The sequence below is a fragment of the Protopterus annectens genome, chromosome 17.part0 (assembly GCF_019279795.1).
Source record: "Protopterus annectens isolate FY-2018-M chromosome 17.part0, PAN1.0, whole genome shotgun sequence".
Lineage (NCBI taxonomy): Eukaryota > Metazoa > Chordata > Ceratodontiformes > Protopteridae > Protopterus > Protopterus annectens.
Window position 1 is genome coordinate 606,118,243 of NC_056751.1, and position 72,089 is coordinate 606,190,331.

Genomic DNA, 72,089 nt, shown 5'->3' on the forward strand with positions numbered 1-72,089 from the left:
TGGGTCTATGTTAGAATAATCCTGGTATGTGAGCTGACCGATATTTGCAGTTAATCAAAGAGTCTGTAAATTGATGTCAGCTGTGTACCCAATATGATGTACTGCAGTGGTTGTACTGAACGCTGCTACACCACAGTCTGAGCTTCATCCTGTGCAAATATATGCATCTAGCTTCTTGGGACTATTTTTATGTGACATACTTGTTCCCCTAACAGATTTGTTTGTTTTACACTTGCATTGTACAAATTATAGTTCACATGAAAGGTTGCATGGATGTGGTCTTGTGTACTGTGCTCACATTTTCGTATATCACAAATGCCTGGTGTTCAAACAGGTGTGCACACCATTTATATGCACTGTATAACACTGATTTATACAATATGTCCCTAGTCTTGGGCCTTTGTCTCCACATTTTGGCAATCTTCATCCAGATGTTCTGCAATGACAGGTTGTGAAGTAAGCTACAGATATGTGATATGTCATGCAAATAGGCCCCTGTGATATCCACTGTGACACTATGCAGTAAACCCCACCACAAGTGATCATGCAGATATTGCCAAATGGCTGAGTGTAACAGTTATGAGCATGGTCACATGCATGACCTTAACATGTCTGGGGTACTGGTGAGCTACAACAGGAAATTCCCATACTTACTGGCTTCAGGCTGCTGTACCACGTGTAGACCAGAGGAACCTAGGTAGGTGTGAGGGAGAGGTACTGTCAGCAGATTCACAATAGGCATTGGTACAAGATGAATGTATGTTTCTGTACAGGTACAGTATACACTATATTACACAATTTGCTGTCCTTCACCATAGATGTGCGCTTGTGTGCATTACTAAACCCCACCTACTAATCCATTTTGCACTGACATATGCATCTAAACACTCTGTGGAAGACAGTGGAACTGCTACCTCATTACATTGATGTGGATGTGCACTTTGGCCTTACCTGGACACTCCTTGCCTGTTGCCTGGGTGCCACCCACCTCCACAACTGATGTTTCCTGCATATGCAGTTGTGTGGGGGCTACCCCAAGGGTGGCAAGGAGCTACTTTGTTGCCGTAAGTGGGACCTGTGTGCCTGGACCCCCACTGGTGGCAGTACAGTCCCTTGCTAAAGCAGCAGCCCTTTGACAGGCATGTCGGATCAGGTCCGTTGCTCTATGCCTGAGCTGATCATAAGTGTGTCCATGGTGGCCCATGATGTTCACTCTCTGGGCAATATCCTCCCACATGGCAGTCCGATCACTCTGCTTTTCGCAGCCACGGCTGAAAAGGATGCCACAGTGTTGGATTATGGCCTTGGTTATGGGCGCTGACTCTTTAGCGGTATAGCTGGGTTGGTGCTGCATGGCACCTGGGAGGCAAACAGGAAAGCACATCACAGGACCTCAGACATTGCCCAGAGTTCTCTACAGAGACAGCACATGATTAGCCACTACATATAAAAACATCATACCCCTATACCTAGTAGCACTGTATGAACATGCATTGAACTCCTGGTCCTGTTGTGTGTCATGTTCCCCCCAATGAGGTTCAGTACATTGCATAAACCACTATTCACGTTTGTGTAGAGGGATGACAGTGGCCATGTTCCTTGTGGAAGGGATGTCAATGGTGCTCAGGATTTGCTTGCATACAGTGTGTAATGGAGATGGAAGCATATGGCTGGGTTCATGCAGGATGCAGACAGGACTGTTATCAGGCCTCATGGGGAATTTGCTTTTATTAACTTTGATTAGGCAGTATGCACCTGATCCATGATGATGAGGGGAGGGGTGCGTGTGCATGCATATCCACTTATACTGATGCTGAGCCAGGGGGGTGATGTTTGCCCTAACCTGTCTGCAGCCGGTTGGCTGTAGCTATGGTGTGTGTGTATGTACTGTGATTAACCTCCATTGCAGGGTGGTTTGGGTTGTTGCGTCTGAGACTGCAGACATATGTGAAGATGGCCTTCTGATTGCGCTCAGTGGATGTGTCCGATTTGTACTCATAGTCAGCTTTACAGTAATCCACCTGTGACCTACTATGCTCATTCAAAGGTTGGCATGCTGCCCAGTTGATGCCTGCACCTACTTTGCCCTGTACAACCAATACAGCATCCAATTATGCACTTTGTGCATTTCTGCTGTCCAGCAAAGGGGTTTACTCTACTTTGGTGGAGACAGGTTTTATAATTAAGGTATTGCTGAGCCCATACAGCTATCTGGGTGGTCATATATCTGTTTGTAATAGGCATGGACACAAGGTCATAACACAGTTGGACACCTCTACAATTTCAATGCAATACTCCTGCTTATGTTAGTACCCATGTCTGTGTCAGGCAGGGCAATGCAACAACCAGTAGCTGTAGAAGTGTAACTCTGTTGGATGCACAGACAGTAATATTACACACATGTACAGCTCATTTACCTGATGTTTTGCATCCCATGTCAGTTATGAGGCAGCCAGGTACACCTACCCATACATACATCTGCACAGGTAATAACTGCTACACATTTCTGTTGTCAGTATGGCACATTGTAATAACAATTTTGCTGCACAGTCATTCCTGTCAACTGGTTAGGGCAAGACATCTGGAGGACATGGCACATACATGGTGGGCTATGGGCCAACATTACTGACACTTTCTTCATATTACTGTAACACATATATGTCATTTGATAGCAGAATAGCCTTTACATTCACTGACATACCCTGGAGGATGTCCAATGCTCATATAGCAGGCAGAGAGGAGGAAAGGCTGAGTATGGTAGTGACAGTAGGAACTTTTCATGTTGCATTTATGATTGGTATGGGGACAGAGCTAATTGATATAATGAACAGATGAAAGGTGGATATACTGTGTGTACCACAGACCAGATGGAAGTGAGTTATGGCTGTGAATATCGGAGTCAGGTACAAATAGTTCTATCATGGTGCGTTTGGGAGGGGAAACAGTGTAGGGTTTAACCTGAAAGAATATTATACCACAAGTGTTTTTGGGGGTGGTAAGAGTGTCGGGTAGACAGAGGTTTATGAGGTTGGGAATTGATGGTGTAATGATGACAGTTGTTAGTGCATATGCTCCGTTAATTGTGTGTGATGGATGAGACAGACATACTTTTGAGTGGTTGGATTAAGTGGTGATGACTGTACCCAAGGGTGAGAGACTGGTGATTGGAGCAGATTTCAACATGCAAGTTGGTGAAGAGGACAGTGGGGATGCAGAAGGGATGGGTAGGTATGGTGTTAAGCAAAAGAATGCAGAAGGTGAGATGGTGGTGGAGTTTGCAAAAGAAGTTGACCATAGCTGTGGTGAATATGTATTTTTACAAGACTGAGTAGCATAGGATGACATACAAGAGTGGAGGAAGATGCACACAGGTGGATTATCTCCTATGCAGGTGTGCCTGTTTGAAGGGGATTGGAAACTGTAAAGGGGTGACAGGGGAAAGTGTAGTTAGGCAGCATGGAATGTTGCTCTGTGGGATGATGCTGGTGATCAAGAAGAAGGGGAGGAGTCTGAGTTCAGCACCATGGATCAAATGGTGGATACTGAAAAAGGGGGATAGTGAGATAGAGTTCAGTGAACAGTTAAGACAGGCAGTGGGTGGCAATGAAGAGTTACCAAATCTCTGGTTAACTACATCCAAGCTAGTAAGGGAGATGAGTAGAACATGGCTTGGTGTGACATCTGGACAGAGGAAAGAAGACAAGGAGACCTGGTGGTGGCATGAAGAAGCACAGGGGAATATGCAGAGAAAGAGGTTGGCGAAGGTGAAGTGGGATTGTGAACAGATGACTGAAGTAGACATGAGTATAATGAGATGGGGTACATTGCACAGAGAGTAGTGGCAAAGGCTAAGGATGGGGCATCTGAAGGGTTGTATGTAAGGTTGGACACCAAGGATAGAGAATAGGACCTGTACCTATTGGCTAGACAGAGGCACATAGCTAGGAAGGATGTGAAGCAAATAAGGGAGATAAAGGATAATGGGAAAACATACTGATAAGCGAGGAGAGTGTGTAGAGCAGATGGAAACAGTTTTTTGATGGGCTGTTGCATGACAAGAATGAGAGAGAGAGAAGGTTGGATGATGTGGCTATGGTGAATCAGAACTGCAACAGACAGGAGGATGTAAGGATAGCTATAAAGAGGTTTCAGAATGGAAAGGCTGTTGATCCAGATGACATACCTGTGGATGCATGGATGTGTTTAGGATACACATCATTGGTCTTATTAACTGGATTGTTTACTGTAGCCTTGGAAAGTGAGAGGATGCATGAGGAGTTGGGAAATTGTGTTTGGGTACTGCTTATGAGAATAAGGGTGGTCTTCAGAGCTGTGGTAACTACAGAGGGATAACAATGATCAGTCACAGGATGAGGTAATAGTAACGGGCATGGAGGCTAGGTTAAGAACGGTGGAGAGGATTACTGATCAGCAGTATGGTTTCATGCCAGGAAAGAGCAGTACAAATGTGATTTTTGATCTGAGAGTGTTGATGGAGATATACAGAGAAGGTCAGAAGTAGCTGCATTGTGTCTTTGTGGACTTAGAGATAGCATATGACATGATACCTTGAGAGTAGTTGTGGTATTGTATGAGGAGATCAGGGGTGGCAGAGGAATCTGTAAGAATGCTACAGGGTATGTACAAGGCTAGTGTGACAGCGATGAGTTCTGTGTTGGAAGTGACAGGTGCATTTAATATGGAGGTGGGAGTACATCGGGATCAGCTGTGAGTCCTTTCATATTTGATTTGCAGTGGTGATGGACAGGTTGACAGAAATGATCAGACAGGGGTCCCTGTTGACTGTGCTGCTTGCAGATGACATTGTGGTCTGTAGTGAGAGTAGGGAACAGGTTGAGGAGACCCTGGAGAGGTGGAGGTATATTGTAGAGAGGGGAGGAATGATGGTCAGCAGGAATAAGACAGAATACATGTGTGTGAATGGGAGGGAGGATAGAGGAATGGTGAGGATGCAGGGAGTACAGTTTTCAAAGGTGGATACATTTAAATACTTGGGAACAATGGTTCAGAGTAATGGGGGGTGTAGGGGAGAGGTGTACACGAGAGTACAGACAGGATGGGGGTGGTGGAGAGGAGAGTCATCAGTGATTTGTGATGGATGAGTACCATTAAGAGTGATAGGGAAGGTCTACAAGAGGGTAGTGGGGCCAGCTGTGTTATATGGGTTGTAGACAGTGGCACTGAAAAAAGGCAGGAGCCAGAGCTGGACGTAGCAGAGTTAATGATGTTAAGTTTTGCACTGGGTGTGAAGACTGGGGGGGTAGGATTAGGAACATGTATGTTAGGGGGTCAGCCCAGGTTGGACGGCTTGGGGACAATGCCAGACAGTGGCATGATTATGTTTGGACATGTGATGAGGAGATATGCTGAGTATATCTGGGAAAGGATGAGGCTGCCAGGTAAGAGGAAAAGAGGAAGGCTTAAGATAAGGTGTATTGATGTGGTGATAGTGGACATGCAGGTGGTTGGTGACACAGTCAGCTGCAGAGGTCTGGAAGCCATGGAGACAGATGATCTGCTGTGGCGACCCCTAACAAGGAACAGCCAAAAGAAAGAGAAGGAGATGTTGTAAAGTCAGTGTTCACAGGTTGCCAATTATTTGGCAGACATAACACAACTGTTTGTGTAAATGACTACAAATATAAGGCACACATATGGTTAGTGTGCATAACACTGGATAGTTGAATGGTATGAGCTCAGTATATCACATGCAGTTCAACACACACAGCTGCAACAGTATTTCACTATGCAAATATCCTGTATAGGTCCCTCACATTCCTGAGATAAAATGTATATCATAGTGTATTCACAATTAACATATGGATATCTACAACATCCCAGTAGCTGGCCTAGCAGTGCCACAGTCAGTACTGTTCAACACACACTCCAGTAGTAGTCATATGTGAGCCATCCTTTCCTGGGGTGACTCAGGGGCCTGAGATGTGATCTAGGTCACTGCAGACAGATGCAGATGCTATGGCCATAGGTTCATCAGCAATATATCAGTACAGCAAGTGTTGAGACATATTTGTTGAACTTCATATTCCCACTATTACATACCCCCTACTGCATTCCATTACATGCTTACTTGTTTGAGCTACCTTTTTTTATTCCAGGTGTGGTTGGTTATGTCTCTCTGTGGCTGGCTAGATGGCTGGCTGGCTGGATGCCTGGCTCTCTCTTTCTCTCCATCTCTCCTAAATGTAGGGTACACATCTGTTTTGCATAGGCAGCAGCTAGCCTTTTGTAGGTAATGCTCATAAGCAGCTGATGGCCTGTACACCAAATGGAGTTCCCCACTTGCTAATTGCATGCAGAACAGCTATGGTGTTTTTCCTACAGCCAACAGCATGGAAACACACTCCTATAATTGAGTACTTCATGTAGGCGTTGCCCCTTTTCCTTGCCTGTGAGGAGGACTTCATGTAGGTGTATGAACAACAGCATCACAGAGGGTGGTTGGAAATACCTCTTACAACAAAGACTATGGAGACAGCCCAACAAACTGGGGAAAATGTTCCAGACATAGAGACAGAATGTAAATGTTGCTCTTATACAGTTGAATTAATATTAGTTTGACAGGGTTTGTGTGGACATGGCTTTTCTGTATGATTTTAAGTCTGACAGTGTTATGTGGTTGACATAACTCTCAACTGTAGGGCTATCCGCAGACTGGCCAGAGTTTGGAATCTTATGTTTGGTGTGTTACTCACACATTTTTTTGTCTTTGGAAAATCAGCAGCATACTCTGAGGATTGCAGTCAGTAAATGGTAACATCCATTTATGTTTCTGACTTCATATCCCTCAGAATAAATATGTTACACCAAACCCTGTTATACCAGCAACTTTCTCAGTTTATAACAGCAATATGTAAATACTGCCCCTGTGTTTGGGCCTGTGCCCCCCAAGTATGTCAGGCTTTGTCCAGATGTCATGCAGTAACAGGTGGATAGGTATGGTAAATCATTATTTAGCGACTTCATTCCTGATATCATCCCAGTAATATATCGGACTACCAGACATGTTATGTGTAGGAGGCCTTATATATGAGGAGAAAGCCTGGACATTCTGTTGGACTCTGTACAGTTGAGATGTCTGTGTATTTCTGGCGATTGTTGACAGACTGTCAGGATTGTGTAGCAGTGTAGTGTGAATATGTTATTTGGCCTGTGTAGGGGGGGCAGATGTAAGTGCTATGGATCCCTTTCTATCTGACGTTGTGTGATGCTCCATTTTCTGCTCTATCAGCTGTATATGTTTGTAGGGCCAGAATAAAACATGCCCCATACCACAGTCAGGTGTCAGACTACACTGTGAATTGGGCCAGTATATGTAGGGGTATTGTGTGAGTGGCAAACATGATGACGGTTTTGTCCACACAATCCATATACTCTACTCTTCATTAGGCTTACAACTATGTCACTGTGAGTGTGGTTAGATTGGTTGTGGGTATGCACTTTCATACTGGTGTCCGTTTCTTAGTGGTGGTAGTGTATCCCTGTAGTGCCTGATATATTTGCAATTACATGTGTATTCCCCCATAGCAAAATTGGTTTAGTGTTGTGTCACTGTAGTTTAGACAGTACTTGGTGACATGCCTAGCAGCTCAGAGTAGTTTCCCTACTGTGATGTTAGGTCCAGATATTTGTAAGCTGTACTGTTGCCTGGCCCCCATAAGTATTGTGTATTTCTGACAAATCAGTGAGATGATGTGAAGATGCAAGTCACTAACTAGCAGGAAGTACGTGGGTTTTGGACTTGTGCTCTTCCAGTCAATATATGGTAGAACATACAGAAGGGTGTTACTGCATTAACTATGTCAGCTTATCTACTCCAGTATTTGAGATATATCCCCATTTTCATGGCTTGGTCCAGATTTGTTGCATTAAGGGGTTCTGAGTATACCTCTCGCCTGGCCAGACAGACTGTCTAGGTTTATTGCTCATACTACTGCTCTATTCCACAGAATCATTAGTGTCATTCGTGTGGAACTTCACTGTGATGACGTTATGATTTCTGTCAGTAACTGGTGGCATACATTTCAGTTTCAGAACTGCCTTCCTCCAGAATATGTAGGCTGACACAAACCCTGTTACTGTGGCAACATTCTAGATTTATAACTGCAACTTACATTATGTCCCCTTGCACTACGAGGTGGAGAGGTATGGTGCTGAGATATGACTCCACTACATGTTTGTTTGTGTGTGTGTGTGTGTGTGTGTGTGTGTGTGTGTGTGTGTGTGTGTGTGTGTGTGTGTGTGTGTGTGTGTGTGTGTGTGTATATATATATATATATATATATTTACACGTACATATACATACATATATAAAAATATATTTTTATATGTAGACATATTTGTATATATATATATATATATATATATATATATATATATATATATATATCTTTTACATGGATACATTTTATATGTATATCTGTATAAATAGTTGTATATACCTTCTTACATTTATCTCACCATATATATCTTACATATTTATATATAGTAACATTACTGATTTCACAGTATTTCTCAGTACTGTTCACTACCTGTACCAAATGATATATCTGAAAAAGCAACAGAGATTCCTACTGCTCAGATGGTGTAGTGGCACATTGCTCGGACTATGGTATACAGAGTCCTGGGCTTGAGACTTGGAAGGGTTGATTATTTTATTGCTGGGCAAAACACTGACTGATGGAGTCAAACCTCTGAGGGAGGGGTGAGGACACTAGTAATGTGCTGTAAAGCCAAATGGATCAGATTACATGTTTCCAGTGGACACGTGCAAAATGGACAGCTATGTATGGGGCATAATTTTTTGTGGGGGAACAGATTGCCCCCCCCCCTTTTTTAAAGGTGAGAGTGGGATGTTGGGGAAGAATAGTAGGTATAATTGGGGAGGTAAGTTGGGTAGGAATACAGACAAGACAGTAGACAGGGGTGGTATATGACACAAGTGGGGGGTAAACACCTTGGAAAGGGAAAGTGCCTGAGAATCGGACGCACATGAGCCCCCAAATGGATACAGTGGGACTGAGGTCCTCACCCATAGGCAGTCACCACTGCACCTTCACAGCGGCTTGTGCTGGGGGCTGAGCAGGAGGGGCAGGCTGACCCTCAAGATGCACCACGTGGCCCTCAAGTTGGTGGAGCTGATCTCCAAATGCCTTCTGGAGTTTGCTATGCACCACACCCGAGTATGGGTGACAGTGTCCTGTCCGCGCCCACTCCCAGGGTGGGATGACCCTCATCCGATGAGGAGGTTCCATCCGAAGGTGGTGCAGGACCAGCAGACGAAGAGGTCCAGGGGTGGGTCCCAGACATGCTGGGGATGAGGTGGGACAGGCAAATCCAGTGGGACCAGCCTTCCCAGACCTACTATGTTGTTGAGGTTTTACAACATATGTTGGTTGGTCATGAACAACGCAATTACAGGATTAGTTATAACAGCATGCATGGGTGTTCCAACTGACCCCATAAAACGGATTTCAAACAGTTGTACAGCAAGCAGAACACATGCAAATATGTAACCACAGTGGATATTATAACAGTATGCAGGTTACATTGGTAGCAACAGGCCAGCAATGATATTATTTAAACAGGGAACATTAATAATCAAACGTTTAAATATTTGTAGAACAATACGGAACATGTCCCAACAGTAGGTTTGGTGAAAAACATACCCACTGATTTATGTGTATAGATTACTGGTACAGATAGCGTGGAGAGAGAGATCAATTAACAACTGTATAGTATTCAATTGCTCACAACTGTAATGATCATTACTTTACTCATTACGCTGCAGGTATGACCTCACTTTATATCTAACTATGGCCTTGGAGTTGGGTTAGTGGGTGTTATACACAGTGTATAAGTACAACCTTCTTACAACAAATATATACCTTTTCTTACCTGACAGACCTGTGGAGGTAATGTGTGTTAACACTACCCGACTATTTCTAACCATATTTGCATAGTCAAGGTTACATATGTGCACTCTTACTGCGTGCGTCTGTGCTACTGCCATACACTGCCTTGATTTCTTTCAGTCACTATGGGGGTTGGCAGAAATGACCACTCGCCATGACAGCATGACACTTGGGGCACATTTCTTGGAGGAGACTACCTGGAGTATGCACTTATCTTGCAGTCATCTACAGCCTTGGAGTTGGACAGTGGGTGTTGTACACAATGTATAAGTACAGGCTTCTTACAGCTAATACATACCTTTTTTTACTTGGCAGACCTGTGAAGAAAAAGTCTGTTAACACTACCTGACTGTTTATACCTATATTCACATATTCCTGGGTGAAATTATGCATATAGCTTACTACCACTCCTGGGATTCGAACCATGCCTGTTTGTGCAAAAAAAGTACATGTTCGTGCTTCATCACACTGAGCTATTGAGGAACTGCTGTGTCTTGTTTGTCGGTTGTACAATTTGAGCTTTTAATTCTGACATTCATGCACTGCAGATAGTTCTTATACTGAGTATTAATACTTTGACATATTACTGTCTGGGAAATAATGGTTAACACAACATTACTATTCAGGGATCAAATATTGGTGCATGGAACATTTCATATAGTTAATCTCCTTTTATACCACTCTACAATCTTTGTCAGATGAGCCTCAATTATTTAATGATTTCAGAGCTATAGTTGCTGTACAGAACCTGTACACATTTAGATGCATACCACCACATAGCAAAGTAAACACAACAGTGTGGGGTTTTCAGTTTTATTGACAGGTACTGACACTTTTATTGATATATTCATTCTGTACGTCACTATTAATATGATACCATCTTATTTATTCAGTACAACAGTACACATTTTGAAATACTGACAGGTGACATTCTACTCCTTTCTATTTATTTACCTTCAATACTGCAAGCTAGATTTGTACTCACCAGCCTCGCCACGCAGCCTGCTGGTGTGTGTGTCCACGTTCGCGACCCTCTCATCTGCAGCTGTACAGGAAATTGAGAAACATTTATGCATACCTATCCATCACAAAAACAAGCTGGACTTGGTTGAAAAGTAATTGATACTGATACTTACACACATCTGGGACACACTGTATCTGAGCAACTTGGATCCACTGGTCCAAGAGATCCGTCTTCCTATGCTTAAGGTCAGCAAAATGATGCCAAACTTGCTCACCAGTCCAAGGGATGCCAGTAGCACTGGTGAGATCACGCACAAGATGGTCCCAGGCCTCTGTTTTGTATTGTGAGTCCTAGTACTGGCCCTGCAGCAGTCTCACTTATGTTTTTTCACAAGGAGTCCAACCATGACCCTGGAATCCTGAATGCCCCAGCACTGCACCCAAAAGCGCATTCCCTCTCTAACTCCAGCCATTGTGCCAGCACTGGTGAGCTACAATGGGTTATGGGCTGTATTCCCGCCTACGAGTTTAAACAGGGCTGATTTCCCACCCTTTGCTGTCGTTGGGCCTTTTTGAATATGCTGAGCTAAGCTAAGTGATGCACAAACCTGATTACTCAAGGTCGGCAGTGTTTAAAGGGTCATATTGAGCACTGCTTACTAATGGCCAAATCTGCTTAGCTGGGCTACTCATTGCTTAGCATTTATATTTAAGTAATACTTACACCAGCTAAGCATAGCTGTGCAATGCTTAGCATTGCTCAAATTTTATTTTATAGACTATCAGCTTTATGGGATTGATTCATCATTACTGACATGTTATACTTTTATGTTTACCTTCCCTGACATCACTCTATGTGCTTTCATTACATTTATTCTTGTGTGACTATACTGTATGGGACACTTGTGTTTAAATGGGGGTTTCACATCTTTTTTGGGTGACACCTCATTTTTGGACCTGCTACACTATTCTGAATGATAAGTATTATTTACTACCTCATTTATTAAGACATATAACTTTTACAAACGGCTTTCACATGTAAAAGTGAACAGACTTCATTGAAGGCTTGAACCGTGAATACCTACATGTAAAGTGGAGGCTCTAACCACTACGCTATTTTGGCTTGCTAGTTTTACTTGTATATTTCTATTTAGCTCCTTCGGATATTTAAGCTATGCTAAGCACAGCTGCACAACGTGCACACCCACTCAGTTACGCTTAAAACTTTAGTCAAGATGGAAAAAAATATATATATTTTTTAATTTTACCTTTCAAAGGCAGTACGTGGTACAAATAGGGACAGTTATTACATATTGCTCTTAGAAGCTAAGCAAGCTGATAGAATAAGTTTTGTATTCGCATGAATTTCTAAAGGGTATGAGGTCTACAACTCAAATGTCTGTCATTACTTGTTAGCTTCATTCTTTAGTGCTTCGAAGACAAACATCTGGACATTCCGCAAAGATCTGTACAGATGAGAGGTATGCGTGGCCACAACGGAGGACACTTCCTTATGATTTCCTGCTGTTTTCTTTTTCAAAGTGCCGTAATGGTACTTTCTGAGTGCAGGGGGCATGTTAACTGTGCAAGCACTGCTGCAACTTGCCCCCTGCACTCGTTCACAGATTATGTCCGTGTAGGTGTTAAAGCAGTGCACCTTCATGAATATGCAAGGCACGCTGCTGTGCTGCATGAACACGATCCACTCCATGCAAGAATAAGTGTATTCTTGCATGGAGTTTATTGAATCCTGGGGAGAGTTGTGTACAATCTTACCAAAGTAATATATGTCTTTCTTTATCACTATTGCAGTATTCTACATAAATGGATGTCCCACCCAGGGCAGCCCAACTCTCAGCCGGAATGCAAAAACATAAAAAAGATCTTGTATGCATGCACGTTACATTTATACTATCTGCAGAGAATGTAGGGCATAAAAGGGACATACAAATGCAACTACCCAGAACATCTTTGCCACCAGTTCAAATGCCACTTTCACCAGTTGGTCTGAACACCTTGTTGCTGCACTGAATATTTAGCAACATCAGATAACTGCCCTGTTGTTTTCTTGTTAATTTTCTTAGTTTTGTATTTTATTTTGCTAACTAAAATGTATACTGTTCAATAAAGGAAAATGTAATTGCGGGAGGAGTATTCCCCATAAGGATTGTCACAAATATTGTCCTTTTTTGTTGGGCTGCTTCCCGTGACCATACCTCTTGTAGTGTCTGTAAAGGCATTGGTGCCTAAAACACTCAGAAGCCGTTTGTCTTCCCTGGTAGTTTATCTTGAGATCCAATGGCTTAAACATGTAGCCCAGGGTCCTATGGAAGAATTCTTTAAACTCGAGATACTCCTGCTATGTAAAACAATGAACAAGAAGTCTTGAATGGATTCTTTAGCTGTCCAGCTTGCAAAAGATGTACCTGTAGAAGCAGGTAATCGCTCTGTGAGTTGATAGTCATCTACATCAGATTCCTCTGCCATGACCCCACCAGAGGCCAGAATGGATCTGTCTTTTCACATCTCATCTGAAGCTTTGCAGGTGTCTGCTCTGAAGTTTGAGGGGCAACCATGGTTGATAATGTTGGAGGGTCCTAATAGTACTCTGCAAATATTGCTCAAGGAGAAAGTTCTGGTTTCTCTAATCAAATCTCGCCATGGGTTGGAAACTCTGGTATGTGTCAGGGCTGATATCCTGCGAAAGAAAAGATAAAGGCTTTGTACCATTGTAGTACCACTTACCTTGTTCTGAGCAGAAGTGGGTGTGGCCGGCATGACTGACAGGGTGATCAGGCATGGAATACATAAATAATTGACAGGTATGCTGATTAACCTGCATCACGGGAATTCCGGATGAGAGATTTTTTGAGGTGTTGCAGCCTAGCAGAGTTCCACAAGGCTGGGATGATCAGAGGGAAGTTCCCCTGTGAGGTTCTGAGGGCATGTATGATTTGGCATGATCAGCCTCCTGTAGGAGACGTGTAAGCTAGGAAAGGAGCTATCTTGGCCAGGTACAAGTGTGGAAAGTGGCCGGGCAGGCTCTTGCACAGGTGAGATGATCAGAACTGTGCCCTGTCTGGGACAGAAGTCTGGAAGGGAGATACTGGTGAAAATTAGCCATGCTGGGAGGGCTCCAGCCCAGTTGAAAGGGTCTGGACTCTGCCCCCTCCGGGACAGGGAGAGAGCAATGGAAATTGTCTGGGTGGACTTCCACTCTGGTGAGAGAGTCCAGACTGTACCCCCTCTGGGACAAAATTCTGGAAAGGAGAAAGTGGTGAAAATTGGACGGGTTGGGAGGGCTCCTTCTTGGGTGGAGGATGTCCAACCTCACTCCATACCTGAGGGTGGTCCTGAAAAGTTAAAAAGGCCCCCTTGATGTTTTTGATCGGAAAGGAGGGAGATATGGAAGTTCTGATGAGAGCAGATCTGCCCCCAAGGCAGCCGAGGAGAGTTCCACGATTCAAGTAAGGATTGTAGGGAAGGTCCCTGATAGAGCTCCAGGGCACGTGCAATCTGGCACATTTAGGCAGCCTGCAGGAGACAAGGGTCGTGAGGCTCTGGATTGGAAAAGAGTGGTATGCGGAAGCCTTAATGACAGCGGATCTTCCCCAGGGCAACAGAGGGTAGTTCCACAAGGCTGGCCGGTATTGGAGGGAAGCTCACATGAGAAGCTCCAGGGCACGTGCAATCTGGCACATTTAGGCAGCCTGCAGGAGACATGGGCCATGAAGCTCATGGATTGGAAAAGAGGGGTATGCGGAAGCCCTGAAGACAGTGGATCTGCCCCAGGGCAGCAGTGGATAGTTCTGCAAGGCTGGACGGGATTGGAGGGAAGCTCCCATGACAGGCTCCAGGGCGTGTCTGATCCAGCCTGATTAGACAGCCTCCAGGACATGTGGAGGTGATGGGATCCTCTGAGGCAAGGTGGGGACTGCAGCCAGGGAAGTAGGTCTCTTAGTTGGGTTGAAGGGGTGGCCTGGATGGAAGTGCAGAGAGCTCTGCCGAGGTGAGGGGGTCAGGCAGAGCCCCCCACAACAGAAGTACATAAGAAATCACCAAGCAGATGGCGACAAAGCCTGGTGAGCTCCTGCCCAGAAGAAGGGAATCAAGCAGAACCCCCATGACAGAAATGCATAAGGGAGCATATGGTAGATGGCGACGGGGCCTGGAGAGCTTTTGCCCGGGTGAGGTAGGTCAGGCTGAGCCCCCCCATGGCAGAAGTCCATAAGGGAGTATCAGGTAGATGGTGACAGGGCCTTGAGAGCTCTTATCCAGGTGAGGTAGGTCAGACAGAGCACTCCAGCGATGGAAGTCCATAAGGGAGTAGCAGTGTAAGTAGTGATCCTTCTGCTTAGAGTATAGTTCGAGAGCCTTATTAATATTCATACCGCTGTCTATATGAATATTAATTTTCTTAACCGTGACTTAAAAAATTGCTGCCTGGTAGGTATTGTTTAGGTGGGACTTGCTAAATGCACATCCTGCGAGGTACTACATTGATACAAAGCCAAGATAAATAAATGAAGCATGATTTGGTCTGACCTATGGATCCTCAAAGGGAATGGAAGAAGTTTACTCAAGGTTTGTTTTCTGTCTTAATGGCCCTAAAGCCATCCTATAAGTTCCAGAGGAATTCTTTTTGTAGGCAACTCTGCCAAGCCTCTAGGGGCAGGAAGGGTGGGATGCAGGAACCATCTGTTAAGGCCCCTCAGATTTCTGTTGCCCAGAAGCCTCCTTTATCTGATAAGCCTGCTTCTCTTTAACAATCCCCCCTTCTTGTAGCTCATATTCCTTTGTCCCTTTGGCTCTCCCTTTATCCTCCAAATCGGTGTCTCAACACTTCAGACTCTTGTGTTCTTTCTGTCATCCATCAGGGTTACTTCATGGTATGGAAATTTTACCCTCCTTTTTCCAGGGATCCTCAACTTCCTCATTTCTCAGTGGTTCTAGTGGCCCTGCTTAGCAAAGGAATCATTCAACCTGTTCCACCTTTCACAAGGGGAAGCTTTTTTTTTATTCCAGGATGCTCCTGGTTCCTCCAAAGGAGGTCACTTAGAGACGTAATTTGGATCTCTCATGGCTCAATACCTTTCTCGAGATATCCCCTCTTTTTAGATGCTTACTCTTCAAACTCTGTTTCCTCTTTTATTACTGCAGGCTTTTCTACGGTCCTTAAATCTGAAAGATGCTCAGCTTCATATCCTAATTCACCCTCTTTTCGTAGGTTCATAGGTTGGTACTAGGCTATCGGCCCTAAGGCCTATGCAAGCCTAGCCATAACAATTCCCTGGAAATTTTTTCCCACAATATTTACTTCTCTGGGCCCCTGTCTAGCAGGGCGACTGACATGATCCCCAGGGTGAATTTCCTATCTCCCAACCAATCATCAAGGTTCGTTTTGAAGAGGGCCAATGAGGCGCTCTGCTTGACATGTATGAGCAGTCTATTACAGAGTATGGGGAGTCTCCGGGTCAGGAACCTATCCCTCCAGCATGTTTTGTTCATTGTGATGATAAGGTTTAGATCCCTGGAGCATGTGGCTCTGAGGGATTGGGATTTCTTTAAGTGGAGCATGTCCAACAGCTCAGGGTTTGACATGGCCTTGTATGTTAAGCAGAGATCGCCTCTGAGTAGACGATATGCCACAGAGTATAGCTGGAGTTTTTTTAGACGGTCAGCATATAACATCTGCTTTAGGCCTGTGATTCTTTTAGTGAGGTATTTCTGTGGCCTTTCCAGCTGTTGCAGATGTCTTGTGAGGTACATGCCAAATGGGGCATTATACTCTATAATGGGTCTAATGAGGGATGAGTACAGTGGGACTGTACTCATGGATGAAAAGCCCTTAGTGATGAGGTGTGCCACGTAGAAGGATTTCCTGACTGTTGTGGCGATGTGGTTATCGAAAGTGAGACCACTGTCCACTTGTGTCCCTAAGTCTCTCATCACACTTTCGATGTTTAGTGTCCTGCCACCTATGTGGTAGTTCATGGGTATATGTTTTTTTCCAAAGGGGATAACTATACATTTCTTGGTATTAAGCTTGAGCCCATGGCTCTGGCACCAGGCATCTGTTTCTGTAAGGCCCTTTTGCAGAATATCCAGATCATTTGGGGATTCAATAATGGCTCCCAGTTTACAGTCATCTGAAAACTTTGTTAGCCAGAGTCCCTTAGTGTTGGCCTGTACTTCAGAGAAGTAGATGCCAAACAAGAGTGGTCCCAGGACTGAACCCTGAGGTACTCCACTTGTCACTTGTCTGGAGATGGATTTGGAGTCGGCTACTTTTACAGTCTGGGTTCTGTCAGTAAGCCAGTTGGCAACCCATCGAGTGACGTAGGGATTTATGCCTAGCTTAGTAAGTTTATCTATGATTCCAGAGTGGGGGATGGTGTTGAAGGCCTTGGCGAGGTCCAGATAGGCTGTGTGGACCACCTTACCCTTGTCCACAGCTCTGGAGACTGATTCGAAGAAGTCAATCAGATTCAGGAGACAAGATCGGCCCTTCACAAACCCAAACTGGGTGGGGTCCAGTGTCTGGAGGTTGCCAATGTCTTTGTTTATAAGTTCCATGATAATGCGTTACATGCCCTTGCAGATCAGGCTTGTCAGACTGATGGGACGGTAGTCCCTGGGATCCAAGGCGGATCTTCCCTTGTGGAGCGGGATAACTGTAGCTGTGCGCCACTCAGTGGGCACAAAGCCTGAGGTGAGGCTTTGATTAAACATGACAGTTAGGTGGGGTGCCAGTTCATTTTGTAGTTCATATAGTACACAGCCTGGGATGTCATCTGGTCCCATGGATGCTGTATTCTTAGCTTTGGAGAGTGCTGTTTCTACCTGTGTGGCTTTCAGGAAGTTTTTAGATTTCTCTCTCTCTTTCGCTCATTTTCAGTTCTCTGCTTTGCCCTTTGGCCTCTCTACTGCCCCAAGGATTTCCACAAAATACCTAGCTCCTGTGACTGCCTTATGCAGGCTCCAAGACATTCAGATTTTTTTTTCTTATCTAAATCAACCTGTTGCTTCAGTTGCCTTCTCACAGTTGACTGTTACATGATGTGCAGTTAACCATCTCTCTTTTTCAAAGTCTGGGGTTTACTATCAACTTGCAAAAGTCCATCCTGACTCCTTCTCAGGGTCATGTGTATCTGGGATGCAGGATTGAAACAGTGCCAATGCTGGCCTGGTATTGTCATTGACAGACTTCTTTCAGTCTGTCCTTCCTCTGAGTACAATGACAGTCACAGATTTTCTTCAGTCCCTGGGATTATGGCCTCTTCTATTCCAAAGCTTCCCCTTGCTGACTGCATATGCAGAAGCTTCAATGGTATGACTAGTCAGTTTGTCTAAAACATCGTCACTCTCTGGATATCAGTATACCTCTCCTTCCCTGTCTCAAGAAGGAATTTGAGTGGTGAATTTAACAGTTTGCTCTAATCCCAGGCTGGCTCTTTCAGCCTCCAGTCCCTTCTCAAGAGCTGTTCACTGATGCTTTAAACATGGAGTGAAGGTCTTCATGTGGTCACTTGAAAGTTCAGGGTCTTTTCCCCCATCAGAAGTAAGACCATATCAAGATGAAAGAGACGAGAGCTCTGATTCTGGCCCTATAGGATTTCCTCCCATGTTCTCTCCAGGACCCTCAAAAGTGTACATAGACAACACTACAGTAATGTGGTATGTCAACAAGAGGGAGGGGAGAACAAAAATCTTACCTCTGCAGGATTTTGCCTCAAGCTTGTGAGATGAATCTCAGTTATCAGTTAACTCTTCAGGCAGTATACATTCCTTCAGAGCACAGTGTAGAGGCAGAGACTCTGAGCAGGTCCAAAACACAGGTTCATGAATGGATGCTTCACAGACACATTTGTGGATATTATCCATCAGTGGGGTATTCCTCAGGTAGATCCTTTTGCCTCAACTCTGAATAAGCAGCTTCCTTTCTTCTGCTCCAGAGTGCCATGCCATTTGGTATGGAAGGACACCCTTTCCTTTTCTTGGAAGCAAATTTTTTTTTATGCTTTTGCCTCTCTTCCTCTTCTTCCAAGAGTACTGCAGAAGATTCAGCTGAACTTCACAAAACTCTTGCTAGTGACTCCATTTTGGCCAAGACAGCACTGGTTCCCCCTCTTAATGCATCTGGCTAGGGGTAAGCAAGCAAGCATCACAACTTACCTCACCGATTGGATCTCCTTACACAGGACAAGTGAGCTGTCATTCATCATCACTTGTCTACTCTGCACCTGACATTGTGAGTGATTCCTTTCAGGCACTTCTTTTCGTAGGACATGCTCAGGGTTTTACAGGAGGCAAGGAAACCCTCAACCAGAAAAAGATACATGTCCAAATGGAAAAGAATTTCAGTCTGGTGCCATGCTGGTAACTAGGACCCCCTTTTTAGTGACTAATCTATTATTTGTGTGAGTTACTTCAGTCTGGCTTGGCCTGTTCTTGTCTAAAGGCCCATTTGTCCTCCATTTATGCATGTCTGCCCTTGAATCCTCCTTCAACTTCTCATTTTGAGGTCAAACAATTTCTTAAAGGTGTTCTACATATTAGGCATGCAAGAAAACATATTCCTCCTCCTTGGGACCTTTATTTTGTTTTGCAAAAACTAACCCAGGCTCCATTCCTCCTCCTTTTGTTTTTCACTGAAACAGGGTGCCCCTTCATACTAATCCTTCTGTTATGCCCAAGGTAGTCACTAAATGAGTTTCCTTTAATTAGTCAGCACAACACCTTTCTTTTTCCGCTTCTCCTCAGTCTGCTAGTGAGAGGCTCCTGCACACCTTGGATTTGCGCAGACTGATCAGGTAGTATCTGGATAAATCTAAGACTAATAGCAAGTCTGATCAACTTTCTGTTTCTTTTCATTCCATGTCTTCGGGTTTGGCTGTTAAGACTCTCCTCCTGGATATCCAAGGCCATTACCTTTTGTTATTCTTTTCATTGCAAATCTCTGCCTTCTTCTGTTAGAGCTCATTCCAGTAAGGCTGTTTTCTATTCTGGTGCCTTCATCAAGAGGTTGGACACCAATTTCATCACTGAAGCTGCTAGTTTGATCTTCAGTGCATGGCTTTATTTATTTATTTAACATTTGTTAACCAGGAAAGTGCAAATAGGAGCAAAGCCTATTTTCAGGGGTCTGTATTATGTTGTTGAACTTTTAAAAGTTCGAACACCATATGGTCGAACTTTAAAAGATCAACAATGTAATTAAAAAAAAAAAAAAAAAAAAAAACTTACCTGAAGGTTGTAAGCAGGGGAGCAAGCCCCCCTGTACCCCCAAACCCCTCGCTACTTAAATATGCCAACTGCAAGATCACACTACATTGCAGGAAATGGAAAGCTTCCCTTATGGGGATCTGCATTGAAATGTTTGAAGTTTTACAACTTCAAACATATGGGTTCGACCATACGATGTTCGAACTTGTAAAACGCCATCAACGTGAATGGGACCCTATTTTCAGCAGAGGCCCAGGGAGAAATGCTCCAAGTGCATTTCTTTGTAATGTGAGAGGAAACTGGAGAACTCAGAGGAAGCCCTCATGAAGGTAGGGAGGACATGCAGACTCCACACAGTAGGCACCGCAGCTGACAATCGACCTAGAGAAACTCTTGCTGTGAGGCGACAATACTAACCATTATGCCACTGCACAGCCCACAGTACTAAGCATAAGTTGGATATGGTTTCAAACCATTTTAGGCAGGTATGTGGAGGGCTCTTCTCAGATGTCCAACTCTCATTCTGTTTCTTGAGCTTTATTACTCTCCCTTCTATGTGGAATACTGCAACAGTGGTATAGAAGAACACAGTACAATTATGTAAAATCTTACCATAACAGTGGATATCCTTGTTTTCACTGTTGCAGTATTCACTCCCCCCTTCCAACCTCCTCTTGTTTGTTCTGTATTTCTTCCTTCTGGATGTGCATGGACTTTGTCCTATGGAGACTGCTCCCCTCTTGGGCAATTCACTTCTGTGTAGTTACATACACATAGCCCTTTTATGCCCTATGTTCTGTGCAAGCAGCATAAATGTGATGTACATATAACATTTCTTTGTTAAGCTTTTCCATTCTGGCAAAGCATCGGGCTGCCCCGGCTGGGACATGCTTCTATGGAAATCACTGCAACAGTGAAGAGAAGAATATCCGTCCAGAGAAGCCTGACATCTGGCCAGTATAAAAAGTTTTATGATCTTCCATGCACTGTGTATCACAGATATGCTCCCTGCACAGAATGTAAAGCATAAAGTGAGGTATGGACGCAGTTACCCCGAACAGAATTGCCCCAGCAGAAAACAGGATCCATAGGAAAAAGGAGTCCATGCACATCCAGAATGAGAAAATGCAGAAGAGAAAGGGGAGACCCTCAACCAGAAAGAAATACAAAACAAAGAGCAGGACAAACAAGAGGGGGTTGGAATGAGTGAGTGAGTACTGCAACAGTGAAGAGAAGGACATCTACTGTTATGGTGAGATTTTACAGAACTGTACTATGTCCTGTATCACTGTTGCACTATTCGTTGATAGTGGGTCAGTATAAAAGTTCAAGAACCAGAATGGGAGGTGGAAGGCTGAGGAAAGCCCTCAACAAATCCACATAAAATTATTCTATCAAAACCTGCTCTGTCTTTAGAACCCATTTCCAACTTATAATGCTTAGTAAAGATATGCACTGAAGAGCAGGTGCAGCTTCAAGGATGGAACTGTTGTCCAACCCTTGAAGAAAGCACCAGAAGAGGCAACAGCCCTAGTGGAATGAGTTCTAACAGAAGTAGACAGAGATTTGCCATGAAAAGAATAACAAAAAGAAATGCCTTAGATATCCGGGAGGAAATGGTTTGCTTATAAATAGCCAAACCCAATATCCTGGGATGAAAGGAAACAAAACAGCTGGTCAAAACTTACAAATGGCCTCAGTTTTATCCAAGTAGTACCTGAGCTGTCTGCAAATCCAAGGTATGAAAGACCCTCTCAGAAGCACACTGAGGAGAAGGAAAAAAGAAAGAAGCGAGTTGTGCTGACTAATTCAAGATGAACTCATTTACTACCTTGGGCCTAAATAAAAAAAAAAAAAAGAGGATTATTACAAAGGATCATCTTGTCCCTGTGATTAAACAAAAAGAAAAATGGCCTGGAGCTCAAAAACCCTCCAAGCAGAATACCACCCAGCAACAAAACAGCCTTCCAGGAATCTGCAAGCTCAAAAGGAGCCCGATTCAACTGCTCTAAAAGAACCTTAAGGTTCCAAGGAGGAGGAATAATTTTCCCTTGGAAGCCTAATATGCCGGATGCTTTTAAGAAATTTTTTGACCTCAAAACGAGAAGCCAAGGGAGGATTCAAGGACAGGAAAGCAAAAATTGACTGGCAAATGGGCTTTCACAGAAGAACAGGCAAAGCCAGACTGGAGAAACTCACAAAACTAAGACAGGACCAGAAAGACCCCCCACAGAAAAACAGTCCCGATTACCAGCATGGCACCAGACAGAAAATCTTCTCCATTTGGACAATTAAGATTTTCGGGTTGAGAGTTTCCTTGCTTCCAGTGAAACCCTGAGCATATTCTCAGAAAAAAGGTGCTTGAAAGGGATCAACACCCTATTGCCCTCAGTGTCAGTTGAAGACTAGAGAAGTGAGGATGGATGAGACACCCCTTGTCCCATATGAGGAGGCCCAACCAGTGAGGCAACTTGTGGTGACTGTCCATAGCCTGATGCATTAAGAGATAGAACCAGTGGTGTCTTTGCCAAAAGGGAGTCACAAAATTTTGGGGGAGTCCAGCTGAATCTTCTGCAGGACTCTTGAAGGTAGAAAAAGGAGGAAAGCATAAAGAACCATCCCCTACCAAGGAAAAGAAAGGACATCTGTTTCCACACCAGATGGTATGGCATTCTGGACAAGAAGAGAGGGAGCTGCCTTTTTTGAGGCAAGGCAAAAAGAACTACCTTAGAAACCCCCCACCGAAGAGCAATCTACAGAAACGCATCACTGTGAAGCATCCATTTGTGAACCTTTATTTTAGACCTGTTCAGACAGTATTAGTAGATTGTGCTCTAAAGGAATGTAAACCTGACTGAAGAGTTAACTGATAACTGAGAGCCACCTCCCAAGACACCAGGCATCCTCCTGTCAATCAGGAGCGAACGCAGGAATGGTTAAGGAGAGGTGAATTTAAACCAAAAAACTGAAAGTTTAATACTGGCAGCCCAAGATAGTGGACTACGTACATGCTGGTTTACAAAGTCCATTGAACATGTGGGAGAAACAGATAAAAAAGAAGTTATGTTTTTACCATAACGTTCCATCTGCGTTGTCGATCTTCATTCATTCTTGAGAGTTGGGTTTCGGTTCCATCCTCTGAACGGACTTGGCTGTTATAACAAGCTTGTGCCAGCCAGAAACTCTCGAGCTAAGGCTACCCACAGTGCCCCTCTTCCATTCAGATCATGTTTACCCGTAGAAAATAAAAAGTGGAAGCTCTGTCTGAGCAACTGCCTTAATACAGAACCAGGACTAGTTTTGATCCACCAGGAGTCTTTGAAAGGGGTAGGAAGGTGGGATATCAAAAATAAATTAAGATCGACAACACAGATGGAACGTTATGGTAAGAACATAACGTCTTTATCTGATGTTGTCAATCATCATTCACGCATGACAGTTAAGACAGAGTCCCTAGCTACTTTATGTCCTGGGAGGTCCTATGGAAGGATATTCCTAAGCACCATAGAGCAAAAGGATGCTCTTCCCCTGGAGATCATATCCAATTTGTAATGAGTGATAAAAGTATGAGGGGTAGCTGAAGTAGCTGCTGCTCAAAAGTCATCCATAGAGTCCCTGGAATGAAAGGCTACTGAAGTAAGAACTGATCTGGTGGAATGAGCCTTGACTTTAGCTGATAGAATCATTCTATTTTGTTGATAAACAAACGTGATGCAATTTCTCAACCATTTTGACAAGGTGACTGGAAACTGGCTTGGATGAGCTGGAGATGAAAAGGACAGGAACAGTTGGTCTGACTTCCTGAATGATTTACTTCTATCTAAATAAAAATGTAACTGTCTATGTTTGTCCAACAAATGCAAACAATATCCTCCTTTGTTTGAATAGTTCAGGAAAAAAAGTGGCAGATCAATGGATTGGTTAATATTAGAATCTGAGACAATGTTGGGCAGAAAGGAAGGATTAGTCTGAAGGGATACTCTCTCTTTGTGAAAAATGATGTATGGGTGCTTCATACAAAAGGGCTGTAATTCTGATATTCTTCTGGCTGAGGTGATGGCTACCAGGAATAAAGTCTTCTAGGACAAACATTTTATATCACATGTGGCTGCTGGCTCAAAGGGTTGACTTGTCAGAGTTTGCAAGACTAAAGTCAAACTTCAAGGTTCAATGGGTTCTTTAAAGGGTGGTTTTAAATATATAACTCCCTTCAAGAAGGTTTTGCAGAGGCGGTGAGATATCAAGGAGAAATCATTGAAGCCATTATGGAAATTTGAAATAGCCGCTAAAGTGGACTCTGATAGTAGAAGCTGAGGCTCCTGACTGGAGTAAAGTTGACAAGTATTCTAACACTTTATTAATCGGGGCTGAAAAAGGGTCAACTCCTTCTCCTTGAGACCAGATTACAAACCTGTTCCATTTACTAAGATAAAAGTTTCCTGGTGGACAATCTATGGGAAGCCAGAAGTATCTTTTGTACTGGGGAAGACAGATTATTCTGCCTGGCAATTAAATTGGAGGTACCAAGCAGTCAGCTTGAGACTTAGTAGGTTTGGATGGACCAGCCCCTGTGGATGAGACAGCAGTCCTGGAGTTGGATCCAGAGTCCACAGACGGTGAACTAGGTGAGGCCAAAGAAAGGGGAACCAGACTTGACAGGGCCAAAAAAGGTGCAATGAGGATTACTTTGCTTCTCAACCATTGCACTTTCATCAGAAACTGGGGTATTAGGGGAAAAGGAGGAAAGGCATAAAACAGTCCTGGAGGCCAATCGTGTAGAAGAGCATCTCTTGAGGACTCCCCCTGAGGGGGATTAGGGTGAAGTGGCTGCTGCATTTGTGGTTAATGGGAGATGCAAACAGATCACAGTAAAGCTAACTCCAACGATGAAAAATCTGTCGCTACTATGGGATTCAGAGACCACTCGTGAGGCAGGAGAATGCATCTGCTCAGTTTGTCCGCAATCACGTTGGAATTCCCAGGAATGTGCATTGCTATCAGAAAGCGGTTGGAAGCAATTGCCCATTGCCATACTCTCAGGGCTTCTTGACATAACGGACAGAATCTGGTTCCTCCTTATTTGTTGATGTACCAGGCGACCGACATGTCTGTTTGGAGAGCAACTGTCCCTGTTGGAAGGGCAGATTGGAATGCCTGCAATGCTAAAAGCACCGCCCTCAGTTTTAGGATGTTGATATGCAAACTGGCCTCTAAGGGGGACCAAGTGCCTTGGACTGTCTTTCCCTGAAAATGCCCCCCCCCCCCCCCATCAGGGATGCATCTGTGGTCACTATGGCCTTGAGCTGAGAGGGGGGAAAAAGGACACTCCATAACTCTTCTGGCTTCAGCCACCAAATCAGGTCCTGTTTGCAGTGGTTTGTTATGCAGACTGGATAAAACATGGGATGAGTTAACAGAGACCACTGTGATGCTATAGGAGCCATTGAAGCAGCTTCTTGTGGAATCGCGCCAGGGGAAGTAGAGTGATTGACCCTAGTAGTTGTTAAGACTGAGCGAGCTGGGACTATGTCTCGAGAGAGTATCACTTGGAGTTGTGACCTTAGCCTTTGTAATCTGTAGAGCAACCAAACAGGATCTCGTGTTGAATTTCACTTTGATAAATTCTAAGCTTTGAACGGGTGCCAGTTTTGACTTCTCTTTGTTTACTGAAATGTGTGAGAGCTCTGTCAGTTCTATAGTATAGTGTAAGGTGTGAAGCAGTAGATGCTTAGTGGGGTGGTAAGGAGCCAATTGTGTAAATATGGAAACACCCGGAATCCATGTTGTCTAAGATGAGCTGCTACCACTGCCATACATTTGGTGAACACCCTGGGGGCAGTGGTGAGACCAAAGGGCAGTGTGAAAAACTGGTAATGACTGGCTCTCAGCTTGAAGCAGAGATATCTTCTAGAGCATTTGTCCATTTGTATGTAGTAATATGCATCCTAAAGATCTATAGAGCACATCCAATCATATTTCTCCAGAAAAGGAAGGATAGACTGAACTGTGACCATCTGGAATTTTGTCTGCCTGACAAACTTGTTCAAGATACTGAGGTCTAGAATTGGCCTCCAGTCTGCTGTCTTTTAAGAATCTTGAGTAAAATCTGGATCCTACTTGGTATGGTGGGACTGTCTGGATGACTCTTTTTTCAAGAAGGTTTTGAATTTCTTGAACTGCTGCTTCCCTCTGACTGGGTGGAATATCAGGGATTTGCCTTTGCGGCCTTGGATAAAGATCGAAGGGAATATGGTAACCTCTGGTAATTAATGCCTGCACCTAGAATATCTGATGTTATTGACTGCCAGGCTAAATGGCACACAAAGAACCTTCCCCAACTATCTCCAGAGGCAGGCAATTGGGCCACTCTTCAGGAAAGCAGATAGGGATGCCCAGAGAAAGAATCCCTGGAGCCCTGGTTATGCGAGCCCTCTCTGCCACAGGAGAGGTTATCTTCCTGATGAGTTCCCCCCTCTGCCCCAGGAAGAAAACTCTCCACGTGTGTCCTGAAAAGGTCCTTGGGACTTCCTGAACTACATCTTTCCACTCCTCTGATTCCTTGAGTAGGGTCATTGAGTAGTGGAAATACATACGCCCACAGCAGAAAGTGTCTTTCCATCCTTTTCACACCTGGCTAGTGTGTCTAACTTTTGGGCCAAACAGCAAAGAAGCATCAACGAAGGAAGACTCGAAAGGGTCTGCGAAGTCACACAAGCACAGCCAGGCGTGACGTGTCATGAAAACACCTGCACCCGCTGCTCTGGCCATTCCTTTGGCTGTATGTGCAATCACCCACATGGACCAGTTGGAGATGGATTCCTGGGTGGCAAGCTGGGAAGCAACCTTATTGTGTACCTCATCAGACACTGCTCCTACCAGAGTTCCTGATAGTTCAGTGATCAGGTCCCTTTGAAGAAGGGTGAAATGTACCAAATAATTCAATGATCATATGGCAAAGGTCATTGAAGCATAAACCCACTTCCCTAATCTGTCCAATGTCCAAGACTCTCAGTTTGGAGGATGGACAGTAGGACTCTCCTCTGCAAGTTCCTTCTTTGTGGCCGCCATCACCACCATAGTATCTACCGCTAAACCCTTGGACCAGTGGGGTTGATTCTCTAGGGTGGGGGAGTATTTTGTCAGGTCTCCGTGGGATTGGCTCAGTGGTGTCAGGGGCCTTACAAATATGCTGCCTGATGAGCTTGACTAACTCATCTGCAGGCAGGGTCACCCAAAAAGTAAAAGGTCAGGCATGGAAAGCCTGCAAGAAGACATATTCCTCAGAGGAAGGGTTGGTGAGCTTCCAGTCACCCCTCTGTTTTAAGATTTCTAGTAGGTCTCCAAAGGAGACATCTTCAGGAGGGGACTCATCCTATGTTTTATCCAGTCCGCATAACAAACCATTGCAAACAGGACCTGATTTGGTGGATGAAGCCAGAAGAGTTATGGAGTCAACCTTTTTCCCCCTCTCAGCTCAAGGCCATAGTGACCACGGATGCATCCCTGATGGGGTGGGTGGGGGGGCATTTTCAGTCCCTTCCCCTTCATCGTAATCTGTATCCTTAATGAGAGATTCTTCTGGAGAATAAATGTGCTTCCTCTTGCACACTCTTATGGGGTGTCTCATCAGTGTGGGATCTGAGGAGGACTCTGAAGAGCTTTTTGTGCCATCAATTACAAAACCCATACAACCAGGGATATTTTGACCCTCTTGACTCAGGGTTCTATGGTTGTTTCTGACCTCCCTAATTCTGAGGGTAAGGTGCTCTCCGTGATTGGGGCCACTTCTCTAGTTACTCACCACTCCATTAAATGCAGCGATTATGCTGTTAATGCCTCTTCTAGGGCTGCTACCTTCAGGTCTGTTATAAAGCAGTATTATTGGTTTCATCTGCAGGCTTTGCCAGATGACATTAAAGCCAAGCCGTTGGATGCCCCTCAAGATAACAGAAATCTCTTTGAGAATGCTGCTGCTTGTTTAAATCCTTTCAGGATAACAGCAAGGCTATGCAGGATCTTAAGCACATTTTTCTGTCTCCTATCCCCAACTTCCTGAGGAATTATCCTTCCAAGTCTGCATTGGTTGACAGGCAGCCAGATCAGTCCGCTAAAGCCAAAAAGGGATTCTAAAGGGTTCCTCCTGATATCTCTAGTCAGATTCCTCCTACTTAGATGCTTAACTTTCAGAAAAAATCCAGAACAAATCTATCTGTAGTTAGCTGAAGTGTTCTCTTATCCATTATAATTTGCTACTCTTCAAGTGACTTTGTGGGCTATAGGGATTTGATCCTCTTTAGGCACCCATTTCTGAGGATGTGCTTCAGATTTTGCAGGAGGCCATAAAACCCAATACCAAAAAATATTTATCCAAATGGAAGAGATTTTCTGTTTGGTGCCTCTCTCATCACCAGGATCCTTCTCTAGAAGGGAGTCCCTTTAGTTCTCTCTTATCTGTGTGAGTTGCCCCAGGCTGGCTTGGCCTATTTTTCAGTCAAGACCCTTTTGACAGCAATTTCTGCCTGTCTGCCGTTGAATCCTCTTTTGGTTGCTTGTTTTGAAGTCAAACAATTCCTTAACAGTTTCTTACATATCAAGACTCCCCAATAAAGCCTATTCCTCCCTAGTGGGACCTTAATTTTGTTTTGGAAAAACTGACAAGGGGTCCCTTTCAGCCTGTAGATTCAGGTTCCCTGCAACACTGCACTTGGAAGGCTGTCTTGTTGTTGGCCCTTACTTCAGCCAAAAGGGTCTCAGAGGTCCAGGCCCTTATGGCTGTTCCTCCTTTTGTAGTTTTCATACAGAGATGGTGCCACTTCAGACCAATCCTTCATTTCTGTATAAGGTGGTAAATTAAGCTGTCCCTTAATCAGCCAAATCAGCTTTCTTCCAGTTTTCCTTCCCCACAATTTGTTAGTAAGAAGGTTCTTCAGACCTTGGATTTACACAAACAGCTCTGGTATTATTTAGATAAAACTAAAGAATGTTCACAATTCTGAGCAACTTTTGTTTCTTTTCATCTCAGGACATTTGGGTTTAGCTGTCTCCAAGCAAACCAACTCCTTCTGGATTTCTAAGATCATTTCCTTTTGTTACTCTTTTCATGAAAAATGGCTTTCTACCTCTGTAAAGTACATTCCATCACAGCAGTTGCCTATTTATGTGCTTTTTTTGAAGGGATAGGATACCAATTCCACCCTTCAGGCTGCTACTTGGTCTTCTGTTCATAGTTTTACTAAACATTATAAGTTAGATGTTGTTTCTGGGGCCAGGGCTGGTCTTGCTAAGGCCATCCTGCATGGTTTTGTTGAGAGCTCATCTCAGCCTTTCTCCTCCAAGTCAGCTTCTCAAGGGTTTGTACTCTCCCTTCTGTTAAGAATACTGTAACAGACACATGGAAGGACGCAGTACAGTTGTGTAAAGTTTTACCAAAACAGCAGATGTTCTTCTCTTCACTGTGCAGTACTGAGTCCCTCCCTCCTTCCCTTATTCTTTTAGGTCCTCTCTTTGGGTGCCTTTGTGACTGAAGGGTTACCTCTCTCTTTTCCCTGTCTATTTTTTCTTCAGGAAGTGTATATGCTCCTTTGTCCTTAGGAGGATGCCTTCTCTCCTGGGGAAATTCAATTCTGGGTAATTGTGCCTGTACATCACCGTTTACACCTTAAGATTTGTGCAGAGAGCATATGTATGACGTATGGTACATATAAAATCTGAAGGCTTTGGTACACTGACAGACATTGTGCTACCGTGGCAAGAAATACCTTCTAAGAATACTGCAACAGTGAAGAGAAGGGCATCTACTGTTATGTTAAGATTTTACACAACTGTACTTTACTGAGCCATAGGTTTATAGGTGTGTACTACGCTAATGGCCATGGAGCCTTTACAGGCCTAGCCCAAAAAAAAAAAATTGCCCAGGCACCATGCCACCCAATGTTAGCTCACAGTGCCTCTGTCTAGTTGGGCAACTGGAATGATCTCTGGAGTGAACTTTCTGTTACCTATCCACTTGTCAAGATTTGTCTTGAAGAGAGCAAAGCGAGGTTTTCTGCTTGACATGAATGGGTGGCTTATAGCAGAGTATGGGTAGTCTTTGGGAGATGAATCTATCCCTCCAGCATGTTCTGTTAATTGTGGTAATGAGGTTATGATCTCTGGAGTGTGTAGTGCAAGGGGATTGGGATTTCTTTAGGTGTAGCATTTCAAATAGGGTTGGGTTAGACATGGCTTTGTAAGTCAAGTAGAGATCACCTCTAAGTAGGCGATAAGAGACTGAAAACAGCTGAAGTTTCATGAGTCTGTCCATGTATGACATGCGTCTGCCTAGGATCCTTTCTGTGAGGTACTTTTGTAGCCTCTTCAGCTGTTGTAGGTGTCTGGTCAGGTACATGCCAAACAAGGCATTATATTCAATGATTGGTCTAATGAGGGATGAGTAGAGAGGAATGATTATCTCTTTCTTCCTGGATGCAAAACCTTTGGTTATAAGATGTGCCACATAGAAGGACTTTCTGACCACAGTGGCAATGTGGTAGTCGAAGGTGAGGTGGCTGTAGACCTGGGTGCCCAGATCTGTTATGGCCCCTTCAGTGTTCACTGTGGGCTCCCATCAACGTGGTAATTCATGGGACCTGAGTTTTTTTTCCAAAGGGGATGACGATGCAGTTTTTGGTGTTAAGATTCAGGCCACGGTTCCGACACCAGTCACTGGTCTCAGAGTGGCCCTTTTATAGGATGTCTGCATCACTTGGGGAGGTGTTAATGACTCCTAGCTTGCAGTCATCAGTGAACCTGGTCAGCCAGAGTCCTTGTGTGTTGGCCTGGAATTCTGCGAAGTAGATGCCAAACAGGAGAGGGCCCAGGACTGAGCCCTGTGGGACTCCACTCATGACTACTCAACAGTCTGACTTGGAATCCACAACTTTCACTCTGTGGGTCCTGTCTGTGAGCCAATTTGCAACCCACCTAGTGATGTAAGGATTGATGCCTAATTTGGTGAGTTTATCAATGATACCTGAGTGGGAAATGGTGTCAAAGGCCTTGGCCAGGTCAAGGTAGGCTGTATGTACTGCCTTACCCTCATCCACAGCCTTGGTGACTGCCTCGAAGAAGTCAACCAGGTTCAGCAGGCAGGATCTCCCCTTGACAAAGCCAAACTGTGTGGGGTCAAGAGTTTGGAGATTTCCTATACCTTTGTTAAGCAGGTCCATGATGATGTACTCTATAGCTTTGCATACCAGACTCATCAGATTAATGCAGCAATAGTTGAAAGGGTCTGTAGTTGCTCCCCCTTTATGGTGCGGGATGACTGTAGCAGTGCGCCATTCATTAGGGACATAGCCTGAGGTAAGGCTGTGACTGAACAAGGCACACAGATGTGATGCCAGTTCATTCTGTAGCTCATGTAGGATACAGTCAGGGATATTATCAAGTCCCTGTGCTGCAGAAATGGTGGGTACCAGGCTTTCTTCTGGTATTGTGATAGGGCCCCTGGGGGGGGGGGGGTAAAGTTGGCACTGAATCTGTCGGCCAGTATGTTGGCTACATCTGTTGGCTCAGTATAGAAGGTGCCATTGTGCAATAACTCAGAGCACATCTGGGTATTGCCTTTGAGGTTTTTGATATAGCTATAGAAGGCTTTGTGGTTGTTTTTGGTGTCAGCCGCAATTCTGCCTTCATGGCTGGCTTTAGAGGATTTGATAAGAAATCTCAGCATTTTGTTGAGACTGAAAAGGGAGGTTTTCTTTCTTCTGTTGTAGAGTTTATTGATGGCTGGGGACCACCAGATTGGCTTCCTTTTTTGGAGGAGAGTATCTTAATTCTATTTGGTATGGCAAGGTCCATGCATTTGTGTACATGCTCGTACAGTGCATTGGTGTGTGATTCGGTAGTCATGCAGCTATTTTCCATTGGCATGGGTGCTGAGAAGTTAGCCACCTGTGTTTTTAGGAGCCCAAAGTTGGCTTTAGAGAGGTTTTTCAGGGTGGTCACCTTAGCGGGGGGGGGGGGGGGTGTAGGAGAGATGGAGATTTCCATGGTGATCAGTTTGTGGTCAGATTTAACCAGGGAGGAAGTGACTATAGATGTGGATCAACTGTCTCCCATGTTGGGGATAACCAGGTCGAGGATGCTCTTCCTCTAGTGGGGGTCAGAATAAGCTGGTCCAGGGCATTGGAACTGATAAATTCCAGAAAGCATTGGGCCTCTACATTGGTACTAGAATAGTTTTCCCAGCCGATAGAAATGTAGTTGACGTCACCCAGTATGAGAGTATGAGGTTGGACCTTGACAGATTCCAGGGTGCTTAGGAAGTTGGAGTGAGAGTCTAGGGACATGTTTGGGGTTCTGTAGCAGGCTATAACTTGTACTGCCGTCTTACCCAGTGTTAGTGTACCTGAAGTATCTTAGATGCATTATATTGGGCTACCAGTCTAGAAGTGTGCATATCCTTTAAGAATATGGAGATACCACCACCTTTGGAGCTTCCAGAGGTATTCTGGGGCCGAGAGGTATGGAATGAGTTGTAGCCTGGGAATGTAGAGGTACTTTCTGCCTCTTTAAACCAGGTCTCCGTTACAGCACAGATGTCGACATTCTCCATTTTGAGGAGAGCTTCGAGCAAGTGCATCTTGAGATTTAGACTTCTAGCATTGAGCAGCATGACCCTCAGATTGCATTTGTTTGCAGCTGTTACGGTGGTGTAGCTGTTACATGGCGCAAAGCAGCACAGTACACCAGCAGCACAAGGTTTCAATGCCTTCCACACCTATAGCCCAGTAGCTGCACAGACAAGGGTTAAAAGTGGAGCTGTCCCAATATATATCAATAACAAGTAAAACTCTTGGGTTGTCAAACAGGATGACGTGCTGTAGTTCCTCCACTTGCAGATCACCATAGACAAAATGCCACACCATATCCTAGCCAGCTAATAGTAACCTGCCATGTCCCAAGAAACTCAATATATACTTGAACCTACTGGGGACACTTAAGTTACCCTGCCACCCGACACCCTACTATGCAACAGTTTAGTAACCCTCTACACACTGGTAATCCTAAATGGCCACAAATCTATATGCAAAGAGATTCCTGGGACTTCCACAAACACCCTCGACCAAATAGTGGGTGTGCCCATGGGGGACTTCAACATACTGGACTTTGTGCTCACAAATATGGGAGAATGCTGCACCCCCATTCCAAATATCTTGCCCTCCCTATTAAGCTCCGACCATAACGCTGTCTCCTTCGAAATCAAAATCAACTCCATAATCAAATTAAAACTAGTAACAATTGCAAACTAGTCCAAGTCAAACTACCTTTTACTAAGTGATGCTTTGTCAAAATTCCATGCCCCGCCAAACTCCAAGAACATAGCAGCCTATGCAGAATTGCCCTCAAAATTCTGTACAGCCATGTCAATGGCTGCACAGAGGTGGCTAAATGTACCAGAAGCAAGCCCAGGACTAGCTCTAGATATAAAACATCCTGGTGACATCCCAGATTAAACAGGCTATATAACAAAAGGAAAAAATATAGCAAAAATCAGGAAGGATAATTTACATAAAAATAAAAACTTTTTCATCATACTAAACAGGCAATTAAGAGGGCTAATTAGGCCAAGCAAAGACAACTCTGAGACTAAGATAGGCTCCCAGATGAAAGATAACCATAAGGTTCTACAGCTATGTCAGCAACCTAAATGGCAGCACACAGCGACGTGCAGAACTGGTGGTTAACGCTGCCACATTCACTGAGTCTGGTGACATAGTGAGCCTATTAACAGCCTATCTAGATCTCGCCAAGGCTTTCGACACCATCCCCCACTCTGGAATTATAGACAAACTCACTAAACTAGGTATAAATCCCTATGTCACAAGATGGGTTGCCAACTGGCTCACTGACAGAACCCACACTGTGAAAGTAGCAGACTCTAAATCCAACTTCAGACCAGTGAAAAGTGGAGTACCACAGGGTTCAATCCTAGGTCCTCTCCTGTTTGGTATCTACTTCTCTGAAGTACAGGCTAACACAGAAGGTCTTTGGCTAACAAAGTTCGCAGATGACTGCAAACTAGGAGCCATAATCAAAACTCCTAACAATGTGGACATCTTACAAAAGGGCCTCACTGAGACAGATGCCTGGTGTCAAAGCCATGGCCTCAAGCTCATTGCCAAAAAGTGCATTGTCATTCCTTTTGGTAAAAACTCTGTACCCATGAGCTACCACATAGGCGGTAGTCTACTTAACATTGAAAGTGTGATAAGAGACCTTGGGACACAGGTGGACAGTAGTCTCTCCTTTGATAATCACATCGCCACAGTATTCAGGAAATCCTTCTACGTGGCACACCTCATCACAAAAGGTTTCTCATCCAGGAAAAAAGAGGTCATTGTTCCCCTCTACTCATCACTCATTAGACCCATTATAGAGTACAACGTCCCTTTTGGTATGTACCTCACAAGACATCTACAACAACTGAAAAGGCCACAGAAATACCTCACAAAGAGGATTACCAGCCTCAAACAGATGCCCTGCGCAGACCGTCTCAAAAAACTCCAGCTTTACTCTGTCGCATATCGCCTACTCAGAGGCGATCTCTGCCTAACATACAAAGCTATGTCAAACCCAGAGCTGTTGGACATGCTCCACGTAAAGAAGTCCCAATCCCTCCGAGCTACACGCTCTAGGGACCTAAACCTTGTCACTACAATAAACAGAACATGCTGGAGGGATAGATTCCCATCTCAGAGACTTCCCATACTCTGGAACAAACTACCTATCTATATAAAACAAAGCTCCTCATTAGCACTCTTCAAGAAAAATGTTGATGATTGGATGGGAGATAGGAAATAAATCCCGGGGATCACTTCTGTGGCTCTGCTTGACAAGGGCACAGGAAAATTATTTTCTTGGGTGGCAAAAGCCAAGGTACCGTTTGGCTAGGCTTATATAGGCCCTAGGGCCAATAGCCTAGTACCTACCTATGAACCTACCTATGAAACCATAAGACAAATTCAGTTACAACTTTACCTCCTCTCACCACCAACCCCCCCCCCCAAATACTCACAAACATAACCCGTCCAACTATAACTAGGGAGCATGTTGGTCTATATCAGAAGACCGAATGAAAAAAATGTCGAACGGCAAAACAGTGAAAAGACTGGACCTTGAAGTGCTGTTTTTGAGATCGTAGTACAGTAAAGATTTGAGTATTTGCCCTTACTTCACTGTAGTGTGATCTCGGAATTGGAATATATTTGTAGTGGGGGGCACAGCCCCCCACAATAGCAAGTTTGAGGTCCGGTCTTTGACATTTTGCTGTTCTACATTTTTTTCATTCAGTCTTCTGATATAGACCCAAGCATGTACTGGCTACCCTCTCTAAAGTCAATAACACCCCAGGAGTACTCCTGAGCAGTTTAAATGACTTATCAGCACATGTAGTGTCATTATTTAACCATAGTCTTAAAACAAGTGTTGTGCCATGTGAACAAAGAATGGATATGCTCACCCAACTTCATAATGGAGGATCTTCAACAGATCCTGGATACTACAGACCCATTACTCTGACTATTCTTATTTGCAAAGCCATGGAAAGAATTGCCATGAAAATTATCAACATAGATACAGGAGATATCCAGACACTAGATCCATCCCAGTTTGGCTTTGTCAAAGAAAGGTCATGTTTACTGAAACTGGTGGACTTCTTTAAAAAGGTCAGTAAGAAAATAAATGGAGGGAAAACAGTGCATACCGTATATGTAGATCTGGCTAAAGCATTTGATACAACCGGTCTATATCAAATTCTTGAAAGCAGACAATGTCGAATCTGACATTGTCAACATGAGAATAGCAAAACTGCAGAACATCGAACAGGTACACAGAAATCTCCATAAGGGGAGATTTCCATTTACTTCAATGTAGTGCGGTCTCGGAGTTGGTATATTTAAGTAGCGGGGGTGTGGGGGGGTTTGCCCTCCTGCTTACACCATTAGTTTTTATTTTGTTGTTTTTATTATTTATTTATTTTTTTTTTTTACAAACATTTGATATTTTAACATTTCGTTCACTAAAGGTCAACCTTTAGTGATTCGAACTGTTAAATATTCAATGTTCTAATATAGACCCGATACAACAGCCCACTTGTGCACTGTCAACAAACTTATGTAACTAGGTATACATCCCTTTATAGCATGCTGGACAACTAGCTGGCTCACTAATAGGACCCAGTAGATTAGAATCAGTGAGGCCACCCCCACAAAGAGGCTGGTTACTAGTGGAGTCCCCCCCAGGGCTCTCTGCCAGGCCCACTCCTCTTTGGCATCTATTTCTCAGATGTCAAAGCCAATGTCACAAAACCTCTGGCTAACCAAATTTGCAGATGATTGCAAAGTGGGAGAAGCCACTGAATACCCAAGATGAGAACAACCCCCAGGAAAGTCTAAGACAGACAAATGCTTGGAACCAAAGCCATTGATTATAGGACCTTTTCGAAAGTCGGCCACCATGGATAACTATGTGATCAATAAAACACCCCTAAAAGTTGATTCATTAGTCGTGGATATGGAAACTCATGTAGATAGTATCCTAGCCTTTAAACAATGTGTCCACGGTACTAAGAAAATCCTTCTACATTGCTTTACTTATTAGCAAGGCCATGGCATCCAGGTCTAGAGAAGTCATCATACCACTGTACTCAGCCCTCATCATAGAGTTAAATGCCCCTTTCAGTGTGTACCTGACCAAACACGTGCAGCAACTAGAGTGCTCACAAAGGTTCCTTACAAAAAGGATACAAGGAATAAACACATGACCTATGCTGACTGCCTCAAGCCCCTATCTCTTTACTCAGTATCATACAGACTTCTAAGAGCTGATCTCTGCCCTGCATACGTGGGATCCCTGGACCCTGTTTTGAACCTTTTACACATCTGCAAAACAAACAGCATCAGAAGTAATAGATTAAAAAACATAAATTTGGTTAAAAATTATAAATAGACATGTTGGAGAGAGATACGTTTCTCAGGGAATTCCTATTCTATGGAATTGGCTCCCATACGTTTCAAGCAGAGTTCTTCCCTATGGATAGCTAATTAGAAATTCACACCTGGTCTGGTGCCTATGTCTGATGGACAGAGGGAGTCAGTAAATCACCCCTATATAAATCAAATTTGTGGCACTCATTTAGGTTGCACAGCTAGGCTTATAATGGTCCTAGTGGTAGTTAGCCTATTGTACATCTATGAACCTATGGTGGGATCCTAAAATTAACAGATTCTACAATAATAATAATAACACTCATTACATGCAAAAACAAGTTTAGCTCCCAAGTTGCCAAAAAGGAATTACATCACAAACAGTGCCCAGCATGGTTCACAACTAATAGCAAATGACATTATTTACTAAAACCCAAAGAACATAACAAATATATTAGCCAATAATTAGAGTGTAAACTTTAACCTCATTCTCCTAACAGTTTCCCCAGTGCATCAACTGTAACTAACCCGCCAAATCTTCCAAGAGCACCATCAAAGGCCAAGAACACAGTTTCTATGGAGCTGGATAGGCAGGCTGGACAGCATACTGTTCATCTTCTGGTTAGCCTGAAATATGACCAGTCAGAGGTCTTGAAAATAATAATCAGTATCAACCTCACATCAGGCTTTGTATTAAAGAAATAGTGGACCCGTCCAGTTATCTGCTTGCCCAAAGGTTGGGCCTCAACAGACCCAAGTTAATTGTAGAACCATAAGCCTGACCAGCCCCATATGTAAGACCATGGAAAAGATTGTTATAGAATTAATATATAGCAGTATAGGGAACCTACAGACACATGAGCCATGCTAGTATACATTTATTAAGGGTAGATCCTACCTATTTAACCTGACAGACTTCTTTAAAAAAGTAATTAATGCAATGGCTGAGGGCAAACCCATGCACAGTGCACATCTAGGCCTCACACAGGTGTTTAATACCATTCTACACTAATGTATTGACAAACTGTCACAACTAGACATAAATTCTGATGTAAAAGTTTGGATAGCAAACTACCTCACAAATAGAACACAGGAAATATGGGCGGGAAGCCCCATTGACTTAAGAGATTTGAACCAACCGAGTACCCAAGGTTCAGTCCTTGGCCCACTCCTCCCTAGCATCTACTTCTTAAGAGGTCACAGCCAATACACACAGCTTATGCCTTACAAAGTTTACAGATGGTTGCAAACTTGCAGTCATGATTAACTACTTTGAAAACACAAAGATCCTCCAAGAAGGCCTATCTTAAATGAAAAGCTGGTACCAGATCCAAGGGCTAAAACTGAATGCCAAGAAATTTATAACTGTAACCTTCAGCAAACAACACACATTGTGTGGTTATCACATTGACAACTTACCTTTGAAAGTTAATCCTGCAGTTAGGGATCTGGGAATCTATTTTAAACACCATGTATCCACTACTGTAATTAAGTCCTTCATTGCACAGCTTATATCAAAAGGCAAGGTATACACTTCCAGATATATCATAGCTTCACTATATTCATTAGTCATTACGCTGAACATTGAGTATTATGTCCACTTTGGTATGTATTTATAGAGATACCTGTCTCACTTGGAGCGTCCATGCCACTTTCTCAAAAACCAGTTGAATTAATCATAAAAGCTATGCTGACTGTCTCATAACCCTAATCCTTCTTGGTGGAATCTTAAAGGACTGTGCGAGGCAACTGCCTACCGTATACAACTTCAGGTTAGGAAATTGCAAATTCACCCTGGTTAAGCACTTTTGTCCCTCATGGATAGTGGAAGCATGTAAACATTCAAAATTCACTAGTTATAAACACCTATGGGCACTAGTATGTACACTATATAAGGACTATATGTTTATGTTTCATACAATCCTCACAGATAGCTAGCGTAATAAGAACCTATAAATCTGTGAATCTGTAAGTAAAAATCTGATAATGCCCACCCCCCAAAAAAAAAAGAGAAAAATGAATTTCTGGATTAATTCCTTATTTATTCCCAGTTCAACTTTGTAAATCACCACACGGGAAAAATGACATGTTTCTGTCACTACAGTCACATTCCCACAAATTAAAGAAGACAAAAAAAAAAAAAGATTTAGCAGTTATGTAAAGAAAAGTGCTTAACTTTCTTTAAGTATTCATAGCAGTGTGGAGAGAAAAGCGTATCCCAGATGACTGGAGAAGAAGCATACTCGTGCAAATGTACAAGAACAAAGGGGACATCCAAAATTATGGGCAGTACAGAGGCATCAAACTCCTATCACATTGCATGAAAGTTCTGGGGAAGGTGACTGATAAACGGAAACGCAGAGTAGAAGAGTGTAAGATGGGAGATGAGCAGCTTGGATTCAGATCAGGATGCAGTACAACTGACCCGATTTTTGCAGTCAGACAGATAACTGAGAAGAGGCTAGAGATGAGGAAACAGTCCATCTGGGCATTCCTAGACTTGGAGAAAGCAAATGACAAGGTCCCAAGAAAGCTGATCTTATCAGTACTGTGGTGGTTTAAACTCCCAGAAAGATTGGTAGAATTAGTGCATGCTAAGTACAAGGACCCAATGACTCAAGTACGAACAGTGTTCAGCCTCACAGAGGGGTTCCCAGTGGGAGTTGGTGTGCACCAAGGTTCAGCTCTGAGCCCACTGCTGTTCATACTGGTGACGGACTACATTAGCAAACAGGTTGGAGGGGACAGATCAACAAAATTGCTGTATGCAGATGATGTGACATTACAGTCAGACTCTGAGCAAGAACTGCAGCAAAGGATAGGGGAATGGAAAGCAATACTGAAGGCAAATGGGATGAACCTAAGCACAGATAAGACACTGATAATGGCAGCAAACTGGGGAAATCAGAAGCTGAAAATTGAGATAGAAGGAAAGATAGTGGAACAGGTAAATAGCTTCAAGTATCTGGGAGGGGTAGGTGAGGAGAAGGGAAGTCTGAATGAAGAGGTCAAAACTAGAATCAGAGGGGCTACAGTCAAATGGCATAGAATCTCAGGTGTAGTTGATGACAGAAGAATGCCAAAGAATTTGGAAAGTAAGGTGTACAAAACAGTAGTGCAACCAGTACTAATGTATGGTACAAAAACCTGGGCAATAAAGGCAAAGCAGATGAAGGAGCTACAGGTGATGGAAATGAAGTGCTTAAGAAGGGTGGTAAGATGCACAATGTGGGGCAGAAGAAGAAATTACAACATAAGCGCAGAAGCCAAAGTAGTTCCAATTGTAGAAAAGATCAAAGAGAACAGATTACAGTGGTTCAGACTCATGCAGAAAAGCAGAAGACAATCTGGTGAATAAGATTTGGGACAGACAGGAAGAAGGTAAGAGGAAACGAGGATGTCCAGCAAACAGGTGGATGGAATGTGCGAAAGATTTGCCGCAGTCAGGCACGAGTGTCGAAGAAGGCAGAAGTGTGCAATTGAATCGAGAGAGATGGCGACAGTTAATGCGATACCCCGACCCTATGTAGAAAATAGGAAAAAGGGGGTAGCTGGTGATGATGAGGTAAAGGAAAGTGCTTAAATGGGTTCAGCAACATAACCACACATCATAACTTCAGTTTTTAGTAATGCTTATCTATAATAAAATACAAAATATTAATTTAAAAACAAAACTCATATTTTATTACTTGAAAGGATACATACATAGTGGCAAAATCAAAGCACAATTAAGCAACTGACCAGATTTTTGCCTTGCATTTCTGGTCTATTCCTAATAAAATGTGTAGTTTTCTAGCAAATCACTGGGATGAAGCCAATAAATAATGCATTAATTTGAGTTTAAGACTTCATATCCTTCAGAAAATGCACATTTACACAAATCCTGTTATGCACAACCTGGTTGTTAAGAGTAATATTTGAAAAAGTGTCCCTATTTTGGAGCCTTTGTCCCACTTTTATTTATGGCTTTGTCCAGATTTCTTGACAGACATTTGCATTTTCAGATTTTATACCCTTCAGAAAATGTATGCTAATGCCCAACCTGTTATTCTATTAACTTTCTAAGTTTGTGAGAGCAATATTTAAAAACTGGCCCTGTTTTGGGGCCTTTGTCCCAGTTTTATGTATGGCTTTGTTTCTTGCTCTAAGAGGTTGAGAAGTACATGAAAAGGATAATCGTTTCTTATTTAGATGAAAAGGATCAATTAATTTAATCTTATTTAGATAAAATGGTTCTGATAAATAAAATACATAACATTTACTTTTCTCGCAACTCCAACTTTCTGTCGTATGCACGAATCAAAATAATCGATGAATATAATGCAGGAAATGTAATGGTATCTTAATATATATATATAAGCGATAGATTTACCTTTTCTCGTAAATCCGTATTAGCCTGCGAGTGAAAGAAGAAAGCAAAGCAGCATGGAATGGTTATCCCCGCCCTTTTACCTAACAGCTAACACTGCCCCATGACGTCGGATGTGACGTAAGCAAGGGCCCTTCAGCCAAGGGAATCTAGCCGCGACCACTATGTTGTTGGTGCATTTTGTGGGGCAAATGATGCTGCATACCTCTCAACTTAGACAGCACTCTTGAAGGAACAAAATGTGACTGCAGCGGTCGCGATGGTGATAAGACAGTACAAAAAATGATGTGCAAGGGCAATAGTGTTTCAATGTAACATTATTTGTTAACCCGAAGCACTGAATAGCCATCACTGCTGGAGCAGCTCAACTCACCCTCCAGCTGTGTATGTGTATGCACACTAGTTTCAAATTCCAGACTAGAACTAGTTAGTGAACCTTGATATATTTTCATGCCCTTTTAGTTAATGTTCTTTTCTGTCTGGATAAAGAAAATGCTGCTGTTGTCTGCATCAGTGACTATCCAGCCCTTTATTGTCCAACAAGCCGAGAGATCCGGGATCAGGGATCTTGTGGCTCATGTTGGGCATTTGGTGCTGTAGAGGCCATGTCTGACCGTGTCTGCATCCACTCTGGGGGAAAGCAAAATGTGGAAGTATCTGCTGAAGATCTGCTTTCATGCTGCGCCTTTGAGTACGGAATGGGATGCAATGGTGGCTATCCATCAGGAGCGTGGCAGCACTGGACTGAAAGTGGCTTGGTGTCAGGGGGGGGCTGTATGGTTCTGGCATAAGTTGCAGGCCATATAGTATTCCTCCTAATGAACATCATGTGAATGGCTCACCGCCACCATGTTCTGGAGAAGGAGGTGACACGTCACCCTGTGTGATGCTGGTTATACTTCTTCATATGAAAAGGACAAGATTTATGGTGGATCTGCCTATAGTGTCCCTTCCTCTCCTGAAAGCATAATGAAAGAAATTTATAAGAATGGAGCCATGGAGGGGGCCGTCACTGTGCATGAGGACTTCTTGCTGTATAAATCAGGTATGTACCAGCATCATACTGGAGAAGCTGTCGGGGGTCATGCTATTAAGATCTTGGGCTGGGACATAGAAAACAACACTCCTTACTGGCTGGCTGCTAACTCATGGAATACAGACTGGGGTGATAATGGTTACTTCAAAATCCTCAGTGGACAGGATCATTGTGGTATTGAGTCTGAGATTCAGGCTGGAATTCCAAAAAATGCAGCAGAGCTTTCTAACAGCATCCTTTTTTGAAAAGTGCAAGAAGGGTTTTGCAGCAACACAGTCAGAGAGAAAACATTACTGAAAATCACTGCTTTTATTTTAAATTTAAGGATGTACTTTTTAACTGTTACAGTGAAAGCCAATTCCAAATCATGCTTTCCTAAGTGCAATTAGGTTTTACATTTTTAATTGTATTAGTTTTAGCCTTGTGTTTACATGAGACTGCTTATAAGAATGATACCTTTTATAACTGACCATAAATTGAGAACCATGTTTTTTTTAAATCAGTACATTCTAACTGGGAGACTTTTTTTGCTCTAATTTGGATGTAAACTGTATTGTGTATTGTAGTCCCAAAGGCGGGGGAATATGAGTTAGTTATCAGTGATCCATGTTTCGACTGAGTTAAAGGCTATTTGGATGGCAGAATAGAGTTCAGAAGGAGAGCTGGCAATTGTAGTAACAGTTGAATCATCAGCGTGTTGAACTAGTGAAGACTGGGGGCAGGAGGACTGGAGTTGGTTAGTGAAAATATTAAAGAGTAGAGGCCCTAAGATAGATCCTTGTGGTACACCCATTTTGACTGGGAGAGGTGGCGAAAGTGCTGATTCCCATTTTACTGATTGGGATCTGTCAGAGAGGTAGCTGGAGAACCATGAGACTGCATCAGGGAAAGGTTAAGTTTGTGTAATTTGTTCAACAGGAGAGGGTGAGAAACTGTATCAAATGCTTTAGACAGATCCAGGAATAGGCATGAAACCAGTTTGTGCTAATCCCTTGCAAGAGAGACAGTATTGAGAAAGGATAAGAGTTCTGTGGTAGTACTATGTCTGAGTCTGAAGCCATATTGAGTAGGAGTTATAAGGTTTTCTTGGGTAAGATATTGCATAACCTGTTTATGTACACACTTCTTTAGGACTTTAGATAGAGGGGACAGGATAGCAATAGGGCGGAAGTTAGAGATATCTGAGGAGTTGCCACCTTTGTGTATTGGGAGAGTGTGGAATTGTTTCCATATAGAAGGGACTTTTGTTTCTATTATTGAGCGATGAAATAGTATGGATACTGGCATGGCAATAGACTCAGCAGCTAGTTGGAGAAAGGTAGGGGGGAGTATGATCAGCTGATGCAGAGCAAGGTTTTAAGTTAGATAGTAAGGTTTTGATAAAGGAGGTTGGTACTGGTTTGAGGGAGAATGTATTAGAGAGGGATGCAGTAGGAGGTGGGCTGGTGACCGGAAGGTTTGGAGTTGAAAGTGAGTTAGGATTTAGAAGCTTGGATATGGAATCAATAAAGTAAGAATTAAACATAGTAGCAATTTCTAAGGGTGTTTTATATGGGGATGGATTTGGGGGGCAAGGATTACCTGGATGTAATATTTGGTTAATGGAGTGCCAGAATTTTTTTGAGTTTGATTTTAGTGCAGTAGGTGGGTTGTAGTAAAAGTCCTTTTTATATTTGTTAATGTGTTTTTTTGTTAGGTTCCTAACTTCTCTGTATTTTTGCAGGTCAGAGGAAAGTTTGGTTTGGGACCATTTTTTCCATAGTTTGTCATTGGTTTTCATAAGATTAAGAGTAGGTTTGGACAGCCAGGGTAATATGTTTGATTTAATGTGTATAGAGTGTTCTAGCAAGAGAGTCAAGGATGCTGAGAAAGGTTGAGTTGAACTGAAGGACAGCTTCATCTAGAGGGAGCTATTTTAGTAAATTCCAATTGATTTTTGAAAGAAGGATGCTGAAAGTAACAGGGTTAAAGTTAGAGAGTTTGCAGCAAGTAATGGATCTGGGTGGCCTACATAAGTGGGGAGAGAACCTAGTTACTTTTGCTGGTGAGTGATCACTTAAGCTGTCTGACAGGGTTAGGGGGTTGTGGCATTTAGAAGGTTGAGATGTGAGTATCCAGTCTGTGAGGCTGTTGTATGAGAGCTATTTGAGTGGGTTGGTTTGGTGATAAGCCATATAAATTAATGTTGATTTTAGAGTTTGGATCAGAGAGATAGTTAACCAATTAATATTCACATCTCCTAGGAGAATGGTTTAGTTATGAATATTATGTGAGAAAAAGGAGAGTATATTTTCAAGTAGAGGAATGTTTTTCCCTGGAGGTATATAGATTGCAGCTACAGTAATGAATGTATTGTCATTGAGTTTAAGGTTTGTGGTGAGTAGTTCAGCAGGAGAGAAGGATAGAATGGGTTTTGTTGGGAGTGTAAGGGTGAGATGGTTGGCATAAAGTATTGCTACACCACCTCCCTTTTTGTTAGGGCGATCTAACCGTAGTATATTATAGCCAGGGGGAAGTATGTCTTTGTCTGGGATTTGAGGTTTTAACCAGGTTTCTGCCATGTAATTCAGTAACTTTGTTTAGAATCCTGCGTGTGTTAATAGAGTAGAAGGAAATTTGTTTATTGGCAGTTGAAGTCTTAATGGAGAGGGTGGAGGTTGGGAAACGTCCAGGGTTAGGATGTATGTCTCCAGATAGCAGCAGGCTAGTTAGAGGGTGGTGGCTGGACTTTAATAATGGTGTGAGGTGATACAAAAGTTTATCTTTGGTTTTGGAAGCAGGGTGGAGAGTGGGTAAGATTTTAATTTTTGGGAAAGGGGTGTTTGTGGGAAGAACAGATGAAGATATAGTAATGGAGTACCGATTATGAATATGAGAAATTAGATGAGGATAAGTAGGAGAAGTATGGATAGGAGATAGATGAGTGGTATGAGAGGTAAGATAGAGAAGGAAAATTAGTGGGGCTAGGAGTAGGACTGGTAGAGTTAGTATAGACATGATGTGAGTGAGAGGGATTAGTATGAATGAGAGATGGTGATGAGAAGAAGTCGGATTAGAAAGGGAGGAAAGAGGGTATGTAGAAATTATTTATTTATTTATTTTACATTTGTTGACCGGGAGAGTCCAACTGGATTACAAGTCCATTTTCAGTGGAGGCCTGGGGAGAAAAGCTCCAAGAGAACAATTTTTTTTACAAAACATAGTTTTAAGGACAGACTTTTGACTTACAATTTCCATAGAAGAGACTTTGACATACATATTAACTAACAGATAGGACACATTCGTTCTCTACAGTATATTACATTTTAGAAGATATTCCTAAGTTTAGGATTCCTGTGATAGATTTACTATCAGAGTAAAAGCAGAGAGACGTAGAATAAGGCTCTGAGAGAGCAGATGATCTTAGCTGTAGTTGAGAAGGATAACAAATTGATTCATATATGTCTTCACCTGGTTTTAGTTGAGAAGGATAACAAATTGATTTACAATATGTCTTCTCCTGGTTTTAGTTGCTTATGGAGAGCTCAACATTGCTGGGGTAGTTTTCCCTAACTCTTGGAGAGATGGGATGAGCAGTAGATTAACAGTCCTAAGTGGGTACAGTACAATGATTGGTTGGCTTAACAGAGTTACTTAAGTTAGGTGTCAAGTAGGGCTGGATCGAATTAACTTGAGAGGTATCAATAGAGTAAAATAAAAAGCAATAATAGCCAGCAACAAGTAGACTGTGGAGAATGATAAAGTTTATTAAGACTTCATTCGACAGACCGGTTTCGGCCTGGGTTTAACCTGGCCTTCTTCAGTGTAATGAAAAGACACAAAGATGAATGTAAAAAGTCTTAAATACTTAAAAACAAATGAAAGAAAAAATATGATAAGCTGACATAAAGCATCACAAAAATACCTCATAAATAGTCATTAAGCCCTGGATTAAACAGAGCACCCAGTTTAGTAATCCATTTATTTTCTTTAATATTAAGTTTGTGGTGCCAACCAGATTTATGGGTTCGATCCCCAATGAGTTTGTCAATAATAATAAAATGAAATTTGGCTGTCTGGTGATTGAGTGTATGTTTGTATAATGCATTAGTTGTTCTTTTACATTTTATATCACTCAAATGCTCAGACATGCATAGCCTAAATGGTCGAGAGGTCTGACCAATATAAAATGATTGACAGCTGCAACTTGCCATGTAAATAGCCCAGTCAGTGTTACAGTTAGCAAAAAATTTGATGTCAAACACTGTACTGCAATTGTTGCTACTAAATTCCTTAGATTTCAAAATATGTTTACAATTAGTACAATGGCCGCAAGGAAAGCAGCCAGTAAGTTTGTCACCCATAATGGTAGTTTAATACAACTGGGGTAACATGGAATCAGAATGATGTTTGTAATGACTGAAATGAGCTCCTAAGTTTTTTCCTTTTCTGAAAGAGAATGAACAGACATTGGGAACCAAAGTATTAATTGCAGCATCTGCCTTCAATATATTCCAGTTGTCCTTGACAATATCCATAAACCTATTGGTGTTTCTACCAAAAGTTGTAGTAAAACGTAATGTATTTTTAGACAATGGTTTGTTATTATATGTCAATAGGTCCTGTCTGCTGAGACCTGATGCATGATTTTGTGCCATGGTAACATAACCAGGACTGTAGCCCCTATTGATGAATCTGTCACATAAATCCTGGCAATGATATTGATAACTATGATCATCCGAGCAATTGCGTCTGATTCTAATGAATTGTGATTTGGGAATGTTTCTGTCAATGTGTTTTGGATGATAGCTGGAGGCGTGGAGTAAAGTATTATATTCTGGAAACGTCCTATATACCTCAGTATTCAAGGTATGATCCTCTTTTCTGGTGACCAAAACATCCAGGAATGTGATGGAATCACGATCATAACTGATTGTGAACTGTATTCCCCATTTGTTATCATTTACGTATTCCATGAATTCATTAAGATACTCAGTTTCAGATCTCCACACCATCCAGCAATCATCCAAATACCTCCGCCAGATATCAATTTCTGGCAAAAACAAGTTATGAGTATCATCATAAATCAAAATCTTCTCAATATAAGCCATGAATAAATCAGCATAGATGGGGGCAAAAGATGCCCCCATAGCAGTGCCCTTAATCTGTAGATAACATTCCTTATCATAAAAAAATACATTTTTCATCAGCACATGCTCGGTAAGATTGATCAAAAAAGTGTTAAAGCCAGGTTGATAGATATTTGATTTATAGAGCCAATATTCTATGGCATCCAGACCAGCCCAATGGGTAATATTGGTGTATAATGAACTTACATCAAGTGTACATAACCACCAACCTTCCTCAATTTGCATATCATTAATAATGCTTAGAAATTGGGTGGTATCTTGAATCCTGGATCTGACCCAGGAAAGCAAAGGTTTGAGATGTCTGGTCAAAAATTCAGAAAGGGGATCAGTTAATGATCCAATACCCGACACAATGGGTCTACCTGGTGGATGAAAAAAAATCTTTATGTATCTTGGGTAAAAAGTAAATATACTGTCTGACAGGATCAGCAACGGTAAGATGTCTAAGAGTTTTAGAAGTTATGATACCATTGTCAACTGCAGAATGTAAGAAACTGTCAATTTGTTGTTTAAACATAAAGGTGGGGTCAAGTGGCATTTTAGTGTAATACCTGGCATCACCCAATTGCTTGTGTGCCTCGATATCATAATCGGTCCAATCCATCACAACCACTGCCCCACCCTTATCAGCATTAAGAATAACAAGTTCCTTATTCTGCACAAGTTCATTCAAACAGGATAAGTCAGTATCAGACATATTGTTCGGCATAGGTGGGCTGATATTGAACACAAAATGTAAATCACTAAGTACACTACGTAAAAAAAGATTTACAGAGGGATGCATTGGAGGTGTAAAAGAGGAGGCGTGATATTTAAAGTCATCCAAACTCTGTTGTTCCGCCCCTTTGTCCTGAAAGAACAGTTTAAGGTTGATTAATCTGCAAAATGTGAATAAATCTTGTGCAAAAGTGTCTTCGGGTACAAAACAAACAGGTATAAAAGATAAACCTTTATTAAGCAGAGATATTTGTTCCGATGTTAATACAGTACTGGAAATGTTACGGACATTGTTAACAACAACATAATTTACTTGTTCATTAATACTTCCATGAGATTCTGTAGACTTGTAACTCTTTTTATGCTTTCTGCCCCCTCTCCTCCCCCGGTGTGATCTAAAGGGGATGAATAATTTTTACGTTTAGGAGTAGGGGACTCCATGATGTGCTGTGTTTCAGTATCCGTGCCCTATGATGTGTCATACTCAGTAGTGTCAGTGTGATTACCACGTCCTTTCAAACTAGAGCGCGGATGTTTCCTTTTAGAATTGGGTATGTTCCTACTGTGCATATCTTGAAACCTGACATGTTTAGTGTATTTGAAGGGTTGTCCCCTCTCATAATCCGATTGATCACGAGAACATTTTTTAAGTTTCCTTTCCTTGAGCTGAGCATCAAAATTTAGCAGATCTGAACTGAGTTTAGATAATAATGCAGGAAAACATGTATCATTCTGATACTGATTACAATCATCTATAAGTTGTGACACCTTAGTGGTTTCTTTATCTATAACCCTAGTATAATACTTCGATAAAGATTCAACAAACTTCATGGAGCATTCTTGTTGGATAGATAACCACTCTGTAGTTAAAATATCATCAGGATCTGCAACTAGGGGTTGAATTTTTACTCTAAGACCCCTTGGACTCATACCTTTGACCAAATAGGCCTTAAATAATTTGAAGTGCCAAACAAAAGACCTAAGTGCTTTCATATTTTTGTTTAAATCACTAAATAGTTTCTCACAGCATTGTTCAGGCTTCATGGAACTAGTATTCCCTGTACCATTTGAGGCCTTACCAATTCCAAAAGGTGCAAGATCATCCCTATCGGATGATAAATTCAAAAATATTTTATTTAGGTCCATGATTGATATTAAATCAATCAATCACAATATTGAAAACAACCACGCCCTGTATAAAAGATCAATAAATCAACAAATGGACAATAATGGCAACAATTCAATATTGTTCAAATGTTAGCCACGTCCAATACAAGACAATAATGGTATAACAAACAGTTAAGTGAAAATATAATAATATTATCCAATGTAGAACACTAATTAAATATCAAATCAATCAAGTAAAGGTTTGATGTTAGGCACTCCAAAGATGACTATTGTTAAAATGTACTCATATGAATAAGATGATGACATGTCGTCCAAGAGGTAAAAGAGAGAAAATGGATAATAAATGTATAAACATATAGTTAGAAAACCCTGAAAGGATTTTCAACAGCCCATGAATGGTGAACAAATTATATCAATTAAACCATCCAAGAAGGCAATATCTAGAAGGTTGACACATATAACACCCATACAAATAGACAAAGTCAAAAGTAAAGTTGTAGGTTTCAAAATATGATATAGCCAAACCATTTATAAATACTATTAAATGGTATTTACATCGTATTTCTAGTAGGCTAACATCAGAACAGATTAGATAAAAGTATAATATGTCCACGAATCATAGAACATTCCTATACTCATAAGGAAAAAAGAATTTGCATGGACTGTGAGAAACAAAACTGTCCTGGAATAAATGCAATTCTACCAAATGATATGGAGGTAAAAAGATATTGGCAAACATAAATAGGACTGATGAAATTATCCAAATATTATTGTTAATTCAAATACTAATGCCAATAAAAAATATTCCAAGTTTCAGATAAAACACCAAAACATAGATATATAAATCATATTTAGAATAGCCTATAAGAAGAACTGTGATTATTGTAGTTAGATGTCCAAAAGTTATTCCTAAACAGCATCCACAATCATAAATCTAAAGTACTGAAATCACAAGAAATTGTACCAATGTAGCTGTATTAGACATCAGAACATTCATCATATACAATCTAAACACACTCGTTCAGTTCCTAGTTCAAAGTCTGATGTTGCGTGACCAAACAAAGCATACAGCCTGCTAGTATTAAATAGCAACATTAAAATAGTTCAAACACATTTCCATAGAGAGTGTCCATAGTTTCCAATATAGAAACATAAAAAATAAAGGTTTGCCTGTAATGAAAGATATAAATGATATTGAATAATGTCCATGAAAAATATTTATAAACAATGTCCCCAATCACAAAACACAGACACGATTGTCCAAAGGAATTATAACTATATTGCAGAGTTAAACACCAACGAATACATCGATGCAAATCCAGGTACCCTGATCAAATTCCCTGTTCAAAGTCCGATGTTTGGCAACTTTGTAAAACACACTGCCCATTCATGAACACCACGATACTTGCAATGATACAGTGATTGAAAGTACATTACCAGCCAAAAAATTAAATGTTCCCCAAGGGTTAGTTAGAACAAACTGTCACAGGCTTAGATCGTAATCCGATCAGCTGGGCCAATAGATGACTCGATAGCAGGATAGATGTTCCTTGAGTAATGACTGTAGTTGAACGCCCAAAAAAACACAATGCACCACACGACTGAAATAATTCTACAGTAGGCCAATTAGTGACTCGACAATAAAAGATATATCCTTCCAGCAATGAGTGTCGTCAGGTGCCCAAATCAACACACCACGCAGCTAAAATAATTCCACATTAGTGTTACTTAAAAAAGCAACTCACCGGGAAAAACCCGAACCTCAATGTTCTGTAATCCACATAAAGTTCTTTGTAGTAAGAGCACACACAAAAAATAAAGAAGAGAAATGTCCAAATTCAAAAACAATGCAAGCCAGCCACATATAAGGAGACAAACATGTCCTCACAGCACACCATGGATCCCCAGCAGGAAAAAAAGCCACGTGTATCGAAATAAAGTTCCCCTGCACGTAGGAAGTTGCACGGCAAATACAAGTAGCATAAAAAGTAATAATAGCCAGCAACAAGTAGACTGTGGAGAATGATAAAGTTTATTAAGACTTCATTCGACAGACCGGTTTCGGCCTGGGTTTAACCTGGCCTTCTTCAGTGTAATGAAAAGACACAAAGATGAATGTAAAACGTCTTAAATACAAAAAAACAAATGAAAGAAAAAATATGATAGGCTGACATAAAGCATCACAAAAATACCTCATAAATATTCATTAAGCCCTGGATTAAACAGAGCACCCAGTTTAGTGATCCATTTCTTTTCTTTAATATTAAGTTTGTGGTGCCATCCAGATTTATGGGTTCGATCCCCAATGAGTTTGTCAATAATAATAAAATGAAATTTGGCTGTCTGGTATTTGAGTGTATGTTTGTATAATGCATTAGTTGTTCTTTTACATTTTATATCACTCAAATGCTCAGACATGTGTAGCCTAAATGGTCGAGAGGTCTGACCAATATAAAATGATTGACAGCTGCAACTTGCCATGTAAATAGCCTAGTCAGTGTTACAGTTAGCAAAAAATTTGATGTCAAACACTGTACTGCAATTTTTGCTACTAAATTCCTTGGATTTCAAAATATGTTTACAATTAGTACAATGGCCACAAGGAAAACAGCCAGTAACTTAGGAGCTCATTTCAATCATTACAAGCATCATTCTGATTCCATGTTACCCCAGTTGTATCAAACTACCATTATGGGTGACAAACTTACTGGCTGTTTTCCTTGTCTCTTTTCATGTAGACCAGGGAGGTACATCTCAGGTCATTCACACCAGCATGTGCAATGACTGAGTCATATTTGTATTTGCTTTGGAGTGACCTGAGTGCTTGCGTTATGTGGCGGATCCTAGCAACCGACAGGCAGCTCACCGTGACCTTCTCTTTATTCAGCCTGGTGAGCGGGACGTCAGTCTGTCTGACAATAGAGTCACCTATTACAAGAGTATCAGGTGTGTTATTCAGCCTTAAGGGCTGTGGCTGCTTGGCACACTGACTTTGTGGGCTATGTGTTGTGCATGTTTTGTTTTGAGGTAGCGTTTGCTTGGATGTCTGCTTTGGAGGTCTCTGTTGCTTAGGTAGATTTTTATTTAGAGCCTCTGAGTATGTTTTTGTGTATTTATGTGTTTGGTTCGCTGATGTGGTGGGACTATGTGATACTGGAATTGTGTTGTGTGAGGTTACCTTCTCCTCCTGACTGGTTACACCAGTTTTGAGATGAGAGAGCTCAGCCTCCAATTTGGCTAAATAGTTGCATCTCTCACATATATTTGAACCTGTTTGGAGGAGGAGAGGGTTGTCCATGTACATGAGACAGTTGTAACATTGCCTCAAAATTCCCAGATTCACCAGCTGGACTGGAGAGGAAACCAGTGACTGACCTTTGGATATGCTAGAGTAATATAGGGAAACTGAATTTAAGACGGGCCAATAGAGGACAGGGTAATCGCAGAGAGTATAAGAGTAAGTAGTGCTTATGGTTTAATAGTGCTAACTTGTAGGATTACTTAATTGGACCAGTGAAGGGCCTTAGAATGAGAATATGGTGTTTAAATTGAGAGATAGAGCAGTTCTAAGGGAAAAAGTGAAGAGTAGACTTTGTGGAGCCAGGAATAGTTTAAACCCAATTAGGCGACGCTGCCCGCTATTGCGCTATGCACAAAAATGCGCAAAAGAGGGTTTTAAGAGAGGAAGATGAAGGAGTTTGGAATTGACCCAAAATGGCCAATAAAACTACAGTTTCAAGTCAGTAACCACTCCCACAGGGGCAGGCAGGCTGCTCAATGTTTTTCACTGCCACTGATCAACAGAGAGACTTCCCTTTAGCCCAAGCAAAAAATGGCCTCCAAGAAACTTACAAACAGTTCAAGAACAGCAAGCCTGTAACTGAACTTTTTTAAAGCTCAGAAAAGTGGGAAAAAAGCAAGATTTTTTTAGTTTTTTTGTTTTTTTCAGAGATAGCAGAGGTTCACAAGTATCAACAAGTTATAACAGTGCAGTAAATGACCCCAAACAAGATTGCTAGGCCAAACACAGTTGAAATGCAAGTTTTGAGAAAAAAAAAACGATTTTAAAAATAAGTGCAAACAGGAAAAAAACCACGAGGCAACCAGGTTTTAAGAGAGGAAGATGAAGGAGTTTGGAATTGACCCAAAATGGCCAATAAAACTACAGTTTCAAGTCAGTAACCACTCCCACAGGGGCAGGCAAGCTGCTCAATGTTTTTCACTGCCACTGATCAACAGAGAGACTTCCCTTTAGCCCAAGCAAAAAATGGCCTCCAAGAAACTTACAAACAGTTCAAGAACAGCAAGCCTGTAACTGAACTTTTTTAAATCTCAGAAAAGTGGGAAAAAAGCAAGATTTTTTTTTTTTCAGAGATAGCAGAGGTTCACAAGTATCAACAAGTTATAACAGTGCAGTAAATGACCCCACACAAGAGTGCTAGGCCAAAGACAGATAAAATGCAAGTTTTGAGAAAAAAAACGATTTTAAAAATAAGTGCAAACAGGAAATTCAGTAAACAGCTCTAGGTTGTGCTCTAAATACAGTTACTAATGCAGAAATCAAGTTTAACAAGCCAGAAAATGCTCAAAATAGGTGGCTATGCAGAAAAACTTAGCAAATAAACAGAGGAAAATACTTAAAATCTCAAAAGTGGCTCCTTTCTTCTCTCAGCATTTTCTCCTCTTGGTGGGTGCTTCACCAACAGCCAACAAGCCTAAAAATGTGATGTTGGTTCACTTTTATGTGTTTGCCTGTCTTCAGTATACACTTACAAGTACTACATCTTCCACACTTGTAGTTACCCAGTGCTCTACTAATAAATGGCGGCTGATGACCTAACCCATTCTCCAAAAGCTCCTTCTTTACGAAATACAATAACTGGGGCTCCCCCCATTTTAGCTTCCACATTTCTGTCCATCTTTAAAATGTCCCAATTTTTCCTAACCATTTTGGTGAATCATTCGGCTTCCAAGTGATGGTAGTTACAAAAAATATCTCATCATTCCTCATTCGATAACTGTTGGGGCCACTATGATTGTCCAATCCTTCTCTAAATTCTCCTGTTATTCCCGCAGCCAGTATGGCCTTATACATACCTCTTTCCCTTTTACCGATGATTTCATCCCTGAGCTCCATACACAAACTCTCGGGATACCCCCTTCTAATAAACATCTTCATCATAAACTCTAACTCATTCTTAAAGTCTAATCATCCTGGCCACTATCACCATTTGCCCTTTCACAATAGATCTTTTTTGATGGCTGGGTGCCAACTGGTGTAATCTAAATAAGAGTTGGAAAAGGTGGCCTTTCTATGAATTGTGGACTTCAAACACATCAGATTCCTATCCACCACCAAACTAACATTCAGATAGGTTATTTTATCAACACTGTATTCATAGGTACATTTTAAAAAATCAACAGTGTTGTTGATGTGCTCCAAGAAATAATTTAAGTTGTTCAACCGTCCCTTCCCACACAATTAAAATGTCATCCAAAAATCACGTATACTGCTTGATATACCTTTTATACACACTAGTGAAAACAAACTCCTGCTCCCAAAATGACATGATATAGTTGGCATAAATGGGGGCACAGACAACCCCTATTGCCACTCCTGTCACTTGCTTGTAAACAATTCCCTCAAAATACAAAAATCTTTTCGTCAATACTGCCTCCATAAGAGTGACAAACACATTAATCTGGTCCTGATCATACAAACCAGTTTTGTTCAATTGACAGTCTAACTATGTTAAACCCTCTACATGTGGAATGACAGAAAATAAATTGGTTACATCAATAGTAAGTAATAAAGTGTTTTCCCCAATGGTTACTCCATTTAACTTCTCCAAAAAGTTCCATCGATCCTTAGTAATATATTCAAACTTAGTCAACCCTCTTTGCAAATAATAATCAAAGTATTGACTAATAAAGCAGGTTTTGCTCTGCTTCCTGTCTACAATAGGCCTGAATTTCAAGTCATTCAGGCCTTTGTGTAGTTTAGGAATTCCAAAAATACTACTAACAACTGGATTAGGGTTAATCAAAAAGTCATGCTCAATTTCAGTAATCTGACCTTGGTATAACAAATCATCAATTAAAATATCCAATTTCATGTTAGCAATTTGATAAATGCTACTCTCCTCATACATGTCTTGTGCTAACATTTCTAAAATAGCCTCAATGTAATCGTTCCTATCAGTGATCACAGCACCATTACCCTTGTCCGGTTTCATGATCCGTATCTCCTTGTTGTTAGCTAATTCACTTAGTAGACTTCTTTCATTATTGGACAGGTTAACAAAGTCGCTTCTCTTTTGGTGGATATTTCTAAAATGCACCCTTATGTCCAACTCACAAGCCCTCTCAAAAAAGGAAACCATGTGGTTAGCTGGGGGATAGTTAAACCACCTTTGTCATAATTAATGATTGTGTCTGCAAACCAGAATTTGATGTTCATCTTACGAGTGAATATTTTTAAATCTCTCAGCATTTCAGTTAAGGCCCCCTTCCTTCCTGGCACAAACGTAAAACCTTTTGATAATAAATTGGCATGTTCGATTGTACAGTTGGTACCAGAATAATTGTAGTCCCCATATATGTTGACAATAACTTCAGGATTACTTAGTGGTTTAACATCAACAATTTCATTTGTCACCACCGATGTCAAACATACTATTTCCACCTCTAGAGCTAAATAAACAGTGCAACCCTTGCCCATTAACTACCTCATTGGACCATAAAATAGTTGCAACATCTAAACCCAAGACCTCCTGGGGATGTCCTGTACCCATACACATTTCTTCGTCCCTGTTGACATTAACACCAACATCCTCGCTAAGTGTACCTAACTGATTGGAGTAACTGTAAACGTCATCATCCATACTGTTGAACAAATGTATACTCATGTCCAATAAATCATTGTCAGAACCCAAGACATTCACTTGTTCACACCCCATCGTATTAACAACCTCTTTGCCCACATCCAAACCCAATAAACATTAAATGTCAGCATTTTTCATTAGTCCTCCGGATTCAGACACTGTTGCTCCATTTAAAACACTAGCATCATAACCTTGGCCAAAACGAGCAAAGCTAGTTAGTGCACTCACATCGGTATTCAATTCAAAATTGGCATCTCTGTAACCATTTGTATCCAAAGAGTTAATGTCTTTAGTACAGTCAGCGTTAGTACCATTGACCGCACTAAGGCTGAAGTTACAAAAAACAGCCTCGATCACCCCCAAAACTAAGAGAGGCATAAGAAAATTTACGTACCGACCTTAACCAACAGTTGGTTGTGGTACTCACTTGGATTGTGCTAGCGTAGGAAGGGTTGGCATCTAAACGTGTTGGTATCCATTGACCCCCTTCTGCAGATGATTCCAGTTTTTGTTCGGGCCCCCTGCTGAAAATACTGTCCTTTGTCATCTCTTCTCCAACTATAATTGTCCTGTTTTTTATTTCGCAACCTGTCTGAATGCCTGGGCCCTTCATCTGGAGTTGTTCCTGCCTGTCCAGTGGAATGGGTACCTCCCGGAGGTGACGTCATTAAGTCATCTCATTCTTCACTGCCATTGGGTCCTTTTTCTTGGTTCCCACGATTACCTCTGTTGCCTGCGGAAAATGGATACACCCTATCTTTTAAATATTCATCAGAGTCCCTTTTGAGCTTGGTCAGTTTCCTATTAAAATATTGTGACAGCTGTTGTCTACACCAACCAAAACGTTGTTATAGTTGGTGTGATACTGGTCAAACAACAGATCTTTAGTGAAAACTTCACCTTCATGCTCCAAATCCTTCATATACTGCTCAATTTTCTGAGCATTGTATTTAACCATAATGTTCATTAATGCAACACCTGTTTCATCAAATAACTTATGCACCTCATGAAACATGTCAGTGTTCTGTTCAACCCCACTGGGGTACCTCCAAAAATGTAACCCCCATGGAACCAAACCTAGTTCAATGTTTTTAAGGAGGTATCCATTTTCCAACTGGATTTTTTCATATTAAACAACTTGGTCTCAAAGGATTTCAAATGTTCTGAAAAGGACATAACCACTGGTTTTATTCCCTTACTGTGTGAGTTAATGTCAACATTGAAATTAAACTGGTTACTTTTCCACTTCTCCATTTTGTTGCAAACAGTCTTACCTCCTGACGATCCAAGACCATTAGCATTAGAACCAGCCATATTATGCATGACATTCTCCCCATTAAAAATGTGTTCCACTAGACTGGGTGGGCTGAGTGAGGGAAACTCCCAACCAAGCAGTTGGATGATTCCGCCTGCTGCTGCTTGTCTGCTAAAGATTTGATCTGAGCTGTATGCTCAAGTAATTGTTGATTGATTTGCTGCAGTAATTCCAAAATGTCAGCATTGGACTCCATGTTCACAAGCGTGAAAGAAATACCAAAACAAACTCATAAACGTCCACAACCGTATCAGTGAAAACACTTGTGAAACAGTGGCCAATCCCAACTTTTTTTCAAGACAAAAAGAAATGTTCAGGCACGAATAGTTAACCTAGGTTTCATCCCAGCTCTAGAGACTTCATCAGAACAATGAACTCTGCTAAAACATACTTCTACCTTAACCATAAAACATTCTCCTTAGCCAAAACCAACATTAGCAACTGACAATTTACCTTAAAGTAGTAGCTGAAGCATTTGGTTACTCTGTCTCAATACTAGTAAACCATGCTATTAAAGAAAAGTATATTCCCGGTCTGTGGGAAAAAATTCTTCATTATACCCCTACACAAAGCAGGAACCTCCAAAGAATTCACAAACAGTAGGATCATACTAATTTTATTCCCACTCCAAAAAATTTGGAAAAATACATCCTCTCTCAAACTATCAAATATTTGACAGAGAATAATATTCTGTCTGGCACACAACATGGTTTCAGCGAAAGCATAATATTATAACTGCACTTCGTACCTTCTTCAACAATATTAACCTTAGCAGAAACGCAGGCAACTTAGTCTCATCCACATTCTTGAATTTAAGAAAAACATACAAGACATTATCTCACCAAACTACATATAGAAGGCTCTTTCCTTCATCTCTGTCAACCTGACCTAACCTGCTTTAACATTATCTATATATAAGACAACAAGCCGTAAAATGACAGTAAGGCTTTCTCCCTTCCAACCTCACCACTGGTATACCAAAAGAATCAATCTTTGAACCTTTACTATTCAATATTTTAATCAATAAACTTCACTCAGTCATTCCCAGTGCCACTGTAATTCAGAAGGCAGATGATTCCACCATTATCTGTTTTTGCCTAACCCTAACAAAGCTACAGAACACTAAAGAGGCAGCATTCACATCTATTGAAAGTTGGCTAGAAAACTCTCATTCACTTCTCAATGCAAAAAAAAAAAAAAAAACCTAAACTAATGCTCTTTCCACCTAAGACATTAGGCCAATTTTAATTTCCTGACATCATAAATTTCTTCTAAGATTCTTTCTTTCAAAGTCCAATTCATTTTCCCAACATAAAAACTACAACATGCACAGCATTGTGCTAGATAAATTAAGTTAATACTTCTGCAATCATCATAAAATCTCAGATCTATAGTTCGTCTAGAAGCTGAATGTACAAACTTGGCAGTTGACAATATAAAGCTTACAAGCACTATGTGAATGACAAGGAAAAATTCCCAAACACTCTGCAGATCTATTTCTAGCTATTTGATTTTGTCTATATCAGAGCTGCTGCTTCAATGATTATTCTTCATTTTGGTGATGTACCTAAAACATTTTTAAGGGATTCATCTGCCATCAAAATTGAGCAGTTTTTAATAATGTAACACACTACATTAATATCACTTGAATAAGTTAAAGTAATCCTAGTATCCTTCAATCTGTATGACATAGCAGAAGCTACATTTCTTAATTTCTTTCTGTATTTATCATGTCAGAGTATATAACCAATACCTGGCTATCCTCATTCACTATACCAGGTTAATTACTACAAACTTTTAGAGCAACTTTACTAGTATCTAGTAATCTACAAATTATTACTTTACCATACATATCCTACTTTACTTTCTATTCCTACTTCCTCCACTGCCTCTTTTCCCTACTAAGCATTTATCTTACATCTTTGAAATACTAACTAATAGGTATTTCTCTCTTGCATCTGTTGCTTATACAACTTATTTCCTCATACAGATATATAGAAATATTCTTCATTATGATCACTGCTGCAGTAGCCTAAGGTGTATGGGTTATAGCCTGTAAGGTTATAATAGCCGGCCAGATTCCAAACCTTCAAGACATCTTTCATGCACCCACACCATTAGTCAGTTCGAGCCGAGCTGACTAAAAGTCAGGTTTGGGCACCAAACCGTAAAGAGCTTTCTTGCTGGAGGAGAGAGAGCACCTCTGCAGGCTAATACCATTCCATTGCTGGACAGGCAAGTTCCCTTCAGGGGAAAAAAACTTCCACTTTATTTATTCATTTATTTATTTTTGTGATAGAAAACTAAGTTTTTCTGTATAACATATTTATTTATGCTAGGATAAAGTGTTTTTATTGACTGTCATGTGACTCGTACACGTTTAAATGGGAGCATTACTTTTTTACTTTTGTGGTAAAAAAAGTTGTAAAAACTTAATTTAAACAATTTTTTTTGTGGAGAAACTTATGTTATTTTACTTTCGGGGGCTGGGGTATGTATTTAATCTGCTTTTTACTATGTTTAACTGGGGGGAAAGTTACTTTTTTACAACTTGCCTGTTTACTGTTTATTGCTGTTAGGCTTCCCTGGGAATTAAGTTCCTTTTTTGGATTAACCATGAAACAACCTGTGAAGTCTGCCAGCCTAGCCAGATAGAATTGTGCAGATAATTCTGTCATTTGTAAATATGAATGTAAACTACAGGCTTAAACAAGATAAAAAAAACACCAAAACAAAAAAGGAGACAATAAATCCAACCACAGGACTACCAATGTAACTTTGTTAAGCGCTTTCACTCACCTTAATGCACATGAGCTTCTTCAGAACAAACACTCCATTAATTACAAACTGTTTAAATACCATTTGATATCAAATCACATGACTTTAATTTTGAAAAACCTGAAAGTGAAATGACTAAATACATTTAAATTATTGAATCAAACTATTATTTGATGCACATATTGTCACCATAATAATAATATCTAATCAAGTGGTTTAAATATCCATATAATAAAAAACTATACAATTATAAAATTATTTAATCCTAGCCATCTGCAGAAAACATTTCATGTTGACTGCACCATTGAGGCCAGGAGGTTCGGTTTTTCAAAATGAAAGTCATGTGCTTTGATATCAAATGGTATTTAAACAGTTTATAATTAATGGAGTGTTTGTTCTGAAGAAGCTCATGTGCATTAAAGTGAGTTAAAGCACTTAATGGTAGTCCTGTGGTTGGATGTATTGTCTCCTTTTTCGTTTTGGTGCTCTTTTTATCTTGTTTTGGTCGAGTATATGTGAGTTTTAAACTATAGGCTTGTTGTCTTAAATGTAAAGAAATACTGTTACATGTGGAACTGGAAATTAATGTGACAACAATGCACTCTACTGACCAAAGTAAAGCATGTAGTGACCCTTTCATGTAGACAGTGGTGCCGAGGTGTCTAGATGAAGAAATTATTTCTGTTGTTTTAACCAAGAGTTAAATTGGTAGATTTAAACATGCAAATGTATTTTTATTGCTCTGCTCCTGAGCAAGTGCAAGATAACAAAAGGGAGATGTTAAAAATGTAAATGTAGTTAATGTGTAGCATGGAAACACCAGGAAGGTGTAAAAAGATGATGTAATGTTTATCAGATCTGCAACAGCAATTTAAACAAACAGAATGAGAAGGCATTAATCATTTTTGTCTTGACCATCCAATTCATCAGCCACTCTGCCTGTTTTCTTATGTAAGTTATCTTAGACTTGTGTTTTCTTTTAGAGATAGTTAGAAACTAGAAAGATTAGACTGTGTTTTTCTGTGATGTCAGAACTGTACTACTGATTTATTTTAAGTATTTCTCTGTGATCTCTGAACTCTTGACTAGCTCTGTGTAGTGGAAAGTATTGTCTTGTGGTTTTAATTATTTATTATTAAATATTTTAAAACCTTTTAACTGTGGCTGGTTTGTGTAGAGATAATTTAAGCTCTAGAGTACAATGCATATTTATAGTGATTATTGTACCAAGTCAATTTAATAAGCCTTGACTGTTTAGTCACAGCTATGGATTGGATAATAATATTGCACAGTAATAATTGGACACCCTTTAAGGGTCTTTGAGTAGCTGATAAATATTAGCTGGGTGGTGGTAGTTATTACTGCCATATAGTCTGGTTAAAAGGGAGCATAGCTGGAGAACCTGTGCCAGCATTCCCCAGAAGTGTCTTTGTGGTTGTATAAACTCTTATCTCAAAGTGTGTGTGTGTGTGTGTGTGTGTGTGTGTGTGTGTGTGTGTGTGTGTGTGTGTGTGTCAGCTACTTGGGCAGGGACATGAAGCACTGGTTGGACAGAGAGGGTGCTGGCGATTTTAGCTTGCCCAGCTGGCTGAGATCTGGGCCCTATAGCTGTGCCAGAGGGGAGTCTTATTGGGGACCTGGAGAGCAAGGGAGCGACCAACAGGTTCTCCAGCTGTACCTCTTTTATGCAGAATATACAGTAGTAATTACTGCCACTACCCAGCTAATATTATCAGCTACCCAAAGGCCCTTAAAAGGGTGTCCAGTTATTACTGTGCAATATTATTATTATCCAATTGGTAAGTGTGACTAATCAGTCAAGGCTTATTAGAGTGGCTTTGTACAATAAACTCTATAAATATGCAATGTACTCTAGAGCTTAACTTATCTCTACACAAACCAGCCACAATTAAAAGGTTTTAAAATATTTAATAATAAATAATTAAAACCACAAGACAATACTTTCTACTACACAGCCAGTGCTAGATAAGAGAGTTCAGAGATCACACAGAAATACTTAAAATAAATCAGTAGTACAGTTCTGACATCACAGAAAAACATTTAGTCTAATCTTTCTAATTTCTAGTTATTCCTAAAAGAAAACACACTTCTAAAATAAATTACTTATAGAGCAAGGCAGAGTGCTGTGAGTTGGATAGTCAAGTCAAAAATGCGTCATAATCTCTGGTTCTCACTGTTTAAATTGCTATTGCAGTTCTGATAAACATTACATCATCTTTTACACTTTCCTGGTGTTCCCAGGCTACACATTAACTACATTTACATTCTTAACATCTCTCTTTTGTTATCTTGCAGCTGGTCTGGAACAGAGCAATAAAAATACATTTGCATGTTTAAATCTAGCAATTTAACTCTTGGTTAAAACAATAGAAAGACTTTCTTCATCTAGATTTTTTGGCACCACTGTCCACTTGAAAGGGTCACCACATGCTTTTTTACTGGGTCAGTAGAGAGCACTGTTGCCACATTTTTGTAACAGCATTTCTTTGCATTTAAGACAACAAGCCTGTAGTTTACATTTATATTTTATCTGGCTAGGCTGGCAGCCTTCACCCTTTTCTACCAGTCTTTATATATATATATATATATATATATATATATATATATATATATATATGTAGATGAATCTACTTCAGTAGATTGATTTACCAAAAGGGGAAATACTGGAACTGCACAACAACGAAAACACACATGATCGACAATCAAAACCACAATAATGCAGTGAATGCAACTGAAACATGTGAGTATGGAATGTAAACCTTTAAGAGACTGTAAAACAGACACAGAAAACAAAAACAACATGGCTGAGACAACGTACAATGCTCCAGGTACAGTAGCAACAAGACATGCAACAACTAAGCAGGTACTCCACAAATTACCGTAAATGCAACCACTGTACATTTTTTGCAGGGGAAAGCCCCCCATGCACCCCCCACACCACCTACAACTTATATATATCAACTCTGAGATTGCACTACAGTGGGGACAAGGGTGCTATTTTTTAAATAACATACTTACCTCTTTCAGTTGCATTCACTGTATTATCACAGTTTTGACTGTCGATCATGTGAGTTTTTGTTGTTGTGCAGTTCCTGTATGTCCATCTCGGCATTATGGTCTTCGGCCTTTTGTTAAGTCGATCTACTGAAGTAGATATATATATATATATATATATATATATATATATATATATATATATATATGGGTCTACCTGATTACGCCAAAAGCGGAAAACACTGACAACGAGATATCCGACACCAGAAGATGGACAACAGAGAAGACCGACAGTTGAAAAGCCCGATGCTGAGAACACCGACATGATAAGGTAAGTGTGTGATAGGGATGGACATTAGGGTCAGGGTGCGGGTAAGGTAAGTGTCTGATAGTGAGGGACATTAGGGTGTGGGTCAGGTGAGTGTGCGATAGTGATGGACTTTAGGGTTGGGGCGGATTAAGTGAGTTAAGGTTAGGGTGCAGGTAAGGTAATTGTGCGATAGTGATGGACTTTAGGGTTAGGGGTGGATTAAGTGAATTAGGGTTAGGGTGCGGGTAAGGTAAGTGTGCGATAGTGATGGACGTTAGGGTTAAGGGCAGATTAAGTGAGTTAGGGTTAGGGTACGGGTAAGGTAAGTGTGCGACAGTGACGGACCTTAGGGTTAGGGTTTGGGTTAAGGTTAGTGCATAGATAGTTGTGTATGTAAGGTTTAATGTAGGTTTGTAAGGTTTATGGTGTGCTTTTGTTGTGTGTGTGTTTTTTGGATAAGGTCTGTGTTTTGTTGATTGTCGGGATTCTGGTTTCTCGGGCATGTGACGTTTCGTGATTTTGAACTTTCGGTTTTGTGGTGTCGGTTATTTCGTTGTCGGTGTTTTGGCATGTTGGTGTTATCAGGTAGACCCATATATATATATATATATATATATATATATATATATATATATATATATATATATATATATATATATGGGTCCCTATGAGTTCACCGACAGTTCAGAACATCGACACTCACCTCTTCGACACCAAATCATCGACTGTTCATAACATCGACATTTCAGGTAAGCGATCTTCCCCCTTGCAGGACCCATGGTAGCACTTGTTTCTCTGTTACGAAGTTAAGGACAACGCTGTCAGGGTAAATTGTAAAGAGTCACGTAAACCTTACGCATTGTAACAGAGAAACAAGTGCTACCATGGGTCCTGCAAGGGGGAAGATCGCTTACCTGAAATGTCGATGTTATGAACAGTCGATGATTTGGTGTCGAAGAGGTGAGTGTCGATGTTCTGAACTGTCGGTGAACTCATAGGGACCCATATATATATATATATATATATATATATATATATATATATATATATATATACGTGTGTGTGTGTGTGTAATTTATTTTACTGTATAGCTATACACTTTATTCTTCGTCTTCTTCTTCTTTCAGCTTTTCCCGGTTAGGGGTCGCCACAGTGGATCACCTGTTTCGATTTCTTCCTGTCCTCTGCATCTCACTCTGTCACACCAACCACCTGCATGTCCTCTCTAACCACATCCATAAACCTTATCTTAGGCCTTCCTCTTTTCCTCTTACCTGGTAGCTTCATCCTTAGCATCCTTTTCCCAATATACCCAGCATCCCTCCTCAGCACATGTCCAAACCAATGCAATCTCACCTCTCTAGCTTTGTCTCCAAACTGTCCAACCTGGGCTGACCCTCTAATATACTTATTCCTAATCCTGTCTACCCTCATCACACCCAGTGCAAATCTTAACATCTTTAACTCTGCCACATCCAGCTCTGACTCCTGCCTTTTTGTCAATGCCACTGTCTCCAACCTATATAACATAGCTGGTCTTACTACCCTTTTGTAGACCTTCCCTTTCACCCTTACTGGCACCCGTCTGTCACAAATCACTCCTGACACTCTTCTCCACCCACTCCACCCTGCCTGTACTCTCTTCTTCACTTCTCTTCCCCACTCGCCATTACTCTGAACTGCTGATCCCAAGTATTTAAACTCATCCACCTTTGCCAACTGTACTCCCTGCATCCTCACCATTCCTCTACCCTCCCTTTCATTCACACACATATATTCCATCTTAGTCCAGCTGACCTTCATTCCTCTCCTCTCTAGAGCATATCTCCACCTCTCCAGGGTCTCTACAACCTGTTCCCTACTCTCACTACATATCACAATGTCATCTGCAAACATCATAGTCCACAGGGACTCCTGTCTGATCTCGTCTGTCAACCTGTCCATCACCAGTGCAAATAAGAAAAGGCTCATACCTGATCCTTGATGTAATCCTACCTCCATCTTGAACGCATCCATCACTCCTACCGCAGACCTCACCAGTGTCACACTGCCCTCATACATATCCTTTACCACTCTTACATACTTCTCTGCCACTCCCAATTTCCTCATACAATACCACAACTCCTCTCTAGGCACCCTGTCATATGCTTTCTCTAAGTCCACAAAAATACAATGCAGCTCCTTCTGACCTTCTCTGTACTTCTCCATCAACACTCTCAGAGCAAACATCGCATCTGTAGTGCTCTTTCCTGGCATGAAACCATACTGCTGATCACTAATCATCACCTCCCTTCTTAACCTAGCTTCCACTACTCTTTCACATAATTTCATGCTGTGACTGATCAGTTTTAGCCCTCTGTAGTTATTACACCTCTGCACATCACCCTTATTCATAAAAATTGGTACCAAAACACTTTTTCTCCACTCCTCAGACATCCTCTCACTTTCCAAGATTTCCTTAAACAATCTGGTTAAAAGTTCCACTGCCATTTCTCCTAAACACCTCCAAGCTTCCACAGGTATGTCATCTGGACCAACAGCCTTTCCATTCTTCGTCCTCTTCATGGCTATCCTTACTTCCGCCTTGCTAATCCACTGCACTTCCTGATTCACTATCCCCACATCATCCAGCCTTCTCTCTCTCTCATTCTCTTCATTCATCAGCCCCTCAAAATACTCCTTCTATCTGTTCAACACATTCTCCTCGCTAGTGAGTACATTTCCCTCATTATCCTTTATCACCCTTACCTGCTGCACATCTTTCCTAGCTCGGTCCCTCTGTCTAGCCAATCAGTACAGGTTCTTTTCTCCCTCCTTAGTGTCCAACCTTTCATACAACTCTCTATACGCCTTATCCTTTGCCACCTCTCCTTTTACCATGCACCTCCTGTCTACTTTCTTCATCTCTCTGACAATCCCACTTCTTCTTCGCCAACCTCTTTCTCCATATACTCTCCTGTACTTCCTCATTCCACCACTAGGTCTCCTTGTCCTTCTTCCCCTGTCCAAATGTCACACCAAGCACCTTTATAGCAGTCTCCCTTACTAGCTCTGCTCTAGTTACCCAGCTATTCGGTAACACTTCACTGCCACCCAGTGCCTGTCTTAACTCTTCCCTGAACTCCACCTCACCTCACAATCACCCTTTCTCAGTTTCCACCATTTGATCCTTGATGCTGCCCTCACACTCCTCTTCCTCTTCTTGATCACCAATGTCATTCTACAGACCACCATTCTATGCTGCCTAACTACACTTTCCCCCGTCCCCACTTTACAGTCTCCAATCTCCTTCAAACTGGTCCTCCTGCATAGGATATAATCCACCTGTGTGCATCTCTCTCCACTCTTCTATGTCACCCTATGCTCCTCCCTCGTGTTAAAGTATGTATTCACTACAGCCATGTCCATCCTTTTTGCAAAATCCACTACAATCTGACCTTCTGCATTCCTTTCCTTAACACCATCCTACCCATCACTTCCTCATCCCCTCTGTTCCCTTCACCAACATGCCCATTGAAATCTGCTCCGATCGCCACTCTTTCACCCTTGGGTACAGTCATCACCACTTCATCCAACTCACTCCAAAATTTTTCTTTCTCATCCATCGCACACCCAACTTGCGGAGCATATGCACTAACAACATTCATCATTACACCGTCAATTTCCAGCTTCATAAACATCACTCTATCTGATACTCTTTTCACCTCCAAAACACTCTTGGTATACCGTTCCTTCAGGATAACCCCTACCCCATTTCTCCTCCCATCCACACCATGATAGAACAATTTGAACCCACCTCCAATACACCTGGCCTTACTTCCCTTCCACCTGGTCTCTTGTACACAAAATATATCAACCTTCCTTTTGTCCATCATATCAGCCAGCTCTCTCCCTATACCAGTCATACTGCCGACATTCAAAGTTCCTACCCTCACTACTACACTCCTAACCTTCCTCCTCTCTTTCTGCTTTTGGGCATGCCTTCCCCTTCTTTTTCTCCTTCTCCTTCGGCCAACAGTAGCCCAATTTCTGCCAGCACTCTGTCGGCTAACAGTACTGGTGGCGGTCATTGTTAACCCGGGCCTCGACCGATCCGGTATGTAAATCTGTATTGGTTTCTTCATATCTCATTTGACAGATGTTTTACGCTGGATGCCCTTCCTGACGCAACCCTCCCCATTTATCCGGGCTTGGGACCGGCACAAAGAAATGCACTGGCTTGTGCATCCCCAGTGGCTGTACATTTTATTGTTGTACTATATATTACATTGCTATTATTATTCTGATAAACTGTACTATGATTGTGTGGAGCTTTTTTCCATGGGCCTCGGCTGACAGTGGGTTTATTTGTGGCCTAGTTGGACTTTCTTGGTCAACAAAGGGAAAATATAAATAAATAAAGACAGAAAAAAGAAAGAAAGAAATGTAATTTTTTTCTCTTTCATTGCTATCAGACATGCCAATATCCTGATATGTGTTTTACAAACACCTTCCTTGTGTCTGATTCTGTAGTATATACAGCTAACTCTCTGTTTTGGAGAATGTGAGAGACACTGGGATGGTTTCAAAGCCATGCAGGTGTAATTATCTTGTCCTGCTAATCATGTATTCCTTTCCCCTGAAATGAAATGTTCCTATTGTCAGTATGTATATTCTGTCATGGAGTTTGGTACTGCAGAACGATGAAGTTATCCAGCTGTGATGAATTTAAAAGGTGAGAGATATACCCTTAACCGAACACCATCCAGCTAATTCATTCTTAGCCTTTCTTGCATGCTACCCTTTGTTTCTTCCTCTTTTAATTTCAGGCCCGTATTCCCATTTCCATCTTTCTGGTTCAAAGACAGACCCAACAAATACATAACCACAATGCAGTTAAACGGATGGATGTTTTACACTGGTTGGTACTGGCTCTGCAAATGTGTTACATATCCCAGATATATATTTTTTTAATAACTCCATGCAGTCAAACAACTTCAGTGATTTCCTTTGGTAATGCAATGCTACGCATCATGTCAGTGTGAAAGTCTTCTTCACCATCTCCATCCTGCCCACTCCTCGCCTGCTCACCTGTTGTTTTCATGTCTGTTTGCTGCTCTTTTTACCTCTGTCCTTTAACCTTTTCAGCCTTTAATCTTATAAAAATATCACACCGCACATATGGCAAAAAAGGCCTGAGAAAACAAGCACAACCCATCTGCGGTATACATTGCACAGCAATTGGCAAAGAGCAACTATGTTGTGCATATGTAGGCACAGAGAAATGACACTTCTTGTCCTATGGCAAAAACTAAGAAAAATCATTTGAATGAGCTAAGAACTTGGCATCCATTACACAACTGAGCTGACCATCAATGTGTAACACAAAGCAATACTGACATAAGGGCAAGTTAGTGGTTTCATGTTAACAGCTTCCATTTGACAGTTCACAACTGCTGTGTACATTGCCCATACAGTAGGCGTGGGTGAGTGGAGGAGTGGGTCATGATCCCCTGCCTGTCATATGTTGTTTATTTTTTAGTGTTTCACAGTAATCCAACATTCCCTTGAAATCTGTGCTTTCTAGCACATTGATTATAAGCTCTTCTGTTGCTATACCTAATAATGTCCTGGACTAGAATGTATCAGTTAGGCAGGCAGGGGTTCAAATCCATGAAGGTGTATGTGGCAGCAATGTACTAAGCAACCTACATCACACATGTATAGAGTGCCATCAAAATGTAAATGTAATATATGTATGACACAGTGTCCATGGCTCAGCCTATTTAGGTTCAGATGTGTTTACTAGGCTAATAACCACAAGGGCCTTTTTAAGCCTAGCCATGCATCCCAAATCTGACAAGTTGTGGTACTCTTGATAAGAAGAAGCAGGAGCGTAGGAGAAACAGTTACAAGCAGAGGCATGGTAGATGAACCATTTACAGGCTGCTTGTGTCCATTAGAGACATAGGTGCCAAATCAGGGATGAATTTCCTGTTCTCCATCCAGTTATCCAAGTTACACTTGAGTTGGGTTTGGGAGGAACCTTGCTTCAAGTGGATGAGGAGCCTGTTTCAGAGAAGGGGTAGTCTCTGGGATACATACCTGTCTCTCTAGCAGGTCCTATTTATATCACAGGCAAGGTTTAAGTCTTTAGAATGGGTAATTCCGGTGCTGTTAGTTTTGTGGATATGCAGGAGGTCCATCAGAGTGGGGTCTGGCAATGCCTTGTATGCCAGTCATATATCTCCCTTCAACAGCCTGTAGGAGACAGAATACAGGGATAGGACCAAGAGGCAGTCAGCACAGAATAAATTACCTATGCCCTGTCTTCTTTTATTTTTTTATTTACTTTATTTGGTATTTGTTTACCAAGAAGGTCCAGCTGGGCTGGAAACCCGTTTTCAGCGAAGGCCTGGGGAGAAAAGTTCCAAGTAAAAAAAAAAAAGATAAATGGCATTATTTATAGAATTATTGGCAAACACTGAGCATATACAAATTTACTTTAAAGAACCAAATAAGGGAGCTGTAGCTGACCAAACAAGTAAATCCAGGAAAATAAAAATAAGTCTGCTCAAGTGGATGGCTTCAAACACTTTAATGATAAATGTTGAAAAAAAAACACACAAAACCATATAAAAATCAAAAGTAATATAGGAGAGATGAGCCCTTTCGCATCACCAAAGGATGCTTCACCAGATCTAATGACTGCAACAGAACAGCTCTATTTAATCAACTCAAATTAACACCTGAGATCACATGACCTCAGGGCAGGTTTCAGTGGAACATTTTCATTTAACCCTTTACCAGCAGTTGCATGCAGTAAATTATACAATGACCCCCCATTAATATTCCAAAACGTGCATGCTGATTGGTCAGCGTGCACATTGTAAATCAGACTTATACTAATGGAAAAAGGTCCGGTCGCCCAGACTTTTTCCATTAGTATAAGTCTTTTTTTTTTTTACAGCAATGGAAAACGCAAGATCTCCATTGCTTTTTAGAACCTTTCTCGCTATGTTAAAGGAGTTTAACATAGCGAGACAGCTTTAAAAAAAGTAACGGAGATCTTCCTTTATCTGTTGCTTTTTTTAAAGCTGTCTTGCTAAGTTAAATGGGTTTAACATAGCGAGACAGCTTTAAAAAAAGCAACTGAGATTCTCCGTTGCTTTTTTAAAGTTGTCCTGCTATGTTAAACTCCTTTAACATAGCGAAACACTTTGTAAAAAGCAACGGAGATCTTGTTTCCTCCGTTGCTTCCACCCACAGCTTTGATGTACTGCATAAGCATACACATGTGCAGTACATCAGAACTGCTGCAGACTACCAGACAGCTGCAGAAGGGCAGCACGGAGGCATTATACAGTTCCATTATTTAAGAAAAGTAAGTATTTCCTTTCTTAAATAATGTCATTGTATAATAGCAATAACTCACTTCTGGGTGTGGGTAATGCTGGATTTACCTACGGTTGTCTTTGTTTGGCCACTCAGGCTTCGCCCTCGTGACCAAACCACACCAACCGTGGGTAAATCCAGCATTACCCACACCCAGGCGTGGGTTATTGCTTAAATAATCCATTTAGTATCCATGTTCTCAGTACTTGTTCTCACATCACCACCCCTAATATTAGGCATAAAAGCTTCAAGCACCAAAAAGTTAAAAACATGATTAGAGCCTTCATTTTTTACATGTGTAGCAAGTGCATTTCTATCATCACATCTATTCATACTGTAAACATGATCTCTAATCCTATGTCTAAAATTATGATTTGTTTTTTCAACAGAATAACATTTGCATACAACGCACTCAGCAAAATAAACAACATTCTGCATATTACAGTCAGCATAAAAATTGCAGTAAAATCTGTGGCCAGTAACTGGGTGTAAGAAGCAGTCACATTCAGTGATATATGAACAAACATTGCAACCACCACATCTGAACGACCCTTTCACTATCAAATTTGACTCTGTTCTCATCCCACTGGATTTGTAACATAACATTCTCTTAATCTATTTATAGTTTTTAAAGGTAACTTTAGTTTTCACAGCCTACCACTTCTTAAAGCTTGGGATCTGCCATAACTATACTCCAGTGCTTCTTAACAGTGTTGCAAACATTATATACATTATTAGAGTAGCTCAGATAGCCTTATGGTGTCACCCATTATTTCCCTAGGTGTCTGCATATTAAGTCTTTAGCTAAAGTATCAAAGGAAGAATACATATCGCTGTCTTTATTGTGCAACCTTGCATGTCTAAAGAACTGACCTCTCATTACATTTCTTTTCAGATACTTGGGGTGCAAACTTTGTGCATGC

The 72,089-nt window shown here is 41.4% G+C and overlaps 1 pseudogene; it reads left to right on the plus strand.

Moving 5' to 3' along the window:
• The first annotated feature begins 13,305 nt into the window (after window positions 1–13,305).
• On the plus strand, window positions 13,306–42,761 carry LOC122791472 (annotated as a pseudogene).
• The last annotated feature ends 29,328 nt before the right edge of the window (window positions 42,762–72,089 follow it).